This window comes from Hyaena hyaena, unplaced genomic scaffold, assembly GCF_003009895.1.
Source record: "Hyaena hyaena isolate Hyena2069 unplaced genomic scaffold, ASM300989v1 scaffold_1322, whole genome shotgun sequence".
Classification (NCBI taxonomy): domain Eukaryota; kingdom Metazoa; phylum Chordata; class Mammalia; order Carnivora; family Hyaenidae; genus Hyaena; species Hyaena hyaena.
In genome coordinates this window covers 196,618-268,706 of record NW_024081955.1, presented here as the reverse complement: position 1 = coordinate 268,706, position 72,089 = coordinate 196,618, and the positions used below count along the sequence as shown (strand labels likewise).

Below are 72,089 nucleotides of genomic sequence, written 5' to 3'. Positions count from 1 at the left end.
GGGATGTTATGGAGCAATAACTTAGGATGCTGTTATTTCCTAAATTGTTGCCTTTATGCCCCTTAATAATACTAACCACTTCCCGACAATTCTTTGAAGGTGTTGAATGGATGACAACCTTACTAACAAAACTTGTACCTAATACAAATCACTCTTCTTGAATTTTGGAGATCTTACTTTTAATATGATCCCACAGAGATAGTGAAGATGATTGAGTGGCTTGTCAAGAAGCTCCTCTGGCACAACCTTTTCTAATTTTTTTACTTTTTGCTTAACCCTTTCAGTTTGAGTTCACGCCTAATTTTTAAAGAAAATTGATGAGGTGTTTTGTCATGTAATCGTTTCAAAAAGCAGCTCTCTGTATATAATGACTTGAATTTGACATGTAAAGGGCACATATCTCTCAAACTCACTTACCATCCAATGCACAAATGTAATGACAAATGAAAATAAATTAAATAAGAAGTTAATGGGGTATAGATTGCCAGTGGAAATACATACATTCTTCCTAATAAACACAGGCCTTTGTTTTCTGACTCATTATGTATACATATGTGTAATAATATTGCATTATTTGCAGATTTGGTTGTTTTGGTTCATTTAGTTTTGCATGTCTTTAAATTTTTTTTCTTTCTTTCCACTTATAAACTTGTTTTATATTTCTGAGACCTTACTTTTCCTTACATTTTTCGGTGTTTCTCAATTCAATTTAGTTACTAACTCAGTTATAGTAAGGAGTTTATTTAAATTTTTATTTTCCTACACTTTAGGTATTGTCCAGCAAAATTTTACTCTGCCTTTGTTTACTTATTTATTTTTCTTCAGTATGACTTATTGCCTTGGTGTTACACTACTATTTGTCTTCAAATATGAAAATTCCACTGTATATTTCTTCTTATAAATGCTGTAGTAGTCTTTATTTTTTTTAATGTTTATTTATTTTTGAGAGGAGGGAGGGACAGAGAGAGAGGGAGACACAGAATCTGAAGCAGGCTCCAGGCTCTGAGCTGTCAGCACAGAGCCCAATGTGGGACTCGAACCCATGAACCACCAGATCGTGACCTGAGCTGAAGTAGGATGCTTAACCAACACTTAACCAGGCGCCCCACAGTAATAGTCTTTAAAAGTGTTTTCACCAACTCCATGAAAAGCAGACTTCTTCTAACAACCCTGACTTCCTTTCTTGCTGTAAGATATTTATTTTGAAAACCAATGAAAAGAAAATATGTTTTCTCATTTATACAATGACTCTTTATTAATGAAACTGCTTTTAGAAACATTGCAAAAGCAAGACTTCCAATTGAAATTATATTTCATCCCAGACACCAAATGTATACATGTTTATTAACCTTGTTAAATAACAACAATTTATTAAAATAATTTATTTTTATGAAACTCTTGAACTTCTACAGATTACTATATTTTTTATTCAATTATTTTACAGAATCTTGAAGTGATCCGAGAAAATTTTAAATATATAGTATGGAGTTCCTAAGATCCTTCTTGGATCTCTTCTAATGAATGAATACAAATTTTATTTTAAATTATCAGATAATTCTTCAAAGCACTGGATAACTATTCCAACGAAGAGTTCCACTTAATTTACCTCCAAATTTTGAGATTGGTACTTGGCAGCAGGATATTGGTCTTTGACAATAGTACTAGTTAAATATAACTAATTCCCCTTGTTGTTTACAGCGTGCTTTGGCTCTCAACACCGTGTACTTAAGTGATAATAAAACATTTGGACTTTGAATTGACTTAAGACTATCTAATATTTAATATCAGAAACAGAGGTTAAATCATATTTCCTATATGTATTCATTTCCTATAGCTGTTGTAACAAATCACCACAAATTTAGTGGCTTGAAACAACACAAATTTATTCTCTTACAGTTCTGAATATCAGAATTCCGAAAGGGGTTTTCATGGGTTCAAGTCAAATTGTTGACAGGCTCAGTTCCTGCTGAAGTTTCCAGGGGGAAATTCTTGCCTCTTGCAACGTCTGGAGAGTGCCAGGATTTCCTGACTACACCACTACACTCTACCTTTCTCCTTATATTCCCTTATCCCTCTTTTTACTTTTCTTACCCATAGTGTATAAGAACTTCTGTGATTACATTTAGGGCCCACCTAGAGAACCCAGGATATTCTCTCCATCTGAAACATTTTAACTGGATGTCTCTTCAACCAGGCAAAATAGTTCATTCACAGTTTCCAAATTCTAAGGGATTAGGATGGAGATATCTTCAGTGGGGCTGGAGGGAGCCTTAATTAGTTTATCACAGTCTATATTATTTAAGTATAAAGTATGTGAAATATCACTACTATAAAAAATAAATGAGGGGCGCCTGGGTGGCTTAGTGGGTTAAGCGTCCCATTTTCGCTTAGGTCATGATCTCACTGTTCGTGGGTTCGAGCCCCGCATCGGGCTCTGTGCTGACCGCCAGCTCAGAGCCTGGAGCCTGTTTCAGAGTCTGTATCTCCCTCTCTGACCCTCCCCTGCTCACGCTGTCTCTCTCTCTCTCCTAGAAATAAATAAAAATATTTATAAAAAATAAAATAAAATAAAATAAATGGGCATTCTGTGAAAATATCTGCCAGTTCAGATTAGGATTCTACTCCAGTATTTACTGATGGCCCATTGTGTTGGTAGTGCCTGCAAGGCACAGTACCGTGTCCCAGAACAAAGGTAAAGATCCCAGGATATTCAGTACAGTTTCAGAATTACTCCCAATTTATTAAATCTAAAAATTTAAATATAAATATTTCTCACTTATGCATAGTATGCTTGGTAGTTTCATATTATTTAGAAAAGTTGATTTTTTAATTGAGCGATTTTGGATATAGTAGAATCATTATGAGCTTTACAGCCAAACAGCTTTAGTTGGAGCCATGACCTTGGCTCTCTTGTTTTTTTACCTCTTGGGCTCTCAAGTTCTCTTTTACAAAATAGAGACAGTGGATAAATTTCCACTGTTTTTATAAGAATAAAATGAAACAGCTTGGCAAAACATCTGGCTTATTTTCTGCTACATGAGAAATGCCCACTACCTGTAGGATACTTACCTATATGATAGGAAAAATTCTATATTAAGTTGGCTTAATTTTTTAAGAAAGTGGCATTCTTAAAATCTTTATGATACTCTGTCATCTACAAGTAAAGCAAAATTAAAATTTCTTGGCATGTAATGTATATTAGTTTTGCATAGGATCATTCAAGGTTCTGCATGACACACAGAGAATATGCTTAGAACATATAATCTAAGAATAAAGAACTTTGCATTATTTGCATTTTTAAATTTCAGAATATCATATGGGAAACATCAAAATGGAAATTTATGTTGAATAACCAAGTATGGAAATGGGTTGGTGAGCACAGAAGTATGGCTGTGACCTTAATTACAGTTAGTCTATGCCTTCCAGGACTATGTAGAGGTAAAGCTGCTCATAACAGGTTCTATTCTTTCACTATACTTGATTTGACATCTATTTGTGCAAGTGATACTTAACAATTGAACATTTGTAACAACATAGTACCAGAGGAAATTTTTTTAAAAAGACATAGTTAAGGAAATTTAAAAAATAATAATTCAATAAGGTGGCGTACTCAGTGGTAAGACATTAAAGTGCTTATATGCTTTTTCACCTTGGTAATAAAGAAGCTACAAGAATATAATGAGAGAGAAATTTTTATTTTATTTTAATTTTTTTAAAATATTTTTTTAATTTACTTCTAGGAGAGAGAGAGAGAGACAGCGTGAGCAGGGGAGGGTCAGAGAGAGAGGGAGTCACAGACTGAAACAGGCTCCAGGCTCTGAGCTGGCAGTCAGCACAGAGCCCGACGCGGGACTCGAACCCACGAACCGCGAGATCATGACCTAAGCGAAAGTCGGACGCTAACCGAGTAAGCCACCCAGGCGCCCCAATGAGAGAAATTTTTAAAACAGACCGAGAGAACAAGAGAAAGAGAGAGAGAGAGACAGGAAGAAAGATAGATTACAGTCACAGAAAGTTTAAAATTATTATAAAAGTCCAAAATTACTAAGATTTGTTATTTGTTCAAGATGAAGAAAACAACTATTCCACAAAGTTCCTTTTGCCTTCTTCTCTCTACTCTTTCCTTTACACCCAGTAGATTAGGTTTCCATGTTACTAACAACAACAACAAAAAGTGTTTTTTTGTTTATAACTATGATAGTATTATTAGGCAAACTTCTAGGATCAGAAATTACTATTGATTTCTTTTTCCTAATTTCTAATATACTATCTGGCACATTGCATGGACCAAATAATATTCATGGAAAAAACAGATATAGGCACAAATGCACGAGCAATCCTTCAGACAACAACAACAACAACAAAAATGAAAGGCATCCAAAGGAAGAAGTCAAACTTTCACTATTTGCAGATGACATTGCACTGTATGTAGAAAATCTGAAAGACCCCAGCCAAAAGAATTGCTAGAGCTGATACATGAATTCAGTAAAATTGCAGTATACAAAATCAGTGTACAGAAATCTGTTGTATTTCTATACACTAATAATGAAGCAGCAGAAAGAGAAATAAAGGAATCAACCCCATTTACAATTGCACCAAGATACCTAGTACTAAATCTAACCAAAGAGGTAAAAGATCTGTACTCTGAAAACTATAGAACCCTTAGGAAAGAAGTTAAAGATGACACAAAGAAATGGAAGACCATCCCATGCTCATGGATTGGAAGAACAAATATTGTTAAAATGTCTATACTGCTCAAAGCAATCAATACATTTAATGCAATCCCTGTCAAAATATCACCAGCATTTTTCACAGAACTAGGAGAAACAATCCTAAAATTTGATCAGAAACACAAAAGACTCTGAATAGCCAAAGCCATCTTGAAAAAGAGAAAACGCTGGAGGCATCACAATTCCAGACCTCAAGCTATATTACAAAGATGTAGTCATCAAGATAGTATGCTACTGGCACAAAAACAGACACATAGATCAATGAAACAGAATAGAAAACCCAGAATTGGACCCACAAATATATGGCCAACTAATCTTCAACAAAGCAGGAAAGAATATCCAACAGAAAAAAATACAATCTCTTCAACAAATGGTGTTGGGAAAACTGGACAGTAACATGCAAAGGAATGAAACTGGAGCACTTTCTTAAACCCTACACAAAAACAAATTCAAAATGGATGAAAGACCTAAATGTAAGACAGGAAACAAAAAGAAACCCGTCAAAATTCTAGAGGAGAAAAAGGCAATAATTTCTTTGATCCATGTTAGCAACTATTTACTAGATATGTCTCCTGAGGCAAGGGAAACAAAAGTGAAACTAAGTTATTCGGATTTCATCAAGATATAAAATGTATGAACAACAAAGGAAACGGTCAAGAAAACAAAAAGGCAACCTTTGGAATGGGAGGAGATATTTGCAAATAACATATCTGATAAAGGGTTAGTATCCAAAATCTCTAAAGAACTCATAAAACTCAACACCCCAAAAGTGAATAATCTAATTAAAAATGGGCAGAAGACATGAATAGACATTTTTCCAAAGAAGACATCCAAATGACGAACAGACACATGAAGAGATGCTCAACCCACCAGTCATCACCAGGGAAATATAAATCAGAATGACAATGAGATATCACCTCATCCCTGATCAGAATGGCTAAAATCAACAACATGGTAAACAGCAGTATTGGTAAGGATGTGGAGAAAGGAGAATCCTCTTATATTGTTGGTGAGAATGCAAACTGGTGAAACCACTCTGGAGAACAGTATGGAGGTTCCTCAAGAAAGTAAAATACAATTACCATTATGATCCATCAATTGCACTCCTGGCTATTTACCCAAAAGATACAAAAATACTGATATAAAAGGGTACATGCACCCTGTGTTTATAGTAGCATTAGTAACAGTTGCCAAATTATGGAAAGAGCCAAAATGACCACAGACTGGTGAATGGATAGAGAAGATAGAGATACACACTATATAGATATACAATGGAATATTTGCCCTAAAAAAGAATGAATCTTGCCATTTGCAATGATGTGGATGGAGGTAGAAAGTATTACGTTAAGTGAAATAAGTCAGTCAGAGAAAGACAAATACCATATGATTTCACTCATAAGTAGAATGTAGGAAACAAAACAGAAGAACATGGAGGGTAAAAGAGAGAGAGGCAAGCCATAAAACAGATCTTAAATATAGAGAAAAAACTGAGGGTTGCTGGAGAGGAGGTGAGAGGAGGATGGGTTAAATTGGTGATGGGCACTAAGGAGGGTACTTGTGTTGAGCACTGGGTGTTGTATGTAAGTAACACTGGGTGTTGTATGTATGTATGTAACAACTGGGTGTTGTATGTAAGTGATGAACCACTAAATTCTACACCTGAAACTAAACAAAACTTGAAGGAAAATAAAGTTACTGTATCAGAAGAGACTTTTAAATACAGAGAACTGAGGGTTGTTGGAGAGGAAGTGGATGAAGGAAAGGCCTAACTGGATGATGTGCAATTAGGGGCTCTTGTTGGGATGAGCACTGGGTGTTACATGTAAGTGATGAATCACTAAATTCTATTCATGGAATCAATACTACACTATATGTTAACTACCTTGAATTTAAAAAAAAAAAAAAATGTAGCTACAGGGATTGTACAGACAGCCAAACAGATATTGCTCTGGAATACCCCTTGGCCGCTGCAGACTAATTAGTCTGACTAATGGATTACATACTTTTAAACAGTTTGTTTGGGACCTATCATATGGATTATAGAGTGTTGAAAACACTTGAAATAACATTTGTTTTTCTCAAAAAAATATGATACTACAATGTTATGACAACTAAAATAAATACTTATTATTAAGCAACTATTTCACATTGAAATTACTAAAATAATTTAAGAGGCATACAGATATACCCATATTACTGTGAGATTATTGTTAAGTTGTTAAGTTGTTAGAAGTAAAAGTGCTATAATTCTACACTTTTAGAAGGCAATGATAGACTAACATGATCTTCTGGAGAGTTGCCACATCACTTGGCAGTACAAAAGAGGTAGCCCAATGAAGAATGCCATTTCTTGAAGTTTATATAGGATTTGATAAATGAAGAAAGATTGGATATTTGACCTATTTTTCAATAAAATTATCTTATGTGATTTTATTGTTCCAATCTGTTTTGTGACAAACACTACATATATTTTCTATTTTTCACTACTTTAGTTCATTTTTGGAACCAGATTATATGTAGTATAATAAAAAATTATAAGCTCAATATAGTTTCTGACTTAATTATAAGGGAAATAATATACTTTTACCAGCTAAGAAAGTTATAGAAGGAGTGGATATTCCTGAATATAACCAAATAATTTCAAAGTCAAAAATAAAAGAAAAAATCAAAACAAAACATTGGGCTTTAAGATGGCAAATAAGATTTTCATCAGTAAGGCTCTTGCCTTACTTTTCTACACATTTCAATAGTATTTACATATAATACTCAAGTTATTGGCTCCCTGTCCTTGATGATAGTGCCCCTTTCCCTAGTATGTTATCTTTCTTTTCATGTTCATACCTTAGGCAGAAAGTCCTTCCTTAAAATCCACCACTTTCTTTCTTTATTAAAAAAATTTTTTAATGTTTATATTTGAGAGAGAGAGACAGACAGACAGCGAGTCAGGGAGGTGCAGAGAGAGTGGGGACACAAAATCCAAAGTACGCTATAGGCTCTGAGCTGTCAGCACAGAGCCCAGCGTGTGGTTCACACTCATGGACCACGAGATCATGACCTGAGCTGAAGTCAGATGCTTAACCGACTGGACCACCCAGGTGCCCCCAAATCCAGCACTTCCTAGGCATCATTTTCAAATAGGGTCCATTTCATATGCACCATTAAATCGGATGCTTATCTCTTGCAATGACTTTGCCAGTCATACATAATAATAATGAGATTCTGTCATTTTTTTTCCACACCAGAAGGTGACCTTTTCCAGGAGAGGACCTTATATTGTATTATAAAACATCCAAAATTAAGTAGTTAGTTACTTCAAGTATAACTGAGCAACAGAAAATACCTTCCACTTTACTAAATCAGGGGAAAAAAAATCTGAATTGTGGTTTTATGTTTAAATTACTTTATCAGAAGAATATTCTTTTCAGAGTTTCCAGAATTAAAAGATTTTATCTAGAATAAATGTAGCCTGAGATTAGTATTGGGTTAAAGCATCTGAAAACCAAGAATCCCCATCATAGTGTTTCTTTTCCTCTGTTATTTTAATCCTAACATGTATGTTATAATAAGAAATGAGTCTTAACTCAAATGGATGCTGAGTGGCCTAATGGCAGTATGTCCTTTCTTCTAGGTACTTGCAAGGCTGAGTCAGTATTTATTTTTTTTCTCTGTTCATAATTTCATTGTCTTACAGTGAATACATCCAGGGTTGCTGCTGCTGACCAACTGCTTCTGACAGCAAGTTTTGTTTCCTAATAGGGAGGTAGCTATGCCTATTTTTGAACATTTTTTTCCACTTAGCATTTATCCCAGAAAGAAATACGTTATTTTCCTAGATGTTCTTGACCTCCAAAGTCAGATGACCCTCCTCAAAATTTCTCTGATCCCACATACACATCCATTCTCTTCCCTTTCTCCAGATTCCCTATTCATGGGCACTGAGCTACTCTTAAACTTTGTCCTTGCTAAGAGATTCCCATCCTGCAGTCACAGCTCTGTTCCCCCTTTCTTAACTTCTGTCACCTCAACTTATCTCAAAACTACATCTTCCTCAAGTTCCCATTTAATCAGCCACTAATTTAGGATTCAGCCTAACATTATACTAAGGCATGGGGGATATAAAGGTGAATAAAACATAATCCTCTCCTAGAAAAGGTCATTTTCTGGCATGGAAAAATGACAGAATACCATTATTATTATGTATGACTGACAAAGTCATTGCAAGAGATAAGCATCTGATTTAATGGTGCATATGAAATGGACCCTATTTGAATACGATGCTTAGGAAGTGCTGGATTTGGGGGCGCCTGGGTAGCTCAGTTGGTTAAGCATCTGACTTCAGCTCAGGTCATGATCTCGTGGTCCATGAGTGTGAACCCCACGTCGGGCTCTGTGCTGATAGCTCAGAGCCTGCAGCCTGCTTTGATTCTGTGTTTCCCACTCTCTCTGCACCCCCCCTCATACTCTCTCTCTCTCTCTCTCTCAAAAATAAAGAAATATTAAAAAACTTTTTTAAAAAAGAAAGAAAGAAAGAAAGAAAGAAAGTGGTGGATTTTAAGGAGGGATTTTCTGCCTAAGGTATGAAAATGAAAAGAAAGATAGCATTCTAGGGAAAGGAGCACTATCATCAAGGACAGGGAGTCAATAAACTGCATATTATATGTTAATTCTGTTGAAGAGTATGTAGAGAACTAAGGCAAGAGTCTTAATGATGAAAATCTTATTTACCATCTTAAAGACTTTAGCCTCTTTCCGATAGGAAAAGGGAATATGTCAGAGAATTTTTAATCATGGGAAGGACATTCTCAGATGTATAATTTATACAAATTACTTTGGTAAAAGTGTGGAAGAATGAATGGAGGTAGACAATATTACAATTGATGAAGTTGGACCTTTACTTTATGCTATATACCCCAAACAAAAACAAACAAAAATACTTCAAAATGGCTTATAGATTTAAAGGTAAGAGTTAAAACTATAAAATTCTTAGAAGAAAGCATAGAGGGAAATCTTCAGGACATTGGATATGACAAAGATTTCTTGGATGTAACAATGAAAATGAAAGAAAATAACTGTGTCAAATGCAGCAGGGAATTTCACTAGATAAAAGACATGTATAGGGGGTTTTAATGAAACAGCCTATTGCTAGTGACATTACCAGGGGCATTGTCAAAACACCTATACAACCACAAATCCAATTGACCCAGGTTGTGGGAAAAAATCAAATCAGTTGACAAGAATTAAGAAGTAAATGGCAGATCATGGTTTAAAAATGAAGTTTAGTTAGGGGTGCCTGGGTGGCTCAGTCAGTTAAGTAGCCGACTTTGGCTCAGGTCATGATCTCGCGGTTTATGAGTTTGAGCGCCGCATCAGGCTCTGGGCTGATAGCTTGAAGCCTGGTCCCTGCTTCAGATTCTGTGTCTTCCTCTCTCTCTGCCCTCCCCTGCTCACATTCCATCTCTCTGTCCCTCAAAAATAAATAAATTCTAAAAAAATAATTTTTAAAAATAAAACAAAAGTAAGGTTTACTTAGAAGAACAGAGAGAAGAGAGACAATAGCTAGAGGAGTAAGTAGATAAAATAAAGCTCTTAAAATTCATATAAATAGGATGTCAGCCTGTTTATAGACTGAAAGTAGAAATTCATTAGGAAAAGTGAAAAGATACATAGAAGAGAAAAGAGAAGAGAGATGAAACATTAGTGTTATAGCCAAGGAACAAGGCACACTTGACCTTAAACTGAAGGTGTCTGTTATACAAATGCCTCCCCTGGATTTTCAAATCCTGAACAGTGTATGCACCTAGTCACAAGTTTCTTCAGGCAAAAATGAAAACATTTGAGCTCGTTATCATATTCTTTCCAAAGAAACTATGACACCATGTACATTGTGCTTCAAATTTTAGGTAGATGTTCCAGAAATTCAGATTCTAAACATTTCTAATCATTCCAGAATTTGCTGTCCTTTCTGCTTCAATTTGAGGCTCAAATACAAGCCTGGGAAAATTTATATTCCATTTTTAATTTTGCTTCCTCTCTCATGATGGATGCCTAGGGGCACAACCTGTACGTGCACTAAGAAAGCAAATGTTGCATATGTGCGTCTGCTTTAATTACGGAGTGAATACGGGTCCAGGTAGCCCAAGCACGCCTATTATATCCGTATCTCCTATAAGAAACCATAAGGTCTTTGCAGATATAGCTTCATTTCCAGGTGCTGAATCCTGGTTTGACTGTCATTTTGTTTGTAACACACAGGTTGCACAGAGATTGAGCAATGTTTCAGGGGTAACAGAAATCTGAATGAGCAAGCACCCTGCAAGAGAACCTCACCCTTAGCGCTATGAACAAATTATGTCAGGGCCTGTCCATTCTCTTCTGGAAGGGGAGCAGCTGAAGTAAGGATCTATCCAACTCAGACTATCTAATATGTTCTAGGAAATTAGTTTTAGAAAATTTGATATAGGAAGTCTTCTATTACTAGAAAAACATAAATTATGTTATATGAACTCTTCTGTGGAAAGAAATCATCAAATCTGTTAAGTCCCAAAAGAACACTGAAGGAGTCGCGCTAACCCAATGGTGTTTGTTAACATTTTTGACAGCCTTAGGGAAATTTAAAATAATTTCTCCCATAAGAAATATAAGAATCCTTCTCAGGCTAATACAACTGGGAGACTGGTAGTTTCAAGTGATTAAGCTAATTACTGTGAATAGGAAAATGAAATCTACACTTTGTGTAAGGGCATACATGCACATACACACCAAAGCAACTGTGTGGTTTATCCAAGTGGCCTCTATACTGAACATGTGTAGTGTATTTTCCACTCACTGGAGAATACCTATCTTTTAATCTGCTTTCTCCATTATAGGGAAAGTGCATGCCAAATTCAATTATGTGTCTTTACCAGCAATTAAGACTGCAAACATATCCAATGTGTATTTTTACAATCTACTATCTTGATCTACAATTCACAGTAGTGGAAGATTTCAGGTAATACTTAACTATGTAAAAACTACAAAAAATAACACATAAAAATATTCATCAATCTTTATTCTCTGTATTTGTTAAAATTATACAACCTCATTAGGTTACAAAGGTAGTTTGAAAAACTAAACAGCAAGCAGGAGCTTTCAGAAGAATATTCCTAACATCAAATTTTGGATCATAAAAATATATTTCTAAAACAACTCACCCCTTGTGTCAAAAAGTGTCATCCATGTTCATTTATATTTTACTAGTCTCTTTCCTTCACCCACTACATTTATTAATTATAAAATATTTTCCTGATTACCTGGTCCTCTGTGCCAGATTCTTATCTGAGGTCTGGGGATGTAGGAGAGAACAAGAATTGCCTTCTGTTCATAGTTTAAATTCTGGTAAATACTCTCTATTGCCCAAAACTTTTTATGTACTGCATTTGTGAAACTTCTTCTCATTTCCTTTTCCACTGTCTCGCTCTCTCTCGCTCTTGCTCTCTCGCTCTTTTTTTCACACCTGGATTACCAACATGCCTACCCAAGCAGTGTTCTTTTCTTAAGTGTTTCTCCTTTCGAAAACACAGTTTTTGAAATGAAAAACTGACTTATGTCAAAACTCTGCTCAAAATCTTTTCATTGCTCCTCATTCTCTGGAAATTCCCCAACATTGTTTCTAGGGTCCTCATTTTTGAAAGAAAATTTGATTTTCCAGGATGTTCTGCAGATCACTCCCCTACACTAATACTAATACTAGTAGTAATGTTAAGTAGCCTACTCTCACATCTGCCCCTGGGGGTTATAACTTCCAGACTATGGCTGTTTCTACACATCAGAATTTCCCACTCTCTTTTGTTAATTTTATAACTTATTTTTGAAGTATTTGAAAATACCACTAGTTCTATGATACCTTTGCCAACCCCCAATGTAGTGTATCTTGCCCATTTACACTGAATGAACTCATTAGTGCTCTCATAAACTCCTTTTTTCATTCCTGTAAGGGATCACACAGTTATCTTTTCATATATCTACTTTTCTACATGACTTTTAGGTTTTGGCATTTATGGAATTCAAATACATAAAGAATTTGGAGGCAGAGCAGCTCACCTCTTAATCATGACTTCATCGCTTGCTGGGTGACCTTGAAAAATTTAACTTCTCTGTCACTCATTTTACCACCACAAAGTGAGAATAGATTACTTGTGAAGTGAGGAGAGATCATGCATGTAGAAATCTATAAGGCATTACTGTCCACATGGAGAGCACACTTTGAGAAATAAGGGCTGAAACACTGGATGATACACAACCCTATGATTTTTCATGGTTGTATTCACAGTGCCTGCCTCCTATTAAGGATGTAAAGCAACTTTATAAGACATATTGATATATATCAAAACTTATTTCCCAACATACATTATGACTATTAAATGCTGGATATTAAAATAAAACCTGAAGATATCAAGCAAAAACAACCTATATAAAGTTCAGAATCTAGATACTTGTAAACAGACTTTTGTTTCGATTAATTCTTTCTTCATTTCTTCCTCTGGTTTTCCCTTCCTAGGAAGGGAGGTACTATATTATATGAATACATAAACAAAAGTAAGTTATATAATATTGCATCATATATTGACTAAACCTATATGGTATATATTATTGCTGCTTTACTACAATCATTTTCCTTATTGCTGACTTTCTAAAAATTAGTTGCAATGAAAGCTTTAAGGCTTTATGACTATAGGTAAATTTCTTATTAAAAGAATCTTATTTTTCAGGGACCAACAATCCTGCAATTTAGATGTGGAAATTAACTTTATGACACATTTTCTTTTATCTCATAAAAAGAAATTGTCCAAATCCAAAGGAAATAAGACTTTGAGTATAGACGAATGTTAATAAATATAAAAGTGCAACTTGCTGCAAACCCATATTATGTTACTCTACTGATTTTCACTGCCAACAAGTGCATTCATGTGTAGTATTTTCAGGGGGAATTAAGAAAGCAAACTTTTTTTGGGCAAAAGATAGTAAAGTGTTCTAATTATATCTGCAAGAATATTGTAGTCTGCATTTGTTATAAACATATATGACTCTGGATACAAACAATGAAAAAATCATTTCAAATCATTCCTGGTAACTCATGATTCTTAATAAAAAGTGTTTATTTTAATTTAAGAGTTTAGTTAACATTGTAATAATGAATATTTTATATATGAAGTTCATCTCTCTAGAATATCAAACACATATGAAGGATAATTCTAAGATTTTGTTCAATGTGTTGATATATTTTCAACTGTTCACCTTCTATTATTAAATAAAATTATCAGTATTATTTGATGTTAAATATTATGAATTTTGGTGTAGATTCAGGCTTAATCTATATGAATTAACAGAATTCATTAATTTGAATTAATGGAGTTTGAATTCTTTTCTCAGGTTTGGATGAATTTAACAATTTCTTAATATCTTAATGTTCATTGAATTGAAGAGTATAATAAGTATAATCAAATATATTTGACCAACTAAACACTTTCTGACAAATTCATTAAAAAGTAATATGGATCTGCCATACTCATGCAGCTCAAGCCAGGAAGAGACCTGAAATTACAAATGAAACTTTCCAAAGAGCCTAGACTATCTTCAGTCTAAATAGATTAGCTACAAAAAACACCTACTAAATCATCTTTATTAAGTCTGATACATCAATTGATGAGGTCTTATTTGGTTGTAAACTGTTCTTATAACTGGAAACAACTAATTATTTTCAGTAACTTAGTAGAGGAAGAAGGAGAAGACGGAGAAGGAGGAGGTAACGAAAAAGAGAGAATAAATACTTTGACTCTTCTTGCAGAAACTAATGTTTTTTGTCTAGATGATTATTTGCTTTCCAGATAATAATTACTTAGCATGAGGTCCAGGTCACAATTTCTGTGATAATTTTCATGTCTGGGAATCACTTTTTGTACCGAAAGCCACCACATTCCAAATAAGCTGAATTATTTATGGGTAAAAGACAAACAATTGAAATGTGCACAAGAAACGTGATTTTTTTTGAGAAAGAGAGAGAGAAAGCAAAAGGATGCATAGTAGGATATGCAGAGGAAGAAGAGAGAGAATCTCAAGCAGGCTCCATGCACAGTGTGGAGCCCAAGATGGGGTGCGATCTCATGACTGGGAGATGATTACCTGAGTCGAAATCAAGAGTTAGAGGCTTAAATGAGTTAGTCACACAGATTCCCCAAGAACTGTGATTCTTAAGATAAATAATGGGTTCAGTTAGTGTATTGAAAGAAATGATTAGTTCTAGTTTATCATTATTTTAATTTGCATGCATGTAGAGTATTTTCTTGATACTCAGTGAGGGAGTATCAGTCTAGCCAGACAAGATTTACTCATTCACATGCTTACTCAAAATAGAAGAATACAAAATCTGGTCACTGTTTTCAGAGGTCAAACAAAATTGACCAATTTCTAAAAAGACTACTGTCAGTTGTTGAGAAGTAACAAATGCCATGTTACTTTACCCTACAGAGACCTCACTTCCCAACTGATTATGAAAACCTGTGTACTTTGAACAAGATGAGCCATGGGTAAACACTGACCATAACATATCTTCTAGTTGCCTTATTTGGCTGCTGCTTCTGAAAGTGGCCAGAATGATAGTCATTGGACTTGTCACATGTCTGTTTTATTGCCTTACATGGTTTGCTGCAGTGTGGTGTCTGTCTTTTCATTCATACAAGTTATTTCCTTATCTGCAATTTCTTCCTCTTTGCCCTATGGTCTCTGTGCAGTGATTTTCACAAATACAACTATTTTTTCTTGTCAGCAAAATCTGTCTGCTTTCTGTCATTTCAAAGGCATAAATATTCTGCTTCAAAGTAGGCTGAAAAATGTTCATATATAATTTCTCTGACTCACTCACATGATAGAAACAATATAAGTTCATGGTATTATTAGATAATTAGTTAGAAATTCATTCATAATCCATCTCGGTGAGGAAGGGGTTGACTTATTCATGACCCGACTAAGTCATTAGACAGTAAGGATGTTGGAATGAAATAAATGTTCCCTAAGTAGTAATGTCCAAGGCCATGACAGTTTCTGTAGAACTGATGAGGTAGAGGCTTGTTTTAATGATTGCTTAATAACATACGTTTCATTTAAAAATCAAATCAATATTTTAAAAAGCTATTCTCAGAGATGCGGTATTCTTTGAATTTGTATGTATTAGTCTGGACAGAAAAAAATTGTGCAGATTGTTCTTAATGTACTTTTAAAAAGATAAAGATACCTATAGCAAGTGTCCAAATCACTCTATTGGAATCCACATAGAGCTGCATAAAATGTTGTGGCCATGTCTATTTGAAATGATAGTGTACCTTTAACGTTGTACATTCTTAAATTTACCATTGGCTTTGTCTGGCCACCAATGAATACAAAAAAGCAAAAAAGAGAACACACACAAAACCCGTCAGCATTTCAACACTAAATGAAAAGCATTAGCAATTTAAACTCTGCATACATTTTTCTTATATATTTTTGTCACTCATATACTGGATTAAATACAAAGCTGTGAACTGATTAAGAAATACACAAAAATGAATTTGCAAAAGGATATTTTAAACATTATTACTCATAGCCTGTTTTTGAAGTTGGTATTTTTTCTGATATAAGTCAAACTATAAAACATACTTGTATACTATTAACAAAGGTAATCTAATCCATAATGTCCCTGAAGTATTTTTTACAGTGGATAAATATTACAACGAACTGTATATGACAACGTTCAAAAACATTAAAAGATTTAAGTTACCAGTCAGATCACAGGTTACTAAGTTCTGCCTTCCCCAAAGGTAAAGGAATGAGGAGCTTCTCCAATTTGAACAAAGTAATTATGCCCTTCAAGGCGTGCAGAAGAAATTCAAGGTAGGTAAGATTGTGTGAATTTGAAGGAGTGGAAATCAACGTCCTGGAGATGAGTATTTAGCTCAATGATCAACAGCTCCAGGGAGTAGAGAATAAAATTATACTCCTAAAGCAATGCATTCTAGGCCAACTAGTATTTGTCTAATTTCTTCCCTTGTACTCATGCTTTCCCCAGCCACCCATTCTGTACTACTAATCAATTTCTTTCCTCAGTAACTCACCAAATGCAGTCGTTCCTGACCTAACGATGGTTTGACTTATTTATTTATTTTTTTTACTTTATAATAGTGCCAAAGTGATAACACATTCAGTAGAATTTTGAATTATGCCTTCTTCCGAGGCTGACTGTAGGCAGTGGACATTCTCTGATCATGCTTTGCAGCAGCAGCCTTATGACCGTGAAAGTAAACAATCAGCACACTGACAACATTTCTGTACCTGTCCAGTCATTCTGTTTTTCACTTTCACTATGGTATTCACTACATAACAATGAGATATTCAATACTTTATTATAAGTTTTGTGTGAGATGATTTTGCCCAGCTGTCGGCTAATGTAAGTGTTCTGAGCACGTTTAAAAGAGGCTAGGCTACACAATAATTATCACTAGGTTAGATGCTTTAAATGCATTTTCACCTTATGATATTTTCAATTTATAATGAGTTTGTTGAGATATAACCCTATTGTAAGTCCAGGAAGATCTGTAATGGAATGCAGCTACCACTACACAGTGTCTCACCTACCTAAACAAATCCACAGTCTATCTATCTGTCTGTCTATCATCTATCTATCTATCTATCTATCTATCATCTATCATCTATCATCATTGGTAGTGTTAGGGAAATAGAGTTAAATTTCCTCTTTCCCCTTTATCTGCCAGTCTCTTTTGGTAAAGAAAGAGTAATAAAGTAAAACACATCCATTCATACACACGAAGTTTCTAATACATTAAATAAAAAACAAAAACAAACAAAAAAACAGACCAAAACTATCTATATGTCAGAAGGAAAAATCACAGAAACTAGACCCAGAGCTTTGCACTCACCACAATCAGGGTACTTTGACAATTGTAAATGGAGAAATGGAGCAAGCATTGGGAACCAGGCATGTATAGTCCTCGGGCCGATGAGAAGAGTGGTAGGAAGAAATCCCTTTTCCAGTTCCTCCCTTTCCCAGCCTCCTCCTCCTCAGTTTCCTATTAACTTCATTTCACCACCAATGGCCCCACCTTGCATCAGCCCAAGGAATCTGTGAATGTGTAGAATGTATAGGAAGATTCCTGGGCAGCATTCTTTAGAATGGAGTGAGGGGAATAAGCAATTTCAAGTGCATCAGCAGAAAATGCTGGAGTCCAAAAAAACACCTAACTGTGGTGACACTTCTTAGATGGCTATTCCAAAGTAAGATCTTTGAGTGATTCAGATGATTGAAATTGTCAGAATATATAATCGTAGGTAGTTCTTTGTTTAGCGTAGTTTTTTTAAAGTTTTTACATTTAATTTATTTTTGAGAGAAAGAGAGAGACAGAGCATGAACAGGGAAGGGGCAGAGAGAGAGAGGAAGTTACAGAATCGGAAGCAGGCTCCAGGCTCTGAGCTGTCAGCATAGGTGCCCCTCCTAAATTTAGATAAATTTGGATTACAATGCCTGTTCATTTGGATTACTGTAATCCAAATTTAACTAAATTTAGGAGGTTAGAGGAATAAAATGACAGGAAAAGACCAGTCAAAATATATAATGGAACTTTCACTTGTACATAAAGCCCTTTATATTATTTCCCTAAGTATTATGTCAGGATTCAAGAGTAATACTAAAGCAATAAAGTTAAATGAAGAACAAAATTTCTCAATTTTCAAAATTCTAGTTTTATGCACACACACAAAGACACACACACACACACACACAATCAGGTTACAAATAAACCAAAGTAAAATCTTTTTCAAAAAATATATGGTTCTGAAATATTTCTTTTTACATTTTTAAGTTACTAAAATTACAAATTACTTTTTTATTACAAGATGTAAATCTTGTCATGTAAATGAACTCTACATTAAGCAGAATATCCAGGAAAAGGAAACTAAAATAACACATAGCAAGTAGGGCACCAAAATCCAAAACAAGAAAAAAGAAAGGAGACCTGTATTTTATACACTGAATCGTTGTTCACAACAGCATAGGTTGTATGGAGTAAAACGAATAATGATAGTGATCTGGAATTATATAATAAGGACTATTTTTAGATACCTCAGTAATTTAAACATTAGGGTTTTTTTAGATAAGTAGTAGAGAAAATGTGAAATATGCTAATAAATGACTCTTCAAGAAAGAATGCCAAAAATAATCCTGGAGTGACACATTAGAAATATATTGACTCAAACAAGGCAAGACTTGATACAGAAAGTCTTGGAAAGGGAGACTAATTCACATTAAGAGATCAATATTTAATGGCTTTGCTCCTTTGTCTTATCTTGATTATATGACACTTAGTTTTACTTTACTTTTAAAAAGTGTAAAAATGGAGAGGTTAAAAAAAAATCATCTAAGGCAGATGTGACTTTATTTACTCACTCAAAATCTTACTAAGTTTTTCCTGGTCCAAAACTCATTGGACACATTGGTCTATTTGACAGTGAAAGTTCTTCAACTTTAGTTGATATTGCTAACAAATTTGTTCCCAGCCCCCAAATCAGATAACAAACATATATGCGGTCAACAAGGCATAACCACTGCAATGTTTGCAAGCCCCATTCTGTTCTGAGGACTGGACCAATGAAGTCTATAGCTCACAAGTCTTGGCATTGTTTTCTGCTGGTGACTGATGGGATAAAAGGATTGCTTAGGATTATGCAATCCTCCTTCAAATCTTCACCATGCTCTTGTGTGTGTAGCTTATAATGAAAACAATCACAATGGCTTAGAAAATATAAAATAGAAGAGAAACAAGCAAAAACTGATGAAACCAACAAGTCTTGTAAAACTTGCATAACACAAACACACTCTCTCGCGCACACACGCACACACACACACATCATAACCTAAAAAATATCCTGAAACGAAACATTACTTGCTCCTTTAGTTCTCTTATTTTTGTATACACAAAAGAAAAGTTTAATGATGCAGTTTAAAATTGCTGACCATGCAAATTCTTCTTTAGCAGTTACCCATTAGAGTGTTTTAATATAGGTTAAAAAAATGCGCCTGGGTGGCTCAGTCAGTTAAGCGTCCTACTTTGGCCCAGGTCATGATCTCATGCTTCCTGGGATCTGTGTTGACAGTTGGGAGCCTGGAACCTGCTTCAGATTCTGTGTCTCCCTCTCTCTCTGCTCCTTCCCTGCTTGCACTCTCTCTCTCTGTCTCCCAAAAATAAATAAACATTAACATAGGTAAAAGATAGTAGAGATCTTGAAATATTAAAAATCTGAGGAGTTCTGAATTATTTTATCATACTTTTTAGATTATTTTATAGGAAAGACATCTAATGCCCTGAGTTTTCTTTTTCTTTCTTTCTTTTTTTTTTTTTTAATGTTTTTTAGAGAGATAGAGTGCATGTGTACATATGAGCGGGGAAGAGGCAGAGAGAGAGGGACACCGAGAATCCCAAGCAGATTCCAGGCTGTCAGCACAGAGCCAGAAGCAGGGCTCAAACTCATTAACCATGAGATCTACCCTTGAGATAAGAACCTGAGCAGAAATCAGGGGTTGGATACTTAAACTACTGAACCACCGTGGCACCCCTAGGCTTTCTTTTTAAAAATCCCAATTGTAAGACTAAAAGCACTTCTGTGATTAAGATCATACTTAAGAAAGATAAGCACAAAATCTGTTTTATCCAGGAAAGAATCACATAATTATATTACCTTTGGGGACTTCTATTTTCACTGACGAACCTATTTAAATTAGAATTAAAAGGGAAAAACTACCTGTGCATTTAAACATTTCTCTCATGAAACTGCATTATATGTGTGGAGATAGAAATAATATATTTCATTATACCAGTAAATAAATAATAACTGAATAATATAATACCAAAATATATTTCAACTGTTTAAAATTTATTCAGTAAATATACATAATTGTTATACCAGCCAATCAATAAAAAACAATTATGTATATTTTCTTTGACAATTTTTTAAAGTGTTTATTTATTTTGAGAGAGAGAGATCGACAGACAGAATCCCAAGCACATTCAGTGCTGTCAGCACAGAGCCTGATATGGGTCCCAATCCCACAAACTGTGAGACCATGACCTGAGCAAAATCCAGGAGCCGGATACTAAATTAACTGAACCACCCAGGTGCCCAGATGTGACAAACAGAGTTTAAAACAAAGGTTTTTAAAAAGGCATGACATATAACATAATTAATCAGATTTAGTGATTAAAATGTCCTTTTCTTAGTTTATAAGTCCTATCTATAGTTTCTCCCAATTAAAAAAAAATGTTTTTAATCTAAGATAGAAAATATAAACCACAAAGAGGCTGGTGAGTTATTCCCTCAAGTGGCTATATTTTCTATGTGATTGGCAGTCTTGGCACTCCAGTAAACTGAGCAGCTTAATCTGCATAGTATCTGTCTTTGGTGCTGAGTTTGGTTTCCTGTCCCACTAACCTCTATCATTGCTGTCAGAGAACCTGGGTTCTGTAGGTAGGGGAATGTATAACAGTCTTGAAAATCCTTTTGATCTCTGAGTTACCTTCATCGTAATATGACTCTCATGAGGCACAATGTGAGGAATAACACTCCAGGAAAATTAAGTTGAAAGTGACATGATTGTAACTTGCTTGGTGAACCACAAGTTAAAAGGCAAGCCAAAACAGAGAACAAAACTGAAAGACAGATGTTATTTACCTACTTCATAGTTTCTTAGCTTAAATCCAAGCAGATTGAGTGGATTCTTGAAGTTATGAACAACTAGAACAATGTAAATTCAATAATCTTTCAAAACTTAAAGTCATTTAAATAAACTATTTAAAGAATGATCACAATGTACAGTGTTTTTCACTGAATTGAATATTGTTAACAAATAAAAAGATCAGTAATCTCTTTAAAATATTTTTGACTTCCCTGTATAGAGAGATGCCATATCCTTGTATTACTTGATTAGGCTAGTAACTCTATCTGGCTCATTGCATGACAAAAAAAAAAATCAGACAAAATGCATAAAAGGAATAGACAAAAGACAAATTTTAAAAGATCCATGAATTACATTCAATTAAAACAATATAAACTGTAACAATGTATCTTGAAATGTAGTCTAACAATAATGTATAAGCATGAATCTGGTTGATGTGAATAATTCATTAGATAGAAATTTTTACACCAAAATTCTATACACATTGGGGAAATAAAAAATTAAAGGGAAAAATGTGAGATGCCCCTAATCCCTAAATCCTAGTTAATACATGGCATGATTCCTATTGTACACCACTGACACTATACAAATAAAAAAAGATATATATTATAGATATATATGAATATATACATATAAATATACATAGATCTTCAGAGTTCATGACTGAATAAATATTTGGTTAGACACTTCTATTGATTTTAGGGAGATTTTCTTCACAGCATCTGCAGATCTAGTGCAAGAGCAGTTCCTAAGATAAGACCTACATAGGGTTTCAATGAGAGAATTATAATAAGTGGGAAAAACAGCAGCAGTTTCATTAAAAATAACATGATTATTTAGAAGAAATAATAATAACATGATTCGTTAGAAGAAAATCACACCAAATAGGATTTTATCTAAGATTTCTAATATTTCAAATATGAATCTAATACCAAAGTTACAATAGTTATGCTGTTGCGGGAGTAAGAGTTAGCTTAAAATTATGTATTCAAAATTTTTATGTGATCATTGCATTTATATATTTATTTATTTACTACCTGATTGATACTAAATTTGGAACTTCTTAAAATGAAATTAAGCTTAATTATTTGGATAATTGCTACATTATTACCTTCTTTTCTTTCATTGGTTCCACATTTTATCAGCATGGAAAATTTCTTGTTTCATAGAAAGATTTTTCAAGTGAAGAGGATATCCATAGATCTATAGCAGTAAATATAATAAATTAGAAGCAAAACTAAACCAAACATTGGTCTTTCCATTGCAATATTTACAAATTTGTCACAGCTCTGGTACAGACTCCATGTAAATAATTGCCTAATATCTTTTTTTTGCTCTTTAGAAATAGAATATTTAAAGGAATTATCTTTAGCATGTATATTGATATTCGCTTTATTTGAAATAAGTGAATAGAGAGTATGTGAAAATACACTAACTGAGCCATGCAAAACACCCAGAGATCAGATGTAGGCTAAAATTGGCTACATACATTATTTTTTCTAATTATTTTTATTTAAAAAATTTTTTTAGGTTTATTTTTATTTTGAGAGAGACACACAGCATGAGTGAGGGAGGGGCAGAGAGAGAGAGGGAGACAGTGAATCTCTGTGCTGATAGCACAGAGCCTGATTTTGGGCTCAAACTCACAAACTGTGAGATCATGACCTGAGTTGAGATCAAGAGTCAGATGCATAACCAATTGAGACAACCAGGCACCCCTGTAATTGTTTTTAAATAAAAATTACTTATTTTTTTAGACTGTCTCTTTTCTCTGGCATTGCAAGTAATGTCACCTTATTTGTAACACATATAATATACTAACTTATAATGTAACTTTATTTAAAATATTTTTGCAAATAGAAATTTCACCATAAAAATTGAATAAAATATTTACACATTTTTAACCTTATTACAAAAATTCCGTTTCTGTCAATATGAATGTGGTTGTATTTTACAAGTTACCTTATAAAAATGTGCATAATTTGAGATTATGTAATATTTTACCAACATAATCATCTTAAATTTTGTCAGTTAGTTGTCTAGATTTTAAGTCATATTTTTCCCAATTCAAAAAAAATGTAATTTCAACTATTAAGGCATATTTTAAATCATGCATTTGAATACCCACATTCCCATTTTAAAAGACAAGTAAACAGAAATCTGTATGTCAATATTTAAAGAATCACAGTCCAAATATTTAAGAGATTCAAATTATTAAAAAATGATTCCTTGTTTAGCTCTTTACATGTATTTACTGTTTTAGCATATGAGAAAACAACTTCAATATATATAATATATAAATAAGCTTTACATTTCTAATTTATGAAATCATGTCAAAAATAACTGATCTTAATTTTAGTTATATGTTATTTGAACGCACAAAGAAATAGCTACATCAAACCTACTTCTTTGAACAAGTCTACTTATTATTAAATACTACTACCTATTAAAAACAAATAGGGATTTTACTTTTACATAATAAATAGCAATTCAAATGAAGCAATTTTTGATGAACATTAGTAATGGGAAACTGATTTGGTATTATGAAATGAGAGAAAGTAACAGGAGGAAAAGAACTTTCCCAAATATAAAAATTTAACTTCCATTTAATAATATTCATTATTTTGTAAAAGTGCTTCTTTTATTTTTATTCCTCATTATTCCATGAGGCTGGTACTCTTAATGTGAAATTCATTTTTCATACGAGTCTTCAGATTTATATTGAAATATTTGGATAATATTGATATATCTTCTAAAACAGAGTAATTTACCATAATTGGTTGTTATGAAAGTATATATTTTACAAACAAAAGCAAAATATCAACATATCTTAATGTTTTAGTGCTATATATTTTTATATCTAATTGGTTCTTATTTGTAAAGAAAATTATACAAATTTGCAAAAGAAAAAATAGTTAATAGCTAAATTATTTAAAATACAAAAAGTTATGTAGTTGTAGTCCAATAGTCTTTAATAGACAAAAACAGTGACCCAAAAGAATTTTAAAACGTGTATATTAAATATAATTTTGAGGAATTAAAACATGTGGCCATAAAGTCAAACAATTTTGCATTCTCACTGGGTAAATTCTCTAAGACATTAGAAGTAACTACAAGAAGTAAACAGTTCTTCTTCCAAGTGTTCATCAAAGTTAAAATGAAGTAAGTTTGAATGTTGAGAAAGAGTTTACATATTGATGTTGATAGAGTTTACAGATTGGCATCAAAACAGCTTAAAGACTTCTAAAATTGTGCTGTTTGGAGTTTGTTAGTGAGAATCTAAAGCCACTGTATTTAAGACTCTTGTTCTCTGTCTCTAAATTAACAAAATATGTAAGGTACATTTAAATAATTATTTTATTGTACCTCAAATATGAAGACAGCTAAAATTTTAACAATAAATATCATTTCCTAAATTATAAGTGAAGTGATATATCTAAAAGCTCAGAAAAATATGTCAATATCTATTCCAAAACTACTATATCCTACCGTCATCATATCTCATGACTAAATGCAGTGATATTTTAAAATATTAAAACTTTCTAGCTAAAATACACATGCAGTCAGCTCCAGAGAAAAATGTGTCCCTGTGCAGGCAACTGCTGGAAGGAAAGTATTATTTCTTCTGGATTGCTTTTTCCCTGGAGGTAACATTCTCATTAAAAGGATGAACTGATTTTCTCACACCCAGGGGAAAACACATAGTGCCCAGAAAAGCTTTCTAAATAGATGAATACCTCACCAGCTTAAAACACCAGGAGCCTATCTGTGAAATCCCTGCAAATTTTACCAGTACCTCCATTAAGACATGTTCTGAACAGTAATATAATTGCAGAACAGCAATCATTTCTTTTTTAATTATTGAAAAACTTAGCCAATTATACCAAAAAAACCCCATAATTAATAATTACAATTTACAATTGGGTTGTTTTATGTCTAAGTTCTCAAGATTTATTTCCATTTTTCCTTAACTATCAGATCTTTACTAGAAAAAAAGACTAAAATGAAGCCATTTGGAAAATATTTCTAGTGCTTGTTATTGTAAATATATTTAAAATTGGCTAGCATTCCCCAATGGTTTTCTAATATAAATTTGCATCCCAAGGTACTAAAGAGTCACCTAATGTTCTTATTGATGTTTTAGTCATCTGTGAAGTTTATGCCAAGGTAAATGGTGTTCTGATAAACAATTTAGGAAGTTTATAGTGCTCACTAAATTCACATTAGATCGTAAACATTTATAAATACCTATTTGTTAACTCAATAGGGGAGTGCCTAATAATTGCAACCTTTAGTTCTATGATCCATCTAGGGATACAGTTATTATGACAAGTATCCATTTTTCCTACTATACCCTTGTTTAGATGAATTTTGTAAGCAAATAAAAGACAGAAATTATGATCAAAATAATTCTGGATTATTCCTCTGTTACACTGAATAGAAACACAATATTTGTATAAAACAATATAAATGTTTTATGATGATATTAATAAGATTTTTCATTAGACACAAATGTCAGCTTGCTACATTTCCAATATCTTTCAAGACATTATTTTAATGTACTTGAGCTTCTGTTCTCTTCTTAATAAAGAAAGTAATAATTTAATTATTATGTTTATAGTGGATTTGTCATTACTACCATTTTAAATTCTAAACATTAGAGCTCTCTGTTTATAATATTCTATCAGGACTCCCTTAGCATTTAGGAGAGAACCCAGATTATCACTGAGACTAGTAAATAGCAGTTGTAATAGTACTTTAAAATATTGAGAATGGAAACAATTTCATTATTGGATTAACAGCCAAATTTATACCACAATAGATAAAATAAAATTAGTACTATCTATATTATTAATCATTATGTAGAAGAGCAATAAATTTAGAATATTAAAGTGATGCATGCTATATCACATATTTAATCTACCTTTTGTAATGAACTCTATAAAAATATAAGTCAAAGAACATTAAATATTATATATGGTACATATTATAATTCCATCTTTCTATATTTATTATGGAATATTATCTAACAAAAAATAAGTATGCCCAAAATTGTTTGAATTAAAACCAAAACAATGGAAATTACCTCACACATAATTTCAAAATGCGTTAGTTAAATGCAAACAAAATAAGCCAATGTAAGAAACAAATGTAAGCTAATTTAGAAACAGAACTCAATTTTTTTAGAAATAAATATTAATCATAAATTTTTGAAATACACTGAAAGCACAGTGTTACTATTTCAAAGAGTAAGGATATGTCATGATGCCAATAAAATAATACCAAGTCCCATCCTTTACAGAGAAGTTTTATCTTTCAATGTACTATAAAATATCTACCAATGACAACTTAATACTATAAAAAAAATCCCACAGTGAATGGAAAAATTAAAAAATACATTTCAAACTAATATGATATTAGAAAGAGAAGAAAAGATGTTTTTATCTGAAAGATATTATAATATCTTTCATAGATATAGTATAGATAGCAATGATAATTAGCATGTTGTTAGTGTTAGAAACAGTCACAACTGACATACACCCAGTAGAGACAACGGAAAGCTGAATTCTTAAGCTCTCCATAAATCACACACATTGTATTAGTTTTTACAAATTGTAAATAAGGCTGAGACACAAAGAAAGTTGCCAAAGGATAAACCATCTGTAAGGGAAAAATGAAGATATTTCAGAATTTTAGAATCATCTTTCTCCCTTGTTGCCATTGGCTACCATTGTGGTATAAAATAACGAATAATGTGGAACTATTATTTTGTTATTTCAGGCACAGCTTATTAAATATTCAATAAAGAAACAAGTTAAGATTACATGGTTGTTATACCAAATCAAGAGTAAAAATAAAAATCCAACTAACAATATATTAATATATCAAAGCTAATTCACGTTGTGTTGGAAAAATAACAGAGATGAAATCCAAAATTTCTTTACAAAGTATGTCAGTGTTTAGTCTTAAAAAAAATCTTAAAAGAGAAACACATTTGGAAAGTTTGGGAATCTCATTATATTTTCTCTTACTTCCTCTATATATACATCAGCTTGCTTCCTCTAGATATACATCAAAATTACAAACAAGTTATCACCAGCAGTTTGCAGTACCAGAGAATATCTTTCCTCTACTCGTTATTTTCTTCTACCGTAGTGAAAAAAATAGTCTTGGCAATTCTGTCTCCCCCTTTTAAAAACTTTTGCTCCTAAATCTATTGGATCAGCTTTTCCAAGTTGTATCTTCCATCCTTGAAATGATCCTCATAATATTTGATGTTTGACATATTTTCATTGAATTGACCTTTTGCACTGTTTTCAAGCACATCAGCAGTTAGACATTTGGGGAAAGGTTCTGTTGTGAGCTGTGATTTTAATTTTTCCTTTGTAATAACACACTCTTAAGTTACTGTTGCGGCTCCCCTTAAGATGTCCCAGGTCCTGTCAGAGTCAGGGCCGTTTGCAAAGTTGGCTCCGGAGACTCCTGGTCACTGTAAATCTTGTATTTATGTTTCTAATACAACATTCATATATAGTAAACTGGTTTTCTCTGGCTGTAAAACTATTCACTGTTTTTTCCCCTATACTTAATTTTAATTTCTCTATAGCATCAACTACATAGAATTTGCAACTTCATAAAAACTCTTGAGCTCCTAGAGAACACTGCTTGAAAATCCATGATTGTGATACATAAATTATAATACTGGAAGAACAGATTTCACTTAAACATTGTTAAAAGCTAAAATGCTCTCCTGGCCCAGCAGATAATATATTATATGAAGCTGCTACGTTAAGACAATATGAAGGGTGCTTATCCAGCCTAATGGTATTTGAATTCAAATTTATTTTTAAATGGAAATAAAATTGATCAAATAGTAGACAGATTTTTCAGAATTTAGACTGTGCCTTACCACTTAGTGAGCATTGCTTTAGTATTTATAAGTACACAATAGTGGTATTTGTAAACTACAGGTGCTACCCAGTTAATCAATGTGTGCAACTTTAAGTACATTAGCATTCAAAGAAATATTTCACCTCATATTTACATGTTTTGTATTAAAGATGGTTATTAATGAGTGACGAGTCCATAGTGACAATTTAATATCCATGTCCTCACACTCCCGCATTAAGCCATGCTTACAGAGTACTTGGATTGTTACAGTAGAAAAAAATGTGAGTAATCATATTTTTAATTTAATATTTTGAGGGCATGTCATTAATCTGAGGATACCTTTAAAATTCATGAAAGAAACTTGAAGAAATACACCAACATTTTCTTTTCAGCAATTGAGAGGTAAATGGTTTGAGTTGCAAGAATTAAACATAATAACAGAGACCATTTTCAATATGTTTAAAATTGAGGTTTTAAAGGAAAGGGTAAGTCAAAGCCATAATGTGACAACAGAATATTCAAGTGTAGCCTCTGCAAAAGATATCTTCCTTCACATGAAAATTCTTAAATGAAGTCAGAGTTCATTGTTAACAGTCAAAATATCATGTAAACCATATGGAATTAGTTATTTCACAAAATGTGTAGTTCTATACAAAGATGCTTCCTAAATGGTTTTCTGTATATAAAATTTTTAGTTTTGGAGAAGATATTTTAAGATTTTAAGATTAAGAAAATATTATTTATCTTTTATTCTTTTTTAATTTCCAAGGAGATACTTAATATTCATCTAAGACTTGGGGGTCCTTAATCCTAATAAGGTAACAAAAATTTCACTGCACTGATTGAATGAATTAAGATGACAGGAAGGTGAATGATTTAGAATAGTCTCTGACATATATGAGCAGTTTCTGGATCTGAGAGCTCACATTTCTAAGTACCTATGTAAATATACTATTCACTAGCTCTACAAGTTTGAAGATAATTATAAAACTGAAGGATACTACTTAAGTGAAATGAAACTTAACAGTGCTAGTTCATAACTTTATTTTAATATGTGCAATATAAATGTGAAACAAGAAAAAAACACTATGGCTATTTGTATCCTGTAGGGGTACTTCACAGGAGAAGAGTTCAGTAGTATAAAGAAAAACATGTACTGTAAATTTTATAATTGGCAGTGGAGATTTAAAGTTGATGTTAAAACTCAGGGTTTAAATACATTTGATAGATAAATGTTTCCCATCATTACCAGTTTTTTCAGAAGTGAAACACCTTTTGACTTTGGACTTAAATATAGTAAAAATATTCTGTTGTTGTAATGACAAAAAGCATAACTTTTACTTAGATTTTTAAAGAAATATGTCATTACAAGTAAAATATTTTGTTGATCAAATATGCATTTTTACATAAATTTATATTTAATATTTAAATGCTTAGTCTACATGAGCCTGGTGAACCTCTCATGGATAAAGCATGCTGGTCAAAAATTTTATTGTAGTATCTGACAAAGAACTTTGCTAATCAACTAACATGAATTTACTGCTACCCTTTATGTTTTATTTAAATAGGTACATATCTAAGTAGAAATTGAAAAAATATAGCAAATTTGGTTTCAATATCCAATATTAAGTGTTATTTTTAAATAAGCATAGAGTAGAATTTTTTAAAACTAGGTTAGTTGTAACTACAAGAAATTATTATTGATGGTTGAAGTAAATTTGTAAGAAAATCTACAGTGCATATTCCAGAACACTGAAAAGTCACCAAATTTTCTGACTTGTATATATATATGATTCAGTATTGATCACAATTAAATTTGAATTTAATTTATATCATGATATGTTGAAAATGATCTCTAAATAAGTTTGGCTAAAGTAAGTAGGCCAAGACATTAACGAGCCTTCAATTCAATAAAGCCACAATTCCATTTCTGAATAGGTTAAATTTTAAAAAGAAAACAATTTATCCTGGATAACATTGTTTCATAATTTTTACTTTTAGAAACACATGTAATTTTTAGACATGTACATGTTTATTTTGTAGTATAAATATACAATACTCCTTCATGTTCTGATAAAGATACCTAATTAAAAGAAAAATGCTTTGGAAGACTTGCATTCAACATATCACTATGAACATTATTTCTCTTTTATAAAACAAATTTCCTAATATCCAATAAAAATGTATCTGATATACTTAGCATTATGCAATATATCATTACATTTTAATTTTGACAGTAAATAGAAAATGAGAAAGTAAAATGATTTCATACTTGCATTACATCAATTCTTTATGAAATATTTATGTTTTGATCTTCAGAAAATTTTTAAGATGTAATCTAAATCACTCTTAAACTTAATCAAGGTTAAATATAGTTCCTTTAAAAAATGAGTATAAAATTATTCATTTTATAATACTGTTACAATTACCATGAGAAATATTTGACCTGTGTCTTGTAAGCCAAATAGTCTGCTATAAACAGAGGAAGAAAAGAGTATTATACTATAGTCACACTGAAACATTATACTGCATGAAATCATTTTCTTTCCCCCAGTCTAACATGCCTAAAGCATAGACCATAAAAGTAGAATTTGAAATAATGTAAAAAATTGAAATATAAAGAACTCCAGCTGAAAATTAAGTATGCAGTGCTCTTTTGGATAAGATGTATTTTTGTATGCCATACACATGCTACATGAACTGATGGAACTATCAATGGATGATCATAGAAAGGCACTAATTTGAATTAAAATAAAATTAATGATAAAATGCACAGTTGCCAATGCAATACTCAATGACATAAGATTCCTTTGGATATAGATGTCAGATATTTTTTTTGGTGGACTATTGCCCACCTACCTTCTTTAATTTTGTATGTACAAAAATACATATATTTGCATTTACAAGAAAGTAGAGAACTTTGAGAGGTTTGAGGAACTTAATCCATAAGTGAAATTGTTAATTTGATAACAGTTTGATTACCTTTTAACAACTTCTTATTCCCTTTGAAAATCAATTAATTAAATGCTTCCATCCAACATTTAAATCAGTTCTTTTGTTGTTTTTAGTTCTTCTTTCTGTTTTTATGTTAGTCTTAAAATTAGTTATAGTAACTGTTTTGCCACCCCCTGCAAATATCTTGATTTGGAGCCACCTGAAAAGTGCTGCAAGAGCACATTCCCAAATGAATTGGAAACATACTTGTGGTTGGTTTTATTTTCATTAATTTGGAGTTGTGTGACCCTAGGAACAATCCACTGAGCTCTTGAAATTAAGTAGCTAGTTTTTGGCATTTCAAACAAGGACTGAACTATTCTCGCTCTCCCCCTTGCCCTACTGAAAAATAATTAAAAGAAAGGATAAGACAAGAGGAGGCGGGAGGAAGGAGGGAGATGCAAGGAAAATGGACAAGAGTCTGGAAAAATAGAACTGGGAAAGAAACAGTACATATTTAATACGAATAATTTGTTAACAACATAAATCAATAATAAGAATAGAAATTGCGACACAGGGCAATAAACTGGTATCTTAAATTATGTTCTTAAGTTCTAACCTTTTCCACATTATGCGTGGATGTTTTCATTGCACATAATTTGATTTTCCTACTGAGGTTGAGCTAACAGTAGTTGAAGGACAGACCTGAATACCCAGGACATTTACCCAAATTTCACACTTCACATGTGTAAAGGTGATACTCTTGCCTAAACAAAAGATGTATTCCAAGTATATTTACGCTAACGTTGATTAACACATAACTTCAATCAACAGTTTAGCTGTAAATAATTTTGAATGCAAGCGAGCATACCAATTATCACATTTACATAGAATATATTTACTTTCTCTGAGATAATTTAAGTATTTACACTATGTTCATATATAGATAAAAATAAGATTTTGTAATGTCGATTTGGAAATATATTTGTATGAGATTATGCAACATATCAAATGGAGCAAGCACGAAGAGTAAGCTTAGTTTGCATCCAAATTTTAATTGATGCCTGAAACATTACATATTGTTCACCAAAATGCTACGGAGAGAATTTGCAGGGTTCCTTAATCCAATCATATACTGCTGATAGACCCAATTTAATTATTTACTCAGTGAACAACCTGAAAAACCAAAAATTAAAATATTCAAAACCACACAACTTGTGTTCTATTGTATATGTTAATACATTGGCTGGACACCGTGTATAAGGAGAAAGAATTCATTTTTATATTCTACACAGTTTCATAACTCTACATGTTAAAAATTTTCAAGTTTATTAGAGCAGGAATGAATTTACTTTTATCCCCTAAATACAATTGGGGAAAAAGATAATTTAAAAATTAGAAGTAACCTGTTTTCATAAACATATAACTGTTATTTTTGAAATTAAAATAAAAGGCTGGACACCTTAGGAAGAGTAGAAGTAGAAATGAGCTACCTAAAGAAAGGCTTTGTGACAAGATAATGGGCAATAGAGCTGGTTTGAATTAATAACATCATTTTGTAAATCTTTGAAAAATGCATCAACAAACCTTCCTTGGAGACTACTTATATCGTTCAGAACCACATTTTGAATTTTATGTAATTCTTATCTCTCACTTTTTATGCATCAATTAAGAAATAAAACTTACATTGAAGATTCCACTTTGTATTTATAGTTTATAATTTATACAATACTGTCATATCTACATATAATAATATTGAGGAAGTGATTTGGACATTGTAAAAATAACTTCCACTGTGAAGAAAAATTAATAACCGCCCCATTGTGAAGTCAAACGCTATAATTTATTTTTCTTTTATAATCTTGGATTAAATATGGAGGAGGTAGATGAAGAGTAAGGTACTGTTTTTTTTTTTTCTTTTTCATGATAATATCATGGCATTATTAAGCTTGTTCCTTTCCCCTTTGAAAAAAATTTTTGGAAGGAAAAATGTTGCACAGAATGGGGATAGTTTACTTCACTTGACCGATATAAGCATTACTACTTTTTTTTTTTAATTCCTCAGGGAAATTGTTACCACCTGTTCAATCTGAATTCAAGCAGTTACTGTCAATTTACTCATGGGTGAATGCTGCCTCTCTGTGGCAGAATGCCATGGAAAGTGTTCCTTAAACAGAAAGTTCATGAACAGCCCTTGATATTTTACACATTTCAGGTGAGATTATGGGAAGATCCACCAATAGCGATGAAGCACATGGCTCTTTAAGTTTCAGATTAATTCAAACATTTCCTACCCTTATCTATTAACCTAGATTCATTGGCAAACATTCCTCAGAGGTGAACAGCTCATATTTACCAACATTTCTGACATTTAGGATATAGATCAACTTGAGATAAAGTATCCTTTATAATTGTTGAAGGTAGTTTTACACATGTTAAAATTAGGAAAACTATGGTAATATGGGGAAATCAGGAAACTGTGAGCACTGTAGACTGAATAAATAATACTGACATAACAAAATATATATCATTGGGAGAAAAATGAATAGGCAATATATTACTTACCACGGTCCATGTATTAGATGTAAACCTCAGTAAGGAAAGAAAGTATACCATTGAAATTTCATTAATAAACACATTAATGCCACCTTTAGAAAAACATAATTCCCTGAATTTGCAAAGGCGAATTTTACATATATACATATATTTAAATTTGATAATTAGGGGAATTTTTTTATATTAGGAATAAAAGTTAGCTACTATGTCCTAATTGTTTATAATGGCGATTCAGTTGATCACACATAACTATTTCTTCTGCACCTTAAGTAATCATTACTTCAGTCCCTCATATTTTGACATAGTTATCAAGTGTTTATTCAGAAACTATTTAAAAAATTACATGTGCTGGGATACATATGAGACTGTAACAACAGTAGCCCCTGTTTGCGGCCATCATCATTGCTTGCTGCCCAGAGGGATAAAGACATTGTCTAGAGATTTGCACAGTCCATCAGTTGGTCTTCTGAGGTGCCAGGACATGTGGATCTGTACAAATGCAACTGAGTTTGGTTAAACAATCAAAAATCGGCTACAATAGTAGTCAAATCAATACATCATTTTGGTTGACTAATAAAAATACTTTTAAGTCTTCTCTAATAAAACCAGAAACTTGCACATGATTCTTACTCGAATGGCCCAATTAATTGCCCTATTATTTTTTTTTCTTTTACACACTGGGATACAATCCACTTTTTCCGTTTTAAATTACAGATTCAGTCGGGTGGGTTGCATTGGCTTTAAGATTTTCCCATTAAGCTCTCCATATTTTTAATGATTTAAAATGCCTTTCTGATATCACTCCAGTTTCGGAAATGCAGGTCCTAATATAGTGTGACACCTCTGTGAAAATCATAGGCTAAATAGTGAAGGAAAGAGAAATGCTAAATGTGTATATAAAAATAGGTGCTACAATAAAATATTTGTATATTTCATCAATAAGTTATTTTGACTAATCAATTATGGATCATATAGCTCTGTAATTTTAATGATTTGTCCACATCTATGGTGATCATTTTCCAGATCACAATACTTTTGTTTTTTAATTCAAATGTCCAGAATGCATACAAACACATCCCTTAAAAAGAAAAGTAATGAGATAGGAGGGAGGGAGGGAGGCAGGGCGACAGGGAAAGAGAGAGGTGGGGGCTGGGAAAGACAAAGAGAGAACAAACTTTCTATTAAAGTCGGGGTGTGCTAATCTCTCCACAAAAGCCATTTAGACCCACCCATGGCTTAAAGGGGAGGGGGAAGAAGAGGAGGGAGAGGAAAAAAAAGACAGAGTAGAATCTATGCGCCGCCTTCTTTCACCATTCTTAGAGCACTTTCAACCACTGCAAGAACAAGTCACCTGCGCAGCAAACTGCCCTCCATAAACCCGTCCCCTCCTCTCCCCCACACGCAAGAAGAGAAAGTGATGTGCCCAGTTTACACAAACGTTTCCCCCACGTGTAAAAACGAAAAGGAAATCGCACACCCTTCCAGTATCTTCCGCCGAAGCTGAGAATCTCGTGCCAAGGCACTTCACCCTAAACGTCGAAACAACACAACTGATCAAGTGTGTTCGCCGTGTGTGTCGGCTTGCTTGCTTGTTTTAAACGCAAAAGCTCCCGGGGAGTTTCTCTGCTTTTAGAACTGGCTAAATGTGGTCTGTTTTTCCAGCACTTCGAGGTAGTCCGGCTCAACGTTTAGTTTTGCTTTTAACTCCAGGTACTCGTTCCGGTTGGGTTCTACAAAGACCGCGCTGGGGGGGCTGTAGAGCACCGGATCCCGCAGCCTGCTGTCCCCGGCCCCCGGGTGCAAATACTGATGGGGGCGTCTCAGGTCATAGTTGGGGGAGAATGTGTAAGCAGCCGGGCTGCACGGGAATTTGGGATATTCCGGGAGGCTGTTGCCGGCGGGGGTGGTGGAGCAGTGTTTGTCTGGTTCTAAAATGCCCCTGTAAAAGCGGTCGGCGTCCTGCACCGGCGACAGCAGGTCCTCCCGGGGCTCGATGGTGCTGACGCTGTAGGCGGGACTCCGCAAGTGGCGGCCTTCCGGCCTCTCCTCGTCCCCGGGCTGCAGCTGCAGCGGCGGCGGGGGCTGCGGCTGCGGCGGCGGCGGCGGCGGCGGCGGCGGCTGCTGCAGGTGGTGGTTGCCGCCGTAGGTGACCTTGAGCTCGTGCAGGTCTTTGTAATCCTCCACGGAGTTGCCCTCCCGGGAGCGGTAGATGGGGTTTTTGCACATGTGGCCCAGCGGGTGGGGGATGTACTCGTACACGTGGCCCGCGGGCGTCTTCACCTTGGGCAGCGCGGGCCCGCGGTGGTGCGCGTGCGCGTGCGCGTGGCCCCCCGCGCCGCCGCCGCCGCCGCCGCCGCCGCCGCCGTACACGCTGTACTGCATGTTGAAGGAGCTCACGTCGGAATTGTTGGTGCTCGTGTGGTCGCTCTGGCTCTTCTTCCTGCGCTTCATAACCAACACGAAGAGGCCGGCGGCCACGAAGACGGACATGATAAACACCAGCAGCAGGCTGAGAATCAGCACCGACAGGGGCACCGACGACGCCCCTCCGCCCGCGCCCAAGCCCGCGGGGGCCCCGGTGCTGTTCAGCCGCACCGCGGGGGTGGCCGCGCCGGTCCTCGCCGGGACCTGGGCGGAGGAGGGCGTGGGCGTGGAAACCACGACGTCGGAGTAGTCTGGACACAGCAGCTCCGACTTGATGGCGCGCATGTCGGTCTCCGCGAACTTCTTGGGCGCCTTGCAGATGACCTCGTCCACCAAGACACCCACTTTGAGCTGCTCGACCCACAGCTTCATGCCCACCACGTCGCACGTACAATCCCACGGATTGTCATGCAGGTCGATTTGGATGAGTGACTTGAGCTGGTCCAGAACTCCACTCACGGGCAAGGAGGTGAAATGGTTACTCCTTAGGTTCAGCCTGAGAAGGGTCAGGCCTGAGAAGACGCCCGAGGGCATGGTCTGCAGGAGGTTGTTATTCAGAAATAGCAGCTGGAGGTTGGGGACCGGATCAAAAGTCCCCGACTGGATCTCGCGTATGAGATTGTACTGGAGGAAGAGATACTGCAGGCTCTGCAGGCCATAGAACAGCTCCGGGCTCAGCCTCTCAATCCTGTTGCCGTTTAGGTAGAGGCGCCTCAGGTTGGTGAGATCCCCGAAAGCGCGGTCCTGGATCATGGAAATGCGGTTGTTGCCCAGGTGTAGGAGGTCCAGCCCCGTCGCCTCCAGGAAGTCGCTCCTGCGCACAACCGCAATGTAATTCTCCGTCAGATACATCTTCTTGGGGTTGTAGGGCTTGGGCTGCAGCTCCGCGATGCTCTCGATTTTGCGCTCCTGGCAGTTGACGTTGAGGCCCAGGTCGGAGATTTGTAGGTTGCAAGTGCACGCGGTGGGACACTCCAAAGGCACCGGAGATTTGGTCTGGTAGGCGATGCTGGGGCCATAGTTGCTGTAGCCCAAGTCCTTGGAGGGCTGCCGAGAGGTGGGGCGCACTCTGGGCTTGTTGGGTTGGCGGGTCCCCTTAGGGGGCTTTAAGGGGGGTTTGTAAACAGCGGAGGAAGAAGTGGCCACGGAATTCACCGAGGCTGGGGTAGTGTGAAGATACCCCGTGGTGCTCAAAGGCGTCTGTGGCCTCATCTCATAGTCTGAAATAAGTTTCCTTGGGCAAAGTTCCTGCTTGGACACCTCGTCCAAATCCCGGCCGTGTAAGCGGAAGGGGGTCTCGCAAACCACATCCCCCACCAGGGCCGAGTAGGAGATGCTGTCCAGCCAATCCTTGAGAGAGATCAGCTCACAGGAGCAATTCCAGGGGTTTTCTTCCAGCTGTAACTCCACAACTTTATCCATGTGCTGCAACAGCCCTACGTAGGGCAGAAGTTTCAGCCGGTTCCCCCGCAGGTCCAAGTGCGTTAAGGGCACAAAACGGAAAAGGTTGTTGGGTAAACTGGACAAGAGATTGTCATTGAGGATAAGCACCTGCAATAAATGCAGTTTCCCAAAAGCATTGGGTTCAATGACACTGATGTAATTGTAATCGACCTGTAGGTACTCCAGGCTCTCCAGGCCGAGGAAGGTATCATCGCGAAGAAGTTCCAGTTTATTATTGTTCAGGTGCAATCTCCTTAAACCCCGCAGCCCATGGAAAGCCCCAGTCTCAATGTCCTGGATCACGTTGCTACCCAGATGCAGAATTGAAGCCCCGGTGTAATTGACAAACTCATTGGGGTAGAGACGGTTCAAAAGGTTTCCAGACAGCAGGAGGTGGTAGACTGGGAAGCGAGGAGGGCTAATTTCAGAGAGGCTGATGATCCCCCGGTTTTCACAGCTCACAGTTAAAATGCCGTCCTTTTCCTCACAAGGACATGCATTGTCACAGATTTCCCCATAGTAATCGATGGTTTCTGCACACGAAAGGACGAGAGATGTTAGAGCAAACGCTAGACTCTGCAGCATCCAGCTATGCATTTTTCTGTGAAGGTCCTGTTCCAGAGTTACTGGGGGGCAGCAAGTGTGCATTTTACCTCCTGCAGGGGAGAAAGGAGAAAGGGAAAGAACAGAATATGACAAAAATTTAAGGGACCGGTAAGAAAGTCTCTCTCTTCCCTACTACTATGTCTCTGAAATCCAGAAGGAGGGGATATGAATGACACCCTCCCCAATGGAACACCGACATTCTCCAGACTTTATTAATATCTGATATTCATTTTGATTTAAAGGCTGATTTAATTTCCTAATGAGTACAGCAGGAACATGCTGCCCTTTGCCAGCTAAGGGCAGGTTAGATAAAGTCCCATTTTAGTGTTTTCCCTGCTCACCCCCCCCCCCGGCTTTTCAAAACCAATCCATAAATATACATAAAATGGCTGTCAGTTCAGTTTCATGGCTCTAATTTAAGAGAAAAGAAGCTCCATTTTACAAGATTCTCAACCTCACCTATAGCAAACCTGTCTGCCTTTCTTTCAGAACCTCCTCAGTGAACAGTTCACCGTGAAGGTCTCCCATTTGCACAGAAAAGCAAGGAGTCACAATACTTGGGCTATTTTAAACCGTCGCTGGAAATGCCAGGGTGGGAACCTAAAGAATACTTTTCAGAGGCAAAAAAGAGATGTAAGATAATGCATCAAAAGGACCCAGAAGAAGCCCTTAAATCACCGATTGTCTTCAGGAGCTTTGAGTGTGGAGAAAAAGGAGAGCGCGTCCCTTTGATGGTGGACTTCACCACCTCGCTTTAAAGCACATCAGCGTCCTAATTGCATGCACGGAGCCACTTAGCAGCGCTTCTCTGAGGGCGCCCTGAGTCCACTTCTCCTCATTGATCATGTCAGCGACGCTCCCGAACCGCATCTTTAAGCCACAGAAATAGTTCCGCACGATGGATTACAAAGAACTCAGCGAAGGCATCCGCAATCCCGGAACAGCTCCCGGTACCTGGAGTTTCAGGAGGACGTTCCGGCCGCTTCCCGGGAATCAGCTCAAAGTAAACCCAGGACCAGCGCCAGAGCCTCCCTTACCGCCCGCTCCGCGTCGCTTTGCCACGAATGTAACACTCACGCTACGGAATTAGCAAATGTGGACCGAACTAGCCCCTCACCGGCACCCCCATCGTCTTTGGACTTGTTTATTACATTTCATTCTCAATGTTTTACTCTTCTTCCTTTGTTAATTTCCTCTTCTTCTTCTTCCCACCCCCCCCGCCCCCCCACGGAGAAAAAGGCACTCAGGCTGATTAACAGGCAAAATAGAAAGGGAAGAAGAACAGCAAGTGACATAGGTCTGCGCTTTGATATCCGAATTTCATCTCCTCCAGGAATCAATCTACCCCCTCCCCCTCTTCTTTATGGATTTCTTTTTGTCCTCTGAAAGGCTTCCTTGGACTTCCTACTTCGGGTCGACAGCGGTACTCAGAATGGAAAAGAAAAAAAAAAAATAGAGTGTGTGAGTGTGTGAGTGCGTGTTGTGTTGGCTGCGACGGGGGCGGGGGGGCGGGGGTGAGGCGGGAATTGGGTAAAAACGCTGGGCTCTGGGAACCCATTCGTTTTCTCCAGTCAACCTTGCCTTCGCCTCGGCACCACCGAAGTCTGAGGTCGAATCGCAAACCAAACTAAAGCCAAGACGTGTCCGAGTCACGCGTTCAAGCCTCGCTCCCCCGGCCGCCTCCAGCCCGCTTTATTAAGAGCCCCTGCATTCGCACGCACGTGTGCAAGTGTGCCTGAGAATCGTTCACGTGTGGCCACCCAGACGTGCGGAGACGAATCCGAATCACAGCGTGTAAGCCTCGCAAGTATCTCCGACCTCCCAACGCAACCGCAGACGCCTCCTAGCTTAAAAGCGGCAAAAACACCCCCTATGGAAAGCAAAACGTTTACCTTGAAATTTCAGCTCTCTACGGGAGGAAATTTGCACATCCATTCAGCGGGGATTGGGTCCCCTCCCCCTCCTTCCTCGTCTTCCCCGCCCCCCTTCACCTCCCAGCCTCTCAGACAGCCCATCGCAAATTGTGTCCAGCCGGCGTTAAACTCGAGCGTTTACAACTTTAATTCAGTCCTGGGTAGCCGGGGTCGAAGAGCCTCCTCGCACCCCACTCTCCTCCCCCTCCCCCTTGCCACCAAAGGAACCCGAACCTTTGAGAAAATAAAGTTGAATGAGCCGGAGAGGGCTGACATTCTGACTGGGAAACGCACCTCCGATGTAAATTCGCGGGTGCGTTGCACATTCTCGGATTATCTGATTTTTTTTTTTTTTTTTTTTTGAGGACGGGGGCGGAGGAACTGTATTTGTTTGCCCCGAGGAACGTAGACCCTAGACCGTCGCCCTGCCCATCCCTGCATTCAACAGAACGGGGCTGCGTGGCTGGAGCCCAGCACCCAGGCCCGGCCCGCGGCTCTGCGCACAGCTGCTCCCACAGCGGCCCGGGCAGAGCACCCGGAGTTCCCGGACGCGAGGCGCCCTGCCCCCACTCCGCCCCGAAGCAAAGCGAGGGAACGGGAAGGAAGGAGGGGAGGGAGGGGAGGGAATGCAAGCCATCCCGCCGCCACACACACACACACACACACACACACGCTCACACACACGCACACACACACACACACACAGGCTCACACACACCAGCCTCTTTCTCAAAGTAAACGGTAGACTTACCCCGTTTCACATCTCCAGGGCCCGCTCATCTTAGCCGCCCCTATAAAAAAAGACCTCTCTGGGGTGTGCACTGGCCTCCCGGAGCCCAGGCAGGGCAGGAAGGCGGCGAGCTGCGCGGTCCGAGCGGCCGGAGGGAAGCGGCTCCCGGACGCCGCCAGCCCGGGGCCGCCGCCGCCGCGGTGGCGACCGCGGGTTCCGGGGCTCCCCACACGGCTGTCCCCGGCAATCTCCGCGGTCGTCAAAGCGGGCAGCGGGGTGGGGGGGGGCAGAAGGGGGCGATCGCGAGCGGCCGGCGGGGAAGGGAGGAGGGGGCGGCGGAGGACCGGCGGTGGAGGCGCCCGGCGGTAGGGGCCGCGAGCCGGCGCCGGGCGGGGCGGGGAGCGAGCTGTTGGGGCGGGGGAAGGCGCGGAACCCGGGGGGGGGCCGTGAGGGCTGGCAGGCACCGCCGGCCCCCCCAAAGTGCCGGTCAGCCCCGCCGAGCGGGCGCAGCCGCTCACACTCACGCTCGCTCGCACACGCGTTCCCACCCGCGCCAGCGCGCGGTCGCGGGGTCCCAGGCACCCCTCGCGGCGCTCCCCGGGCGGGTACTTACAGTTGCCATCTGCATAAGGGGCAACTTTCTCCAAGCCGGCAGCAGCCGCCGCCGCCCCCTCCAGCAGCCTCCGGCTCCACGCACCCTCCGGCCTGGGTTCGCTCCGGCCGCCCCTCCCCTCCCCCCTCGGCTCTCCTCCTCGCCGTCTTCACCACATTTCCCCCTGGTCAGTGGCGCGCGCCTGGGGACTAGCCAGAGGGAGCGGGGCGCGGGGGTGTGCATGCATCGCCCGCCTTCTTCTTGCAGCGAACACTGTACATGGTAGTGAGGGGGCGAGCAGAGGTGGCATCGGCCCCTTGGCGACTCCCGGGGCTGCTGCGGCTCCCGCGCCGTCCTCCGCCCCCCGCGCGGCGGCGACCACCACGCTGGGCTCCCGCCGCCGCGGTCCCCTCTCCGAGTCCACGGCCGTGGCGGCCCCTAATTAGTATTTGTACGGCTCCCGCATCCTCTCGGCAGTTTCACTGCCCAGGTGTTTGCAGGGGTTTTTCTCATCCCTTCCCCAGATGCGGCGCACGATCGTCATGATTTGGAACTCTCTATCTCCGACATCCTTCAGGGGGCCTGGGGGGACAGGAACAGCGTTGTTCTACGCCTGTGGCGTGTCCCGGCAGCCTGGCGCCTCCAAAATACTCAGAGACAATCGCTTCTTCCCTCCCGGGCGCTGAAGACGCGGCAACAGGGTAAGCATCCCCGGGGCCTCTGAGACATCTGCTCCGGCGCGGGCGCAGGGCCCCGTCCAGTGCACTTGTTTATTGTCGCGCCGCCGGGGCGAGCCAAGCTGCAGCAGACATGATGGGCCCGGGGCGAGGCGGGCGCGCGGTGGCCGATAGGTGGCAGCCGAGGGCGAAGGTGTCCCTGGATTCGGGCGGCGCAATCGGAGCCCCCCTTGGATGTCACAGTCGTGGGAGACAGAGGAGTCTTGGAACCTGTGCGTAACTCGAGCGTGGGACTGTGCAGTCCTTGGATTGAAAAAGGGAGGAGTGGAAATAACCCGGACAGCGCCAGGCTTGTTGGTGGCCGGAGACAGATGATGCTAGCTAGCCCTGTGCTGGTCGCCTGCCTTCCTCCTACCGTTTAGAGTAATACTGCACCTGCTTCTGTCTCACGTACTTAACTCTAAAGGAAGAGGGAGTGGTTCATCCTAGCTGCAAACGAGGGCGCTTCTATGTATATTACATATATTTTAAGAATTGCGTTTGATAAGTATGTCTGGGCGATGCAAGGGAATGTTAACGACTCTCAGAAAGAATGTTTATGAATATATTTGGTGTGTACTAAAAGGCTGGAGACCCCTAAATAAATGCAGTATCGATAGAAAGCGAGTTTCTTGAAGAGTCACCTGCTAAACTCTACTCGCATCATCTCTACAGTAAGTATTCCTGGCTCTTGCCGATGAAACCAGACACCTCCATCCCCAAGAAGGCGGGGGGCTCTTCACATTCATAAAGCATATTTCCTGGATTTGTTATATTAGACCTACAGTCCTTCCCGGGCATAGGAAAAAAAAAAGTTGATCATAGTACGTGGCCCAATGGAGGCTGAGTGCACATGTGCCTATGATAATTGGGAAATTTTACCATTTAAAAATATTTCATCTATCTTAATTTAGGATTCATTATGAATTAATTTTCTTTTGGAATCATCTTAAACATAATTGATATTGTCTCCTTGATAATGTTTGGGATGCTATTGTGGTTATAATATCTTGATTAAGTATAGGATTATAGAGTATATATAGTATACTATATAGTGTATATATATGTGTGTGTGTATATGTATATACATATATATATATATAAGCAAACATATCTTTTCACATCTTCTCTGTGTTGAATTAGAAGGAGTATTCTAGAGGTGGTGAATATTGCAGCCTACTGAGGTTTTGCAACATTTCTTGCAATTTTTTCTCAATCTGTTTTGCAAATGTTTTTCAGTTAATCCATACATACTTTGGAAACAATTTTATTTTGCTTAAATTCAAGGCATGTACAAGAGAGGGAGAAACAAAGTAATCTGTAATATCATTGAATAATACGGTAAAATCTTATAATAGAATTTCCTGTAAATTTAGAAACATTTGGCTGGGGAATGAGAGCCACTTGCTATAGGTACTTTATATAATAAACAGACAACTTAAACTTCATCCACTAAAGTCTACACTGTATATTTTATTTAGTCATCATTTTCTAACATGATATAAATATTTTAGAATATTTATTTTTAAAGTTGAAATGTTTTTATATTTTTAAATGAATGTGTTAAATGGTCATGTTTTAAAAATTACATATTACTTACAGTTAGAAACTTTTGGCATATCAATATTAAGTTTTATCACAGACATAATTTTTGATGTGGACAAACTCTATAGACATTCTGTGTATAACATGGTTTAATCAATTATTGGACTTTTCAAAATAGCTGTAGTATAGTTTTAGCTAATTATTTTATTGCTTTCATAAATCTTCAAAATTGTATTTGGTTTAATTTTTGATTTTCAATTAAAGTATTTATTTCCTACTTAAAAATAAACTGTATTGAGCTAAAAAGTTTTAAATATGGTAGCAATTAATCTAAGTTATAGTTTTGTTAGAAACAATGACATAAACATATTACAGTTTATTTCTTGTGGTTCAAATAAACAAGCGATGACAACTTTCTACCATGTACTTCCCATGAAGGATGGCCTCAGCAGCCGTCATTATGGTTAACCGCTAGGTGTCTCTATAAGCTGCTCTGCGGGAAAGTGAATTTTGAGGAAATGCAGTGACATGCAGAGACCAAACAGAACTTCGGAGGAAAAACATCACAGAAATAAGGAAAATCCTCGTTTGCTAGTCTTTGAACTCTTATTTGCTTTGAATATTGACTATGGCCAGAAAGCAAATAAATGAATCATGCAACAGTGATCAAATTTAAGCCAAGACTTTCATCTACATGAGCAAACATGTCTGTTTCAGTCGGTACTAAACAATATAGTCAGAGGAAACGTATACTTGCTTTCACATAATACTCCAATGAATGCACAGGATTTCATAAACACTTTGAGGAACTAGAAATGCAATGATTGATCAAAGAGATCCCTCCAGAATTAAGAGCATGATATTAAATTAAACATTATTTGATTGAATTGGTTGGATGTGAAAAACTGAGAATCTTTGTCTAAATATTTGTGAACATATGTATGCATATTATAATTAATCATGCTCTAGTATAATCATAAATGCATTTCATATATGGTAATACATTTGGCAATAATTAGTGTGAATTATGGACATAGTGTGATACCTCCCTAATAAAATTTAAATTCAAACCACAATTAGCATACTTATCACTTGAAATTGACCATATATCTTTGTGAATTCATATTCATTATTACCTGGAATTGTCATTTTCCGTTTTATCGACTCTTTGGATGAATTCTTATATTAAATGATTTCTTAAAATATCTCATCATATTACGTCTGTGTATTGTTCTGTGATTTCCTTAGAATACTAAAATACTAAGTCAAGAATTATAGTCTCTCATGAAGTAACTTAAAAAAGATTATAAAAAGGAAATTTTTTGGTGATAGTACTGATATTTTGTAGGGACTAGCCAACGTTATTGAAATCTAAGGCAAGTAGACCTTGCATTTTTTTCTTCCATTTCTTCTAGTTAGCCTACCTGGTGACTTAAGATTATAAAATTTAATACTAGCTTCCAGACTCCTCCAAAATTAGCTCTAATAGAGTACTTTTGTGATAGTGTAGCTAAAAGATCTATACAACCCTATTTGGTAAGCAACACATTTTTCAGATATGAATTATATGTTTAATGTTTTTGAAATTAAATTATATATATCACATATTCCTAAAAGCAGAAAAGTTTCTCCTGGAGGTGAACACATTTAGTCATCTTTTTCAATTGTTTCTCTATGTAATTGATAAGCTAAATAACCATAGTATAGCATATTTTTGATCAGTTTGGTACATATGGATTTACAACAATCGAAATTATCATGCAGTGATATTTATCAAATTCAAATGGCTTGCTAAACTGATTAATTTCAGCAAGATTACTTATTCACTTATAGATTTAATTTCTTATTTACAGTCTTGAATATTTGCTGTCAGAGGCATAAGAGAAAGATGTACATAAAATAGTCAATTTTCTTTCTTCTTCCATATACCTCCTTGTAAATATACTCTGATCATCTTTTAATAGATTAGGTAGTAAAACCCTCTCTTTGGAGGACAAATTGGAAATATCTTCCAGACTTTAAAATGCATTTATATTTTGAACAATTATCTTTTCAGAAAGTAGCCTGCAGGTGTACAATATTACATATACAATATAATGGACATGTAATGGACATGTACATGTAATATACAATATTAATATGTGAGAATAGTTGCATTTGTACGTGACTGAGAACAGCTCACATGTCTAAGTGAAAAGTGGTACATATCTATCTATACCTTGGAATACTCTTCTGCCTTTAATAAAGTGTATGTAAGAGTATGTTTCTGTCCTTGTTAATAGTGTGCATAGCATCATCTATGTACACTGTTGGGGAGGAGGAGAGAATCTTTCTGGAAAGATACACAAATTCAGTAATAGAGTTCACTCTTTGGGAGAAGACTGGGGAGTCTTTAGGAGAATGAAAAATTTTCACTTTGCATTCTATTTTTTAGTATTTGAAAATTTCAATCTACATGCACATTTCCAATAAAAAAATTTCAAAATATATGTACTTGAAAAATAAGGATATTATAGAAGGTCCCTAGCTTAAATGGTTTGGTCTATAATTTTTCAACTATATTATGGCGTGCAAACAATACACATTTAGTAGCAACTGCTTGGAGTTTTGAATTTTGACCCTTTACTGGGCCAGTGATATGTGGTATGAGCCTCTTTTGTGATGCTGGGCATTGGAGTAGCAAGCCTCAGCTCCCAGCCAGCCAAGCCATCACAAGCTAAACAATCCATAAACTTAACAACCACTCTGTACCCATATAGCCCCCATTTGTCACTTTCAGTACAGAATTTAATAAATTACATGTGATATTCAGCCTATTTTTATAAAATAGGCTTTGTGTTAGATGATTTTGCCCAACTATAGGCTATATAAGTGTTCTGAGCACATTTAAGGTAGGCTAGGCTATTCAGTAGGTTAGTATATTAAATGCATTTTCAACTTGCCAGGGGTTTATGGGAGCATGACATAACCTTGTAAGGCAAGGGAAATCTGTATTTGGAACAATGATATGGGAAGTGGTAGAGAGCTGAGGATGACTTTACCATGTTAATCTCTGTCCTGCAGTTGTCAAAACTATTTTCTCTATGACACATTGCTATCAATGAAGACACTGAATATGTTTCTAAATATGTGACCATAAATTAATTAGTTAAGATGTTTTTTTCTTCAGAAGTCTAACATGGGACATTCAATTCTAGCTGCCATTCTTAACTCTTAGAATAATAATTAATAGAAGCTAATTTCCCTTTCCTTCTCTATGCAGAACCATGCTGGGTACTGGCAACATTACCTTTATTTGATGCTATGGTGGGTGAAGGGAAAGATCAAAACGGTTCTCTAAGGAAGATAAGTGATTAAACTTGAAACTGTCAGCAGCAGATCTTTACTGCTATCGGCAGGAAGATGAGTGAGTGTGTGATTGTGACATATTTTAAGTATACAAACCATCATCAGGCCCTGTTAGAACAAAGGCTGATGCCATCTGCTTATATTCGCATTGAAATATGCACATTCCACTGGAAAAGAAGCAGTTTTATTATATAGCTAGAGTAGCTTTTCTACATGTCTTTCTATTAGAGCTAGGATTTGTATCTTAAGACTGATCAGTTCTTGGTTCTCATATACCTCTAGTCCTTTTTAGGAAAGAAATCCAAACAGGCCTTATGTATATCTATATTTACTGTATACTTTCTGGGTTTTCAGAGAAAAACAATTAACCATCCTAAAACACAGTTTCATTACAAAATTTTCAGAAATGCCATTGCCTATAGGAGAATGTCTATATTGACGATACGTTATTCAACTTTTATCAACTAGGGTCTTTCATTCAAGAGGAAACTCTCATAATCTCTCTGTCCCCTCAAAACAAATGAGCTTCCCCAGCTCCAAAACTTTGGTTTGCACTGCTCATTCATCTAACTGGCTCTTCCCTTTTCTTTCAGCTATTGTTCTAGAGAATTTACTGTAAATCCTCTCTTCACCAAAAAAATATTTTCCGTCCACTCTAACCAACATTGAAGACTTGCTTATCTGAACATTTTCTTCCATTGCCTAGCACTTGCCTAGCAAGTTTTCTATTTCCTGATTAAAGTTGCCATTTTCTTCTGTACTGGGTTATCATTTCTTATTGAGCGAAGAATTTGAGTTTCTTGCCCCTCAAATAGTCAAAAACTGAGCCCCGAAAAACTCTTTGTATACACAAGAAATGCATGTCCATTTTTTAATTTTTTCATTCAACAAATATTTATTTACTATATATAATGTCCTAAATCATATTATGTTTGAGATAAAATAATTGACTCATATCAGGGTAGTTTAAGGATTTCAGGGTCATTTTTACTTTCCGATAAATCATCTACATTCTCTAGTCAAATAAATGAAATATAACATATAAAAATACCACTGTATATTTTTATACAGTCGGTTAAGCGTCTAACTTCGGCTCAGGTCATGATCTCACAGCTTGTGAGTTTGAGCCCTGTGTCAGGCTCTGTGCTGACAGCTTGGAGACTGGAGCCTGCTTTGGGTTCTGTGTCTCCTCTCCCTCTGTTTCTCCTCAGTTCGCACTCTGTCTCTCTCTTTCTTGCTCTCAAAAATAAGTAAACATTAAAAAATAAAAAAATACTATTGCATAAATTGTATACTGGAATATACATATATTTGCCAAGCCTCTATAAAAATGTTTTTGGACAGCATTTTCCATAATGATGGAGTTGACCTCTATTTGCATTGTCCAGTATGGTGAGCATTAGCCGCATGTGACTCTTACGCAACTGAGGTGTGGTTGGTGTGACACAGCAAGTACAATTTTAATTCTTAAGATTTTAACTTATTTATATGTAAATAACCACATGTGGCATGTGGCTAGCATATTGGACAGTGCAGAACTAGGGTATAAATCCCTAGAAGGCTGCAGCTGTGTTTCTTACACAATTTCTGGGATACCTTGAAAGTCAATCAGTATGAACAGCTGTACTCATGAGTAATGATGGTGATTATGAAACCCTCAATAAATAAGGACAATTATGATTCATGTTTGGCAAGGGGCCTGATTTGCATTCTGTTGAGGGTCTCTATTCAATTCATTTAAATTGCATTCAGTTGAAGACTCCTGCCATTCTTTTAAAGATTTCAAGGCATTTTACAGGCATTTCAAAATTCCTTATTACATCCTTAGTACAACACTATAAAGAAGGCAAGGTAGATTATTTTATATCAATAGAATTTTATTAGAAGATAAGTGCTTTTTATGTATGATGAAGCACTCTCTAAGGTTCTTTTCTTCAGATCACACAGCGGGATGTTAGTAGAACCGGAGAAGAAAGTTCTAAGTGGGTATTTTGCTTCAAGCAACTCTCCTGGAATAGGCTTCTTGTACAGAGAAGTCTGCTAGTCAGTAACACACCTTCACTTGAACTCTTACATTCCACTCTTTGAATACAAAAGCTCTATTTTGAAGTTAAGTGCTGTTTTGCCCAAGTAGAGTGGACAGAGTTTGGACAAGAAATTATAATTAATGAATTTATAGAATGCAAATATGGCTTCTAATTTCCATGAAGATCTGAATAAATCTCAGTTTAAATAAAGCCATATTTATATATTTGAAACAGAGATATAATAGCTTAGCAACCAGTCCTAGTTATAAATTATTGTAATATTTGAGATAAAGTTTTGTGTTTTCAATCAGCTTATCTAAAATATTAATAAAATTGACCTATATTTCCATTATTATACTTCTTCTGTGGGCAAAATCAATATAGCTTCAAAAGAAGCATGAATTGCTTAAGAGCTTAGTTCCAAAATTGAGAGAAAGCTATCAAATCCATAGCAGTACAGTGGTACTCAGAGACCTCAACTCCATTCTTGCTTCTGGCTTGGCAGCAATTATACACTTGTGTTTATGCAGAAACCTCTCTGGGTAGATTACGTATTATATATATAAAAAAGTTACTGTGCTTCTATTCAATGGACCTTCGCACAACCACACTGGTTAATCAAATGATAAGTGTTAAAACGTCCATGGAAGAAAAATATAATTAATATCCAAATTTTAGACTTTAAATTATTCACTCTATCCTAAAATGTAAAGTTGTTTTCATTTAAATAAATATTAATAATAGAACAATAACTTTGGAATGGTGTGCATTTTGTGATAGATGGATCTATGACAGCTAATTTTTGTTTAATATTACATGATGCATTTTTATCCTGTGATCAAAAACATCTGTCAATCTAATGATGCTTCTACAGTGAAACTAGATTCATAGTTACTATCCTGTGACATATTATAATGTATGCTACAGTTTTTATTGATGGTTATATATCCCAATGAACAAATGACCAATTTGGATTTGAATCACTAGTATAAGAGGCATGATTCATTGTACATTCAATCTGTGTCCATAATTGCAATATTATATGAGTAGTGACTGCTATGAAGTCAGACTTTAATCAATGACTATACTGCAACTTGAGTGTATGTAAATATTAAAATTTATTTGTAGGTATTTTTATATTTAAAATTTTTCATTATAGTATTTATTATAGTAGCATTTACAAGTCATCTAGTGTATAGAGAAAGGGAGGCTTAAATTTACTTGTCCCAAAGAATAGGAATCTATTTGACTAGGTTTTTCAATCTGTAATTTTATTTACCAGCCACAGTTAACACAAGCATCAACAAGCAATTCGGACATCATTTATAATTCAAAATCAATCAACTAAAATGTACGCATGCCTACAACATACAATAGTCATTTGCTACGTGCAAGCTATTTTATGTGATGGTCACATTCTTTCATGTAATTATTACAACAACTTCACCTTGTCTCAAAGTAGTTGGTGATATTCCATGTTCCATACAGACAGTACCAAGCAGAACTATACTATGATATGAATTACAGGGACTCTTAGTATTTTTTTTTATTTTTTTTAAATTTGCTAATTTAGATGCACACTGTTGGACTTTTACCACAGTTTAAAGGAAAAATGATAATAATGTGTATCAATAATTAGTAATGAACTTTAATAAACATACCTTCAAAGCGATTAATCATTTCTATAATGTTGACTGTTTTCTGAGAAAGTCAGCAGTAGAAATACATTTCAAATTATTAATACATAATACTACTCTCATACATAAAATGTATCTTAAACTGATCATTAAATATGTTAACAAATATATGTCTAATCAATGTCTATTGTTCTACCTTAAGAATACAAAACCTATTATTAACTACCAGGAGTTCTTGTCACAGTAATTAGAATACATAAGGTTCATAAAACAATATTTTGAATACATATATTATATTTTTCTAAAGTAAAAAAATGTCCCTAATAGTAGGTTTTTCTATTTCTGAGCTTTTGACTAATTATTACTTTATGTTTAGTAAACCCATAGTCAAGGTAAGCATTATATACCTGCTAAAAAAAATCAATAGTAAAATACTAAAATGGCTCCTTTGAAGAGGACTCATACCAATCCTTTCATGCATAAGTTTAAGGATACAACCCCATGACCCTTTGGCATATGAATTTGTTATAGAAATAATATAAAATTGAAAATGGCATAGCACATATTTCCTAAGTTTCTTCAAACAGTACATACAATGAGATAATCTCACTGATATATTAAGTTTCTTAATAATTGATAAAGCACTTAAGCTCATTAATCACAAATGACTAACACTCACTACAAATAACTATACTTTGTTATTTTCAACCATCTGATCTTACCCTTATGGATAATCCATGTCTAATAATAGTCCAATTTTGTTATGAATGTCACATGGGTGACAGAAAACTCAAAGAAAATATTTGAGTTTTGGGGTATGTTAGTATTTCTTCAATGTAAGTAAAGTTGAACATGGAATGATTTGACATAAGTATGCATCTTCAAATATTGAAAATTTACAAATACTACATTTATCATTGACTATTACTTCATCTATTTATAGCTATACTGAAATAAATATATGTAGAAAAGATACAAGAATCTGTCCACGCTAGCAATTTATGACGTTTCTGACCACCTTCTCCTAACATGCACGCGGGGAGTCTGCGGCAGCCCTTGAGAATGCATCTTGGAGTTTTTCCAGAAACTCTGAGTCAAAGAGCAATGTCTGCATTCACAAAGAAGCATTCACAGCTGTCAGAAGTTAAATGTCCATGAGACTCATAGTACAGCTGCAGGGCTTCCAATACACTGACAATGTCTGTGGAAACTAGAATTTGATAACTAGTTCTTCCATGGGAAAAATACCGCAGAAGAATGATTAATCTTTGCCTGACTGATAATGAATAATTATGCATTCACAGTACATGAAGCATCATTGTCCTTCATTACTTAGCCTGCAGTGCTTTTGCTACTATTTTTCACTACCAGAGAAAGTACGCTGGCTGCAATAAACTGTCAATGAACTTCTTGTAGACAAACACCTGCGGACACCTGCTAGCAGCGGGTGTGTCAGATTCAGGATCACAGAAATTGCAGCATAAGGCAAAGTCTGCAAAGCAGCACCCACTCTGAGTGAGTGTGTGAGAGCATGCATAACTGAAGAGATGTTTGCATGAGCAGGTATATTGTCTTTCCATCTATGCTTAATAAAATGAAGCTGAATCCCACCCCCCCGAAATGTGTAATACAGTTGGGCAGAATAATAGAAGCAAGCTACATCTGCGAATAAGGTTTTAAATTTGGGATGATTTATCCCGATTTATGATTAGATGTTTCAGGACAAATGTTTACTATGCTGAAAATGATTAGCCATATACTCTCTATGCCCATATGGTGAAACAAGTCATTCAGATTCTGAATTACTTTAAAAAAATTAATATAATACTTTTTAAACATATATGAAAAACTCTAAAAAAGTTTATAAGTCCTTTTGTGTAATGGTTTAAGTGAGGTCTAAATGGAGGTAAGTGGATTAGCTCATCTTTGACTAACTATTCAACTTTATGATTGAATGGAGAAACCCATTTGAAAGTATAGCAGTTTTTAATTGTTGAGTCACTTAGAAGATCAATAGTCCCTAAATATAAAGATCTGGTTCCTAAACTCTAGTGAATTATTGAAGATTTACTTCAAAGAACTTTTTAAAATTACATCTAAAAGCAATAGCAATTAGCTTTTTTTTAATGACAGTTTTTGAGTATTCCAATACACTGTTTTTAGAATTGTGGAATGAGAAATAACGAAGAAAGGTAGAAAGCTAATCACATTAAATTTTAAAAGGAAAAGATGGGGTATTATTTCCTCATTTAAAGGACCCAAACAGTGTAAATGTTTGAACCAAAGTGCACCTCTGGTTGCTGGAGAATTAGACTCCCAGAAGGAACAGAAATGTGAGTTAACTTGATAATTCACTTATTCTGAAAAGCACAAAACGAAAATAAAACACTAACAACCTCAGGCTCCATGTTACTTTGGCAGCATTTCATGTCATTTGCATGAGGCCTTCCTCTACTGAATGGGTTATCATGAAAAAAAAGCTTGAAGAGCTTTATTATACAATGAGAGCAATAGGTAAGCAATGAAGTTGCATTCTTATCATGTGTGTTCACTGGTGGAATAAAACTATGAAGCCAAAAGATTAATTAAATTTATGGAGATAAAGTGATGACAGTGTCCTACCACTTTGGCTACATGCATGTTAATTTATGCATGTTAGAGATTGCTCACGGTGCCCGCGTTCCTATTAGAGGCTTCATATCTCTGCATTTTTGATATCACTAACGTACTATTAGGACTTCATATTTTGGAGGTTTTTGTGAATTTGATAACATTTTAACAGAAGATATAATTAAAATGTGGAATATTTTCCTCAATGTCATTTGGATAGATATTTTAAAAGAGGAAACTGGACAAAAATCAGAAGTGTATAGTTTCTTTTAACCCTTTCAAATTATTGTTTAGGAAAAAAATTGGTTTAATGCATTTAGGATATATATCCGTTTACTATTTTAGAACACAGAGGTATGGGTCCTTTTTGATTGGATTGATACTTTTTACCATGTGATGGGCTTTTTCAAAGATGGTGAGTGCAGTGATTAAAAGCAGAGGTTTGGGTAAATCAGTTCCATTTCTGCCATTTAATGACTGCTTAAAATATTGTGAATTTATTTACATCAGTTAATTACTTTCATTTGTCATGAGGATTAAGTGAGTGAATTCATACAAAATATTTAGCATACTTCTCTGCACATTGTAAGCACTGAATAAGTGTTAGCTGTTCTTTTGTGTTATATTATTAGTTGTTAAAGGCACCAACAATCTTTTAGTCTATCTACTCTGTAACTGAAAGAGTTGGAGAAGGCCACATGGGATTGCAGTAAAGTATTTTTTCCCCCAAAATAAATGTTCAAGACAAGTTGCATTCATTGTCAGCTGATCCTGATTAGTTATGGATTTATAGCACCAAGAGTCTGCCATAGATTAAGTGGTTGCTGGCTTGCAGATTTCACCAGCTCTTTTTGGCTACCAGAATCAGAAAATGGGAATGCTTGCCAGACAGCACTTCCTAGTGATGAATTTTGTAAAACTCATGCATGTACATTGTTCCAAAAGATCTGGAGGACAGAATAGAGGAGAAACTATGGTTTTTTTCTTATCCCAACTTTACAACATAAGTAATGAAAAACTCTAGTAAATTATAAAGAAAATTAAGTCAGGTTTGAATATGAAACATATTTACTACACTAAAGAAATAATAAAGCAATTTTTATAACTGTCTCCATGAAGAATATATAATTTGGATTTATTTCAAATAAGTCTGTAGCACTATAGTCAACAGTTAGATATATGAGAGTGAAGTTGCTTTTATAGAAAAATACAGGAGTGTCAATTTAAGTTACTTCGAATATAAACTCTAGTGTAAATTAGTTTATCATGCATAAAGAATATTATATATGCATAACATTAATTCATATTATTGCTCTGCTGTATTATCTATTAATTTTTATCAGTATGTATGTAAATATATATCAGGACTGTTATTGTTTAATTGATAATTTAAATATATATATATACACACACATACTTTTTGCTTGTATACTTTGAAAGATTTGTCATCCCTTAATTTATATTTTAAGCACACAACTCTATTAGCTTCGAATTCTGTTTTTTAATATGTTTTTTTATTTTTGCATCCACCCCTATTAAGGACTTTTGTTAAGGTGTAATTCTGAAGCCCAAGAGTATGAACTTGAATGTCACAAGAAAATAACTTGTTTCTTCTTGAAGAAAATATTTTCACCATGGGTATTGCGTTTGATTCCACAAAGATTGATTTTGGTGCATTTCACTTATAAATACTATTTTTGATATGACAGCAAGCCATACAATAACTGCATTCATAGCTGTGGAGATGCCTGTCCTAGTTTACACACACACACACACACACACACACACACACACACACACACACATACTAGCAGAGAGTGAGTGAAAATGATAAATGTATATACTATATGTGGTGCATTCAATTTTCAAATATCAAAGAATAATAAAATGCACTCACCTTGAATGTCATCCTGAACACAGTAAATTTAAAAAAATTGTTGCCAATTTTAACCGACACTTGCCATATATACGCAAGTATACTCTTCATGTGTTCACAAGAATTGGTATTTTTCTCAATGGTAGTTAGTGACTTTACTATGCTAATATTTGTATCTCCCAGTAGCTAGGCTAATTTTTGACTTTCACATGAAGACTGTGATTTGCTTGCTACATCTGCCTATCATTTCAAATAACAATTATTATTATGGATCTATCCCAATGTTAGTTAATAGGTGCTTTTCTGCTAGGAGAAAATCCAATGACTCAAGATTTTACTGAATGTTGGGAATTTAAATGTTTATAAATATTATGTTGCTCTCATTATGTAAACCAAGGTGATATGTTAGGGCAGATTTCATAAGGGATGTTTAGTAGGCACAGTCCCCTTGCCTGTTTCATCTATGTGTTGCTATTTTCTAAAACCTGAGTGGAAGGATTTGTGTGTTTGCTTTTATTTTGTTGTTTACAATTCTATTTCCTACACCCCCACCCATATTCTTGCAGGAGGCAGAATAACCCAGGGCTCAGACCTTGAGCACACTTGAGGGGAGCCTAGGGTCAAAGTAGCTGTAACTTCTGGGGTCCAAGAACCCCTCTAATCATGCAGGGGGCTTCGGCCAGAAGAAACCCCTGAGAAGTACAGAGCTATGTGAATCCTGGTTGGTTCATGAGGCAGATGGTAGCTGACCACTGAAGGCGTTCTGAGCTAGTTTTTTAAGGACGGCAGAATCCTTCAGGCAGCTATTAGAGCAGTTATTTCTAGAAGTCCTTTCTTGTCTGCGAAGGTGATTCTAAAGTGCAGTGTTCTCTGAAGTTCCCGAATTTGCAGTGCGAAGAGTTAGGAGAGTCTGATGAATGCTCTTACAAAACAGAGCACTCTGAAATGGGTTTGGGTTTGTTTGTTGTTTTGTGTATGTTCGTTTGTTTTAAAACTTCTGATTGTGAGGTACAAAATAAGAGCTGGGTGTCTGCCAACAGGTACAGAATTTATAAAGAAATTTATACTTTAAGGGGAAGCATAATCAGTAGGTGAATGCACTATTATTTTAAAACAATTTCTTGCACTCACATTTGTAAAAGATAATGAAATTTAAGAGCAAAGTGATTATTAAAAAAAGTAAACTTGGGTAAATTCACTAGTCAAATTCAAGAAATGCTCAAAAATCAGTCGAATTAAAGATGATAAATATTTAATCTTTCTAACGTGATATTCTTAAAAAGCTAGATGCAAACTGCCTAACTTAGAACAGGACATGTGTGGAGATTTTACTCCACTCTTGGGAAGCCTGGGTGGCTCAGTCAGTTAAGCGTCCAGCTTTGGCTCAGGTCATGATCTCTAGGTTTGTATCATGTTCTGTGCTGACAGCTCAGAGCCTGGAGCCTGCTTCAGATTCTGTTTCCCTCTTTGCCCCTCCTCCACTCAGGCACTGTGTCTCTCTGTCTCTCACAAATAAACTTTAAAAAAATGAATATAAAACTCTTAGGCTTATCTTCAAACCTCCTTGGTTCACCCTTAGTCTGACCACATTTCTTACATTTGCTTTTGAGCATAAATTATACAGGAACTTCTCTTAGTATGCAATAACATGCTAAACCCCCAAATTTACGTACTTCATTATTACATGTGTAATTATTTCATTTCTTCAATATAAATCTTAATTGATCAGGGGCCTTCCTTATCTTTTAAATTATGTGTTATGCCAAAAATATAAGCAGGTTTTATTTATAGTTGTTCATGAAAGCAATGTCAAATCTACATAATCAATGATCCATGTGCTATTTTTTGTATTTTTTCGTATCCCATTCCTATATTGTAATTAAGTAAAATTATGAAAGCTTTAGTTTTTTAAAGTTTATTTATTTTTGAGAGAGAGAGTACAAGCAGGAGAGGGGCAGAGAGGGGGACAGAAGTTTTGAAGTGGACACTGCTGTCACAGAAGCAGCTCAGTAGTGAGCTTGATGCAGTGCTCAAACTCAAGCATGAGATGGTGTCCTCAGCCAAAGTCAGAGGCCCGATTGACTGAGTCACCCAGGTGCCCCTAATAATGAAAGTTTTAAATTTAATATCTTGTATTTAATTACTACCTATATCTGAATCAGATATCTTTTGATATCTATCTTCCATATGAAGTGATTTGATTAGTTGTATACTATGTATATATGTTTATGAGTTTTGTGTGTGTGCTTATATTTTCAAATATTAAATTTTAATATACTTAAGTATTTAACAATCATTTACTAATCCCTTAACACATGTAAGGTTCTTTGTCAATTTTCAAAACAAATAGCATCAAGAAGGATAAGATCTCACTTTTATGGAATTCACAGTTTATTGGAGAAACATAGAAAAAAAGAAATAATAAAATGTAGTAAATTATGTACTTTTAGTGAAAAAATATATTAATTAACTTTTAACTAAATTAATTGTGAGTTAAAGGAAATGTTCATTAGACTTCTAACCATTAAAAAGTCTTCTAGTAATTTATGAACGAATGAGGGGCGCCTGGGTGGCTTAGTCGGTTAAGCGTCTGACTTTCGCTTGGATCATGATCTCACGGTTCGTGGGTTCGAGCCCTGCGTCGGGCTCTGTGCTGACTGCCAGTTCAGAGCCTGGAGCCTGTTTCAGTCTGTGACTCCCTCTCTCTCTCTGACCCTCCCCTGCTCACGCTGTCTCTCTCTCTCTCTCCTAAAAATAAATAAAACATTTAAAAAATAAATAAATAAAAAAATTTATGAACGAATGGAAGAACCAGAATATTCTGTATTCTGCCTTATTCTGCTGTAAAGTTAGTGTAGAATAAATTCTGGGTTTGGGTATTTTTGGAAAGCAGAGTCCTAGCTTTTGACAGGATTAGAACCATCTAGGACATGATGCATAATCACTATTCTAGAAGGGACAGAATTTTCACTTGCATTTTAAATTAATTTGTGATTTATTTTGCAGACTCAATTTGTGACTTATACTTTGTTGCGGGTACACCAAATTCTTCTCCATAAGTAATTTAAGGTGAAAATCATATCCAAGTCCATCAGGAAGTGTTAGACGCTATTTGTGGATGATAGCTGAAAAGTAAATCAGTGCAAATATGAAGGAACAAAAGAAATATAGGAGGAAATTCATAGAAAATCATAGTGAGACAGCAGATCCCTCTTCTCTCTCTTCCTCAGTCTCTCCTGCCTCTATCTCCCTCTTCCTCTCCCTCCCACACTTTCCCTCTCCACATCCTCCATCTCTGTCTCCTTCATTCTCTCTCTACCTGTATTTCACCACATCTAAGATGCATTGATGTTGGCTCTTGCTTAATCTTAACAGAAGACGTCAATGGAAGTTTTTACACAACTTTCTAACAATAGTCGTCTGACTGATAGTAATTATAAGACACTTTTGACTACAAAATGAGCCCTTGTTTCCAATGTGAAAAAAAAGTATGTATCTTAGAATTGATAAAAATTACAACTGCTTAGGTTGAATCTAGGCTAGGGATTAATACTCAGGCTCTAAAGGAAGGCTTTTATGTCTTTCATAGGCTTTCCACTTTGTCCGTGCTTTCTTGCTACATCTTAATCTAACTACTCTTCTGTGCGGTGTCCTTCAAAACTTAAAAGGATCAACTCTCTTGGAGAGTCTTTCTCTAACTCTTTCACAGAAATTCCATCTGCTTTGCTTTTGAGAAACTGTGCATACTTTTGTGATCATATTTACCACACCAGGACCTAATGACTTGTTTGTATTAGTGACTTATTCTAACATAAATTATTTGAACTTTAAAATTTATTTACTTAAAAATTTTTTTAACTGTCTTATCTATTTTTGAGTGAGAGATAGAGACAGCATGAGCAGAGGAGGGTCAGAGAGAGAAGGAGACACAGAATCTGAAGCAGGCTCCAGGATCTGAGCTAGCTGTCAGCACAGAGCCCAACCCAGGGCTCGAACCCACAAACCATGAGATCATGACCTGAGCTGAAGTCGGACACTTAACTGACTGAGCCACCCAGGCGCCCCTGAACTTTAAACTTTAATTAAAATTGTGTCTTCAAAATCAAGTATCATATATTAAGCAGCTTATAATAAAGGATCAATACATGTTACCTGGATGAAAATTCAATAAATAAGGGGAAAGCTATGAGTGCTAAATATTCTTAATGCTAAATATGCTATAGTAATAGCGTAAGAAAGAAAAATGGAGACTCAAGAAGGTTGAATGACTTGGTCAATAATGGTCAGGCCTCAAACCCACTTCTCCCGTATTCTAGCCCAAAAGCTGTCTCCACTGTTCAAACACAATACTGTGCCACTTCTTTGCTAATTACATGACATCAAGTGAGCACACACTAGTTATTGGCTTAAGAACAAACATGATGGAGAAGAGGCCATATTGAGAATTAATGTTTTGGCAAATTAGGTAATTCATGAAGGTTGGACAATTGTGTCCAAATAACCATGGGAGTGAACCTGGATATTGTACAAACAATCTTAAATGGATAGATCTTTAGAAGTCATTCTAGGTGGGTTCCATCATGGAAGCCTTCTTTTAGAATAACTTTTGGGCCTAAAAATCATATATGAGAATACATCAACAGCAGGACTTGGAACTTCTTTTGAATCATAAACAATATCTTAAATACGGAGAACAAACTGGGGGTTGATGAGGGATGGAGGTAAGGGGGAAATGGGTGATGGGCATTGACGAGGACACATGTTGGAATGAGTACTGAGTGTTGTATGTAAGCGATGAACCATGGGAATCTACCCCAAAAACCAAGAGCACTAAACACTGTCTGTTAGCCAGTTTGACAATAAACTATATTTTTAAAAATAAATAATAAACAATAATTTTAAAATAATTCCAAATGTTTGGTATTACTTAACATATTTTCCATAATTAAACTGATGCCTAATTTATGACTTTCTTGGATTTAAAAATTATATAAATTTATACAAATTTATAAGCATCTGTCTTCCCAACTTCTCTCTGTTTAAGTTAAATTTCTTAGCTCATATGTATGTATGTCAATAACATAAAAATCTTATGATTAATATTGTATTCCTAAGCAACCAGTAATCTCTCTGAAGACTCCTGAGGTTTTCAACTGAATTAAAAACACATGTATATTAGTAGACAAAAAGTGAATAAATTTGGTTTCATGATAAGCCTTAAATAAATTATAAACACCTTCCTTCATAATTATTCCTTAAAACACACAGGTACAATCCAGGGAACCATTGCGAAACCATTAGCTTGGTTTGTCTTTTAGGAAATAGCAAACATGGGTCCATAATATATATTCCAACACGAATGTCACTGTCTTATCATTATAAGCAACAATATTAATATAAAAATTATAGAATGACATGACAAAATGTCTAAAAATATAGACTGATGAGAATTTATTGGAGGTTTTTTATCTAATGTCTAATTTTTAAAATTGCATAAAGCAACTTTTCTTCAAAATTTGAAAAGATACCATTGCCATAAAAAAAATGTGTACTCACCACAAGAGATAATTGGTATTACGGCATGTCTTTGATTAGGAACTTTATATATTGACTTACATAAAAAAAAGTTGTATCTAAGAAATCATATCAAGATATATAGTGGCAATGGGGTGTCTCAGTTGGTTAAGCATCTGACTCCTGGTTTCTGCTCGGGTTAAGATCTCACAGTTCATGGGTTCAAGCCCTTCATTGGGCTCTGTGCTGGTAGTGTGGAGCTTATTTCGGATTCTCTCCTTCTGCCTTCTCTCTGCCCCTACACTGCTTGCGCTTTTTCTCTCTCTTTCTCAAAAATAAACTTAAAAAAAAGATATAATGTGCAAATAAAGCCATCAATAAGTTAAAATAGAACAAAATTTCAATGAACTTTTATACTGAAGTGAAGCTTTAATATCATGTGTAAGTAGAACGTTTTTACTTTTCTTTTGAGAAATATTTCTGGAAATTATACCAGAATTTAAGTAATAAAAGAGAAACCTTGTTTGCACTTCTGTACTAGCAAATAGGTAGACCCCTAGGGATCCATTGAGTGAGTATGAGAGAAAGAATGTAGCCTTTCTTGTCTGGGTTAAGGTCAAGTCTGTGATTACAATTGATATCTTGAAGCGGTGGTAGTAAAGTTTCTCTGGTTATATCCTAAAGCCAATAAGGATACATTGGCCGTTTCCAAGGAAGTGTAAATTGAGATTAAACAAGTTAATAACAATACAAATAAACAACATATGTAAAAAGTCATGTTCAATATAGGGTCAATGAAATCTGAAGCACCCCAAATGCTGACTACTTACATAAATGCTTTATTTGTGCCGAAAGATCTCGTCTTTTAAGCTTTTGGTGTTAGCATATATCAATCAGATTAATTTATTAAACTAGATTGAAATTATCCTTAAGGTAAAAATGCAATATACAATCTTTATCAACAATGTTTGCTTTTATTTTTAAAGTTTATTTATTTTGAGAGAGAATGCCTGTGTACAAGCATGAGTGGTAGTGGGGGGAGGGGCAGAGAAAGAGGAAGAGAGAATCCCAAGCAGGCCCCACCTGTCAGTGCAGAATGACAGCTCAGAGGCCTACACAGTGCTCAGTTCCACAAGCATAAACCTTGAGATCGTGACTTGAACTGAAATTGAGTCTGAAACTCAACTGACGAAGATACCCAGTTGCCCCAGTAATATTTACTTTCAATAATGCAGTACATTTAACATTTATTATTAAAAATTTGAACATATATCTGTAGCTCATGGTCTTTCATAATTTTCATAACTGTTATATAACTCATAAATGTTTTCTGTATATCCCTACCCATTCAATCCCCAGATTTATATTGTGGTTAATATCACACGACATTTCATTTCAGCCACAATATTTCAGAGTGCACCTCTAAGAAATCCATTTTTTAAGTATAACAATGAGAGCATTTCACGCTTAAATTTTTTTTTTAATGTTTTATTTATTTCTGAGAGACAGAGAGAGAGAGAGAGATTGACAGCGTGAGCAGGGGAGGGTCAGAGAGAGAGGGAGACACAGAATCTGAAACAGGCTCCATGCTCCGAGCTAGCTCCGCCAGCACAGAGCCCTACGCGGGGCTCAAAACCACAAACGGTGAGATCATGACCTGAGCCGAAGTCGGAAGCTTAACCGACTGAGCCACCCAGGCGCCCCCCAGAATTTCACACTTTAAAATTAACAATAATTCCTGAATGCTATCAAGTAACCAAAGCTCAACTATTCTTGATTTTTCACAAATTTTATTGTTTTTCAAAATAAGATCCAAATTGTGTTCATATATAACAATTTGTTAATATACTTTGAAATTTTTTTAATGCTTATTTATTTTTGAGAGAGAGAGAGAGAGCACGAGCAGGGGAGGAGCAAAGAGAGGGAGACACAGAATCTGAAGCAAGCTCCAAGCTCTGAACTCTGAACTGTCAGCACAGAGCCCAAAACGGGATTTGAACTCACCCTGAGTTCTTGACCTGAGCTGAAGTCCAGACACTTAACCGACTGAGCCGCCCAGGCACTCAAGTTAATATGCATCTTAAGCCTCTTTTAATCTGTATCTTCCTATTCCAACATGTTCATGCTTGCTGCCTTCTTTCTTCCCCCACCTCTCTCTCTCTCTCTCTCTCTCTCTCCTGGTTTTATTCTGGCAAAGTATCTGATGAAGATTTGAATCATTCCCCTAATCTGGATTATACAGTTTGCCTTCTGTGGTGTCATTTAAAATGTTCCCTGTGTCCCTGTATTTTTGGTTAGAACAGTAGCTATATTGAAAGGCTAATATGAATATTTTGAAAATCCATCAAAACTAAGAAAAAAGCAAGGAAAATAGGACTGTTGATTTAAATATTTTTCAGATGTGTAGTTTAAGCAATATATTTTATAGATAAGGATACTAAGATACGAAGATATTTTAAAACTCATAAAGCTTATAGATGGCATAGTTTCTAATAGAATCCAGATGTCCTGATAAGAGAAACAGAAATTGAATTTTAGAACACTCAATAAAAAGCAACAGGATATATTAGCAATTAAGTAGCAATTTGAGTTAGAAGATTTTTTGTCTTCCTTACTGTATACTAACTCTGTAAAATTAGACAATTTGTTGATTTCCTGAGCTCATAGCAGATATCGGAATAGTTATCACTATCCAAAGGCAGAAGCCTTTGGACCTCTTACAGTGGGTTTTCCATTGGGTTTTCCTTAGAGGCCAGAAAGAAAAGGATTGTGAGCTGTTTTCTCCACCCCCCCCCATAATATTTATTTATTTATTTATTTTTGAGAGAGAGGGAGGAGGGGCAGAGAGAGAGGGAAACAGAGAATCTGAAGCAGAGTCAGGGCTGTCAGCTTGGAGCCCACCAAGAGGCTCTAAATCACCAATCGTGAAATCATGACCCTGAGCCACGCAGGCGCCCCGGGATTGTGCGGTTTTGATGTGAGCTCCGGGGAAAGCTGCTAGCTGTAGTTCCAAGCACAGGTTTTGTTTCTATCATTCTGCCCCTATTAAATGTGTTTCTAACAGGAAACCACTTGTGCTACATATTATGTCATCCCATGGTTTAAAACTGTCACTTAAGGCTGATGGAATTTCTCCTTTTAGATTTCCTATTGAAGGGATGAACTTTCTTAGTGGGATAACCATTCAGAAAGCTGGCCATCCTCAGACATCCCTGTGGTATGAAACGACCCCATGGAACCTTGTTTTTCTCCTTTATCAAGGAGGCAGGTGCCATTTGCAACCCTCCCCCCCCCCACCCGTGGCCTTTGGCAGTTACACCTCTGCTGTCTGTGCCAGTGTTACTGAAGATAAACTAAAAAAGACAAGGGCCATTGCTGTAAAGGTGAACACTGGAATTTGAAGGGTCAAAAAGGCCATGCCTACAGATATTTCCCCCCACATCTTGGATTAAGACCAAAAATTTCAGTAATTTATGTTAAGGTGTTGCTTCCAAAAAAACCCTGTTAAAGTATAAGTATTCACTTAAAGTTCCTTGTCATTGCTAATATCACAATAATATTATAGGAAATTTCAGATTGATATTATATATTTGATCTCTGGAGAATCCAGAAAGTTAAAAAAAAAAAAAAAGAAGACTGAAAAATGAGAATCTTACAAGCTGGGTTCTCCCTGTTCACATGTGAGATGTTCAGGTAATTTGATGGCACAGAGTATGTGTGTAAGGTGGATTAGACAGAGTTGTCAAATGGCTGGCAAAAGTTTATAAAGACAAGGTAAATGGGTTCTTTTCATCATATTTGCTTACTTTATATAACATTCTTATCTAAATCCAGGCTTTACCTTTCTAGGATCCCTTTAGTTAATCAGAGCTGACTTCATTGACAGCTTGCTCTGGTTAATTACTGAAGTGTTTTAACTGAATGCCCCAAGGTATCGATGTACTCAACCACCACTTCAAGGCTCAGAACACGAGAAATCTTGGCAGAATGCTGGAGACAGTTTATCAATATCTAAGGTATTTATTATTTAAAAAACTACACAAAGTCTATAGATACATGGTTAATGATACTACAGTGTTTAAACAGTATGGTTTAACTGAAGATTTCTTAAAAAGCTGAAAATCATTCTCCTGCTAATAGGTCATGTACTCTGAACAACTATTAGCATATGCCTTTTACAAGATAAAGCTCAGGTGAGTATTTCATAGAAAAATTCTTAGAATTCTCATATAATATGTAATATTTTATTTTTAACAGTTAGTTGGAACACTTAATTGGGAAACAGGTTCTTCAGAGTATATCCTTGGTCTCGGGTTAGGACATATCAGCTTGTAGTTTCAACCACCTATGGTCTGTGTGGCTCTGGGGAGATACCTGGATCACTCAGAGAAGTTTTTTTACCCTTGTGTGAGAGATTAGTTTGCTTCCCTGCTTGTCTTTCCACGTTCATCTTTATGCTGGCCTAACCTGCCATCTGCCAGACTGGAGGCTACGGTACCCTGGTCCCATAGCATGACTTGCATTGTAAGATCTGGAAAGGTCTCTCTTGATTTTAGGTCTTTGCATCTGCTAATTAAACCATATGTTTTAATACTTAAATATAGTATTTTAATAACTTTGATGTTCTTTAACTCTTTGTAATACATATAATCATATATAATAGATTCTACATAGATACATATATAATATATAAAGTATATACATGTATGTTGTTATTAGGGTATACATATATATCTTCTAATTCTTTAGAAGGCATTGAAATGGAAATCAATTTACAACTTATGGAAGTGCATTACATTTTTTTTGCAGATTGTTTATATAATATTTTGTGCAAGGATTGGAGTTGACAGCAACCATAAAGAAAATAAATCTCCATAAAATAGGCATTCACAATATTCAACCACTGAATCCAAGATTTTGAAAAAACTGAATTGTCCTTTCTTACCTTGATTCTTCCCCTATCCACCTTCTACTGCAGAGACAAAATCTGAAAGGCAATTAATTTGCTACTTTTCCTTTTACAATATAGTCTTCATTGAATAAAGGAAAAATGCTACCCAGTTTTAAACTGACAGAGGAGGGATCCAGGGTGACATTTTATTCAGGTAAAGTAAATGTGCATTAATAATAATAATGCTAGAATTTATATTTTATTTATCAATGTAAACTTTTTCTAATTATGATATGAAAATGTATTTCATGATTTTATTTAGATTATATTTAGGTTTATAAAATAGTTACAAATATTTGAAATGATGGGCGGAATAGCAATGATAGAGAGACCCACACATTGCCTGTTTCATTTATCAATATATTTAAAATAGATATACGGTTTTAACCTCTCTACATTTGCACTAAGAAATGAGGTCATTATTACTATTTATGCTGAATAATATAAATATATACTTTCATCTAACATCTTAGTCCATGCAGATATATCCCCATTGTAGGGCAAGCTAGCAGGATTTGAGGAAGTGTACCGTTTTCTTTTTTATTTACGTATCTACATGACATGGATTAATGTGTGCTTCGATTAAAAGGCTTATTTGTTTATTGTCTGCGTTTCAGTTCCATTTTTAACTTAAATTCACACATCACCAAAACCATATAACCAAGGACATATGGAGAATACTATGTATCCTTCCTTTAAAATTTTTTCATGCGTTCCCTTAGCTGTTCTGTCTACCACTGTTTTTCCAAACTTTCTCTGAAAGCCTCTATTACTACATTCTTCTTAAATTTTCATGTATATGGATGTATTACATGTGGGTTTAAAAAACAAATCTCTCTGTCAAACTCCATACTTATAAAAGCATTTCTGGGTTATACATTATGACAGTTGCACACAGATCTTGGTCTTCCTTCTCCTGCCATTCTACACTTGTCTCTGTATGTCCTTACTAATGAAAATACCTCTTTCTGCTTTTAGGCAGCTATACTTTTTCTTACCCCTTCATTTATCACCACTACCTGCTCAAAAACCTTCCCCAGACTCTATTCATCTCTTCATTTTGATTTCACTGTGCACCTGAAAAAAATGTGACGTACACAATGTAAAGAATATAGCCTTTAAAACTTGGGAAGCTAAAACCTGATTTCAATATTGATGATCTCTTTGAATCTTAAACTGTTACCTTTAGTGTGTAAACACATTTTTTCTTTATCTATAGAATGGATTTAGGAACTCATACGATGTAAATTAATGAATGTATTTAAAAACATCTGCCATAGTATTGGTACATTTATTTAGCGATAGTTTTCTCTAAAATTAAAAAAAAAATCTATTCCATTTTTTCCACTTATCACTATGATCTACAATTATTCATTACCCTCCATAACTTCCAGACACGAAAAAAGTGTGATACTATAGTTAAAATGCAAGACACATCAATCACATCCTTGACCTTGAGGACTTGTGTTTTACTACATGATTTTGTCTAAAATCTGAAATCGGATTTCTGTCCTCCTTTATTGCAACTATTCTCAAAACTCATCAAGAGATCTCATTTATGCAACATATTTAGTAATATCTGTTGAACATAGGGCATGGCGAGTGCCCTCACCATTTTCCTTGACATTGCAGCATTTGACATTGATCTGTATCTCCCCATTTTGAAATTGTGTTCTTGAGAGCTTATGGTATTTTAAACCAAAATTCTTTTCTTCATGCTCCTCTGACCGGTTTTTATGCTTTGCCTTGTTGTACTTTATTCCATGCATCATCTCTTATCTATTTCTGTGCCCTGAATTCAAGTCATCCATTTAACCCTTTCATTAATTGCTTAAATCTCCTCTAATTTCACTTTGAGCTTCAGTCCTGCATTTATAGCTGCCTCTTGGATATTTCTTTTCCCTTTTTATTTATTTGTTTTGAGAGAGAGAGAAAGAACACAAGTGGGGGAGAGCAGAGGGGAGAGAGAGAGAGAGAGAGAGAGAGAGAGAGAGAGAGAGAGAGAGAGAGAAAGGATCTTAAGCAGGTTCCAGACCCGGCACAGAGCCTGGTGTGGGGCTCGATCTCAGGAACCAATAGATCATGACCTGAGCTGAAACCAAGAGTTGGATACTTAACCGACTGAGTCACTCAGGTACCTCCTGGATATTTCTATATCCCATTATCTCAAGCTTTGTATATCTTTAAGAGAATTCCACGTTTCCCATGATATAAAGTCCTTGCAATTATGATTGTCGTATTCTTATTAGCACTAATCCCAGATATTCAGCCTCAGTCCCTGTCTGTGATGCTACAAAATTCATGTGGATGAGGGTATTACAGAGAGTGCCTCAATGACATCAGAGGAAAAAGGAGCATATGTAATTTTTTCTTAGTTTTCCATAGCAACTATTTTATATATTATTATTAAAATATAAAAAAGTTATGGGGCTCCTGGGTAACTCAGTCATTTGAGTGTCCAACTTTGGCTCAGGTCATGATCTCATGGTTTGTGAATTCGAATCCCACATCAGGCTCGCTGCTGTCATCTGGGAACCCTCTTTGGATCCTCTGTCTCTCTCTCTCTGCCCTTCCCCCACTCACATTTTCTTTCTCAAAAATAAATAACTATTTAAAAAATTAAAATAAAAAGTTAATACAAATTTAACCAGCTTTTTTCTTTCACATTCTATATAAAATTGAAAATGTAAATTAATGTTATATTATTATTAAGAGTATTTTTACCATTAGAACCTCAGATGACTTGTGAAAGTTAATGGATATTATGAGGAGCTGCCTTCCCTTCCTTTAACACATCCCAGTGTAACATCATGGATACACGTGACTTTTCTTTATACTTCTGTTTTCAATTGTTCACAAAGCTCACTCAATTTATTTTACACAATGCCTCAAATCTGTCCCTTCCTTTCTATTACTACTGCCACAACCTGTCTCAAGGGTCCCATGACCTTTCATCCAGAGAATTATAGTAAACTTTATCTGACTTATTTGCCTTCAAACTTTTCTCAATGTATCCAATATATTATTTACAGATGAATCTCTCAAAGCATAATTTTGATCATGTGACTTTGGGATCAAAAACCCTGTTATATCTAGTAAGACTAATGGATAAATTCCAAATATTTTCTGAAATTGGGAACCCTATATAATCTGTCATTAATATCTGTAATTACTTTCAGCTACTCATATATATGAACCCATCAAACCAGTGTACTGAATACTGTAAATGCACTTTTCATGTTCCTGCTTTCTTACTTCTGCCCATAAATATTTGTCCCTTTTTGTCTCCTGTCTAACTTCATTGACCCTTTAAGACTCAGGGATTTTTTTTTTTTTTCTGACAAGTCTAATTGCAACTTTGTGGTCTCATAGGATAGCAAGAGGAGATCCTATGCCCGTCAGGATTTTTATACATTTGACATAATTTTTTAAAATATTGTAGAACAAACCAATAAATTTAGGAATTTTGAAGTTCCCTTATTTCTCACTTAGAGATAAAGCAAAGAACCACATACTTCTTCAAAATGGCCATGTAGAGGGGCACTGGGTGGCTCAGTTGGTTAAGCATCTGACTTTGGCTCAGATCATGATCTCATGGTTCATGAGTTCAAGCCCCATGTTGGGCTCTGTGCTGACAGCTCAGAGCCTGGAGCCTGGTTTGGATTCTGTGTCTCCCTCTCTCTCTGTTCCTCCCTTGCTTGTACTCTATCTCTCTCTCTCAAAAGTTCCTCCCTTGCTTGTACTCTATCTCTCTCTCTCAAAAATAAATTAAAAAGATTTTAAAACTTAAGAAAATGGACATGTATGTACATACAGATAGATCACTTATATAAACTACATACATACATATGGAAGTTTAAAAATTACCATATGATCAAATCATCCAATTAGTGGTACAGAGATTTAAGACAATGTTGATATTATCTCTGGAGTCTACAAATCATATAATGCTTTTATCACAAGCATTAATCTTCACAGTATTTTTAAATAATAATCTCTCATTTGCTTCTTCTTCTTAATCTTTATAAAGAAGAATGTAGATTTGAAAGGATAACTAAGGTGGAATAAAATGAAGTTAGTCATTACCTTGGTAACAATTGTATAAAATTAAGGATATGGGAAAGCTATTACTAATAACCCTCTCAAATATGAAAAACTGATGTGTTGTATATGTTGATTCTAATTGAGATTAAACATTGAATAAGTATTTTAAAAAGACTCTTCGATGACATTTAAAAATATTTAAAATAGGTGATGGGACATATTCACAGGCAACCTATTTTAATTAGGTTTACTTAATTAATACTCTGTTAATAGATTTTAGTTCCTTTTGCATATCATTTTACATATACTCCTTTTCAGAGAGTTATTCACATTACCTAATATTGAATATTTTATATAAAATAATGTTATTATTTTATTAATTTATACATTTTAATATATACAAGAAATTAAATTTAATTTCTGAAACATTTTGTTAGTCTTAATTTGTTAGTCTCAATAATGCTACTAAAATTGACATTATTTCATTTTCTTATATTTCCTAAGTTTGTACAACTAAATTTATTTTTTATTATGCTAAGCTTTTTACAATACAATTAAAGTTTGCTAAGTATATGAAAAACTTCAATGTTCACTGGGTTGGTTTTCAATAATTTAAAATTTGTGATAATGATCAAAGCAGATAAATTAATTTTTCTTTTATTGATCAAATAACTACTTATCATGTAAATGTTTCCATTAATATAATGAAATACTTGGATAAAATATTTTCTTAAAGAATAGAAGGAAGATAGGAAGGACGATGCAAAGAAAGAAACCACAAAAATAGAAAAGCAAACAAAACAAACCAAAGCAAGAAATCACTGCCTCTTTTCAGATCTATGTTAATAAAAAGCAAGTCGGCAATTAAAATGTTTATTTTACAATTGAGATAACATTTTTTTCTTCAAATTCTTTGAAACAAGTGAAACCAGTTGGGTTTTCTTAAATTAACAAAATATTCAGTTTATTTTTAAAGACTCAATGTCTTTTCTGACTGATTTTTTTTCCTTTTTCTTTTTCCTTTTTTTTTATTTCTGACTGATTTTATAGCTCTTGTGTTTCTATTGTTTTCTGAGTTTTTGTAAGCATAGCTCTCTTCCCCAGCTTATTTTGATAATGATGATTATCATAGTAATGTTTAATAAATATTATTACTGATTTTTAACATTGAAACAATAGTAAGATTTTCAGTTCGAGGGTAACTTTATCACCTGATATGCTCTCAGTTTACAAATATAATTAGTTAAGAAATCAATCCTTACACATTAAAGATAATAATTTCAAACTCATATGGACTTTTCATTTTAAGTGTTAATTTACTCTGATATTACCAAAAAATAATTAAAATAGAGTGAAAGTATAAGGCAGATTTCTCCTTTCAAATTCTACCCTATTTACAAAAAACAAGTTATAGTCATTAACTTCTTCATTTAAAATATAGTTTTAATAAACATTAAAAAAGATTTTGTTAGTATCAGACACTAGGCTAGGAGATTAAAGATCTAGTTTGCCTTCAAAGAGTTCACATTCTAGTAGAGAGACAAAAGGTATAAAAATGAATTACCAATTTAATGCAATGTAGAGAATCCTTGAAATATTTTATTTTGCTCTGTTGGCATAATCAGATTTGATTATTAGGAATATTATACTTTTAACATGGTCTCAAATAGATCAAACACCAGGGAAATAAAGGAATACAGAGTATGTAATGTCTACAAATAAGAACAGGGGTTTGAAATTAAGATAGATCTGGCAATGCTTTTGAGTGTATTGATTAAGGAACTATTAAGAAGATAAAATCAATATAATTTGATAGAAGATTTGAATATGAGGGAAGAAGAACGTCCAGATTTCTAGCAATGGCAATGGGTACTCACCTCATGTGAAATACGAGAAAGGGACAGATTTTTTATTTTGAGGGATATTTTTCTTTTGAGGGATAGAAAATGAAGTCAAGTTTGTACGTTAATTTTTGGGTTTTGGGCTGTCAGGCATGCAAGTGGAGATATCCTGAAGAAGATTAAATGGAGCCATGTTAGATTAATAAATAACTTAGATCTATAAAAATAAAATTCAGAAATTCCTATTCAGTCACATTTAAATTTGTTTTTTGTCTGAGATTCAGTACTTAACCTCACTATGCTTTAGTTTGTTCACTTATATTCCAGCATCTCATGGAGAAAGGATATTAATTTTATTAATACCGTTAAGGTGTTTCCAAACACCTTGCATAGTTTTTGCAATATATGTGC

At 35.7% G+C, this 72,089-nt stretch overlaps 1 protein-coding gene across 1 annotated transcript; it reads right to left on the bottom strand.

Annotated features, from left to right (window-relative positions):
- Positions 1–34,155: 34,155 nt before the first annotated feature.
- SLITRK5 (SLIT and NTRK like family member 5) lies at positions 34,156–41,625 on the bottom strand. The gene is made up of 2 exons (XM_039223322.1): positions 41,591–41,625; positions 34,156–38,384 (listed from the first exon to the last, which is right to left on the bottom strand). The coding sequence occupies exon 2, from the start codon at positions 38,374–38,376 to the stop codon at positions 35,491–35,493; it is 2,886 nt and encodes a 961-aa protein (XP_039079253.1). The 5' UTR covers positions 38,377–38,384; positions 41,591–41,625; the 3' UTR covers positions 34,156–35,490.
- Between the last annotated feature and the right edge of the window lie 30,464 nt (positions 41,626–72,089).

Coding starts and splice junctions, on each gene's coding strand:
- SLITRK5 (XM_039223322.1), bottom strand. CDS start 38,376: ATGCACACTTGCTGCCCCCCAGTAACTCTGGAACAGGACCTTCACAGA.